General features: G+C 27.2%; 3 protein-coding genes across 4 annotated transcripts in view; 2 read left to right on the top strand and 1 right to left on the bottom strand.

The window, feature by feature from the left end:
* Nucleotides 1–26,759: 26,759 nt before the first annotated feature.
* On the top strand, nt 26,760–27,352 carry LOC145831358 (histone H2B.1-like). Its single transcript, XM_082938595.1, has one exon. It carries the CDS (start codon nt 26,963–26,965, stop codon nt 27,350–27,352), a length of 390 nt encoding a protein of 129 aa, XP_082794721.1. The 5' UTR covers nt 26,760–26,962.
* A 4,808-nt stretch (nt 27,353–32,160) lies between these two features.
* LOC145833783 (protein-associating with the carboxyl-terminal domain of ezrin-like) lies at nt 32,161–52,488 on the bottom strand. Of its 2 annotated transcripts, none has more exons than XM_082940966.1 (10): nt 52,248–52,488; nt 51,767–51,952; nt 45,511–45,669; nt 45,234–45,347; nt 42,435–42,604; nt 39,096–39,250; nt 38,709–38,875; nt 37,897–38,037; nt 33,316–33,528; nt 32,161–32,784 (listed from the first exon to the last, which is right to left on the bottom strand). In XM_082940966.1, exons 1-10 carry the CDS (start codon nt 52,476–52,478, stop codon nt 32,674–32,676), a joined length of 1,647 nt encoding a protein of 548 aa, XP_082797092.1. In that variant the 5' UTR covers nt 52,479–52,488; the 3' UTR covers nt 32,161–32,673. The 2 variants fall into 2 exon arrangements, with proteins under 2 accessions (XP_082797092.1, XP_082797100.1); XM_082940974.1 differs by having other exon boundaries at nt 52,331–52,358.
* Nucleotides 52,489–64,847: 12,359 nt separating this feature from the next.
* Nucleotides 64,848–71,214, top strand: part of LOC145833773 (organic solute transporter subunit alpha-like) — a 7,865-nt gene continuing 1,498 nt past the window's right edge. Inside the window, exons 1-9 of the mRNA XM_082940955.1 lie at nt 64,848–64,947; nt 65,804–65,906; nt 66,161–66,300; nt 66,423–66,511; nt 67,082–67,240; nt 68,539–68,650; nt 69,081–69,206; nt 69,899–70,012; nt 70,508–70,626. Coding sequence (XP_082797081.1) covers nt 64,897–64,947; nt 65,804–65,906; nt 66,161–66,300; nt 66,423–66,511; nt 67,082–67,240; nt 68,539–68,650; nt 69,081–69,206; nt 69,899–70,012; nt 70,508–70,626 — 1,013 coding nt within the window. The 5' untranslated portion in view covers nt 64,848–64,896. The remainder of the gene's footprint in view (nt 64,948–65,803; nt 65,907–66,160; nt 66,301–66,422; nt 66,512–67,081; nt 67,241–68,538; nt 68,651–69,080; nt 69,207–69,898; nt 70,013–70,507; nt 70,627–71,214) is intronic.

The raw sequence follows: 71,214 nt of genomic DNA, 5'->3' as shown, positions 1-71,214 counted from the left end.
TTAAATTTTGCTGCTGAAATATAAACTAATAAACTTATCTTCAACAAATTACTCAATATAATACAAAACTATTAATGTAACATTGTAATTTTATGAAAAATAGGAACAAATTACAAAGTTTTTTTCCAATATAAATAATACGGTTTTTATACATAAAAAAACACGTATAAAAACAATTTTAAATAACAGACTAGTAAATAACTAAAACTTAAAATATTTAGGCTTAAATGATATTAACATACAAAATATTTTCTATAGAAAATAAAAAATAATAACTTGTAAATAAACATATGTTAAAACTAAGCTGATACTATTTAATATTTTGTCCTAGACATGACGTTAAACTGTTCTAGTGTATGACACGATAACCGAAAGGTTTTTTGTACACCAGGTTTTTTGACCTAACCTTTTGAGCGTATTTTTGTCGTTCGATAAACAATATTGACCATACTAACAAACAGAAGCTTTATAATACAACATGATGAATCGTTTGTAGATTGGCGACTGCAAGTTTTTTCGGTTGCGACTGACTGACGAGTTTCAGTAAAACAAAACCCTTGTCTGAGGCTACCGAAGGCTTGTGGTCTGGTGATCAAAGTGGTATGATCAAACCTTTATGTTAATTTTTTTAAATCCTAACTTAGTTAGTTATTTTTGTACACTCTACCTATTTTTAGAGCCTTTTTAATACTATTGAACAAACTCTATATTGTGTCATAATGCAGAACTACGTCGACTCTAACCCTCAGCAGCTAAATTGTCATTAATTTACAACGATAATTAAAAATTTATAAAGCGAAGAACTTAGTTATAAGCCCGTCACTAATGCATTTGACTAGAAGTTAAATTCAATGATCAGGTGTGTAAAGTATGAACTTAAGCCTCTGACAGCTAACTTCTATATAAAAAAATTGTCCACTTATTATTTTTTACTTTGTTTTTTGAAAACTTTTATGTTTATCTATTCTGTTTGAAGATTTTCTTTAAACTAAATTTGATTAATGCTACGTAATAAAGTAACTTTTAATAATAGTTTTTCTTTTAATATATTTCTTCTTAAAGCTATTCATTTAATTTATTTCGATTTTATTTTAAATTTGATTAAGGAAATACATTAAATAACTGTTGGTTAATCCTTTGCTATATTTTTGCAGATATTATTTTAATATTAAGCCCTTTCGTAAGTCTCTGATTACTTTAGTATATATATATATATAATTAAAATACACAAAATAAACTTTTGCTTGGGACAGCTGTTTCTGCGTTTAATACGCGTCTTCAGCCAAGTTTTATTCAATGAAAAGCAAACTTATAATTACAGCAATAAAAATATATAAAATTAGGTATTACGTAATAATAGATAGTTGATTTTAGACAAAATTATTAACATAGTTTTTAGATAAATTGTTTACGATAATGTATGCAGCCAGTTTGTAATTCGTTTCTTTTGTTTAGAGATTCTGATTTATTAACTTTTAAAATTTTGATTTTTTCCGCATTACACAATTTACATCCGTTTTTTAAACTATATTTATTTTTCGTTCTTGTTAATATTTCCCATTGAATTTTAAAATTAACTTCGTTATTTTTTTAGTTTCCAAATGTACTGCGATAAAGTTGTCGTGTTTTTATGTTTTTCGTGTTTGAAGCTGTACTTGTGCTTTGTGTAGCGATTCTTAAACGATAGTCAAGTCGAGCCAACATAAAACTTGGTCTGGTTTTCAGTTATGACTGTAGCTTTACATATAATATTTTCCATTAAGCAACTTCCATTTACCGGGCATTCTTGTTTTTTGCAGTCACACATTCGCCTCTCTTTGTCCTGCGTGTCTAACATCTTTCGATTGTGTGCCATTATAATTTGTTTCATGTTTGACATGCAGGAGTAGGAAACTTTTAGTGTCTTCCTGTTAAAAACTTTACAATATGGATGGTTTTCAGTAAAGTTATTGTCCACAATCTCTAGGAAGCGCTTCCCAACCCGTGTTGCCACACTTTTGAAGAATGGAGCGTTGAAATATAGAATATTTCTTCTCCTTCTTTTCTTGTTCTTACCCTTCTCGCTTTTGTGGCTATAGGCTAACTCGTGATCGTACCCACTTTTTCTTATAGCTTCCTGGTATTGTTGGGTTGTTTCCTTAAAAATGCTTTGACTGCTAGAAATCCTCTGGAGGCGGTTATTCACTGCCACCGGTATGTGTTTTAACACATGCTCTGGATAGTTTGACTTGCTATTCACATAAACCGTATGCGCATTTGGTTTTCTATACGGCTTATGACTTTCATTTTGAAGATCTAAAGTAACATCTAAGAAGTCTGTTACAAACAGATTGGCTTCGATGGTGACATCAAAACCAATGTTTTTAAAGACTTTTCTTAGATGTTTGACTTTTCTCTCCATATCTGGTCCTGGTAGAATGTCCACCACTGCTAAACCATCGTCACGGTATACACCAAAGTTACCATCTCTAAAAATATTTTCCTTCTTCAATATATCTAAAATATATAGGCCAACCAGTTCGCAAACTTCTGCTCCATGAAAGCTTCCCATTGGTACATCAAAGCTGTTCTTGTTATGCTTTTTCGACCATGGTTCACCCTCGTGGAACAGTACTGATTTAAAGCAATGTCTGATTAGCTCTTTTTCATTTTCCGTGATTTTAGTTAGGCCTGCAGCAAATTTAAAGGAGTTTTCCAAAATTGTTGCTGAGATTGCTGGATGAAAGCTCACTATATCAAATTTGATAAACCTTGAAGTTGATTTATTGCTTAAGTTATTGAACCAGTTCAATACCTCATAAGTATTTTTCCATTGTATTAAAATACTTTTTGTTCTTATAAAATTGTTGATCTTATCTAAATTTGTTTTTGCAGGTTTGCCAATAAAAGTTTTTGCCGGATTAATTATTCTACAACTTAGTTTAGTTGGGAAGTTTGGTTTATGATCTTTTAAAGTAATGTAACATTGTTGTTGAGAAAGTTTGGGAATTTTACCTTTTATTTTGTTTTTCAATACTATTTCCTTTGCTTCATTATTAATTTTTTCGATGAGACTTTTTTCCGATTTTTTGTATGTATATGTGATGTTTTCTGTAATTAATTTCTTATACTTATCCGGACTAACTTTGTATAGGCTGTGAGATTTATCTGCAAAAACAAAAACTTTTTTGGTGGACCTTATTTCCTTTAAGTCTTTGTTAAGTTTGCGGGTAAAAGAATTTTGGTATTTTCGGAGTTTTAAATTATTTATTGACTCGTAAAGGTCGTTTTCAAAATTTGTTAAAAGTTTATCCTCGAGAGCTCGTTTTTTTGTTGGAAATAAGCCGTAATAATCTGAAACTTTAGCTTCTGTGTTTTCATCCCTTTCCATCTCATTTTAGTTATCAGTTTATCTACTTTTTCGTACATTTTAATTTTGAACTCTTTATTACTACTACTTATTGGTATGCTCTTTAATGAATAATTGAAGTTTATAGGTCTTAAGTCGTGTATACTTTTATTCATCTTTAAAATTATATATATATATAAATAAAATATGAATTAAGTTATTTAACTTGAAAAATCAAATCTTTCACACTGAGCCACTTTAAGGGCTTTATTAATAAAAAGGTTTATTTCAAGATATAAAACTTGAAGGACTCGAGTTTCGTGCTTATGCACTCATCAGCTTTAATACAAGTTTAAAATAAAGCACAAAACAAAACACACAAATGAAAGTTAAAATTTAGCATAAATAGATTATGACGTAATTTTGGAACTATCAAAAATCATGAAAAACGGCTTGTGCAAAAATTAATTACTTGTTAAACTTTAAAAGCGCTTTTAAAGTTTTACAAGTTTTAATTTCATCTTAATATAATTTAAATAAAAATTTTTACTTGACTTTTTTTCTTAATTTATTTATCTCTTTCAATTATCTGTTCTAATATTTAATTACTCACTGAAGTTTTATGAATTTTTGCCAGTTTATTGTCGATTCGTAAATTAATTTTTGCACGAGCCGTTTTGCATGATTTTTGATAGTTTTAAAATTACGTCATAATCTATTTATAACGTCACATCCTATAAAAAGGGTTATTACCATTTGCTATTGGCTGTGCCTTAAATCGCAAAAATATAGATTTTAAATTAACTTGGGAGGTGATAAAAAGAGCATAGCCAATAGCAGATAGTAATAACCCTTTTTGTAGGCTATGCTTAAAAGAATCAACATCCGTTGTGTATGCGTTAAAAAAGGAAGGTTGTTTAAATAGGATTTATACTGCTAATTTATATTAAAAAAAAAGCATGTATAACTATTTATAATATTTATGTGAGTAGTAACTATAAACGACCTTTATGGTATAAAAACAAAGTTTGAAATAAAAACATAAAAATATAAAACTGTCTACAAAAACTACAAATTCAATAAAAGCATGTACTAACCTCAAAAAAGCTCTAAGAATAGGCAAGCTTTTAAAATGAAACATAAATTAAGTTGTGCAGAATGTTACGTCATAATAAATTTAACAAATAATTCAATAAGTTTTTCAGCTTAAAAACATGTAGGATTAAACTTTAAAGTTCGTTTATAGTTACTACTCACATAAATATTATGCATAATTATACATGATTTTTTTTCTAATGTGTGTTAATATTTTATAGACTCCGTGGATCTGTTATTCAATTTATTTGGGAGGAGTGAAACGCTGTTAGTCGGAATAAAGTTTTAACACAAAAACATCTGTGGTACTAAATTTATTATTATAAAAATACAGACGATTAAGGGAAAAAAATAATTACTTTAAGTTATGTGTTTTTGGAAAATTTTTTCTATTTTTTACTTTGATAACATTGTTTTATTTTACCAGTTCCGAATATTAATACTTAATTATACGCTGTCAAAGGAACAACTTTTTCAAAAAAGAGTTTATTAAAATTACAACTTTTCAAGACAAGTTATCTGCTGACGATAAAAGTAATAATTTTTTTTTCTATCTCACTTGGAAATTAACATACATAAATTATACCATATTTTAAACTTAATTTGAACTTCAATTCTAGAACAAAAATCAGTACATAAATTCTACAACAAATAACCTCTAAGTTGTACGATAGATTGAGCTTGTAAGTAATAAAGTTATTATAATAAAAATGTTAACAGTATTAACACACGAATATTGGTAAATGTTATGTAACAAAAAAGTAATTTATATAATTTATTGCTTAACTGCACACGATACGGGGCAAACAGTTATCAACTAGAATACTATAAACAATTTTTTGAATAAACTTTACGTTAAAATACTAATAAGAATCATAAATTTAGTTTAAACCTAAAAAAGTATAACGTGCATTAACATACTAATTTAAGCAAATTTTTAAGCTGTTTGAATAAGTTAAACATTAAAAAAAAGATTACTAAAACTACTATACTGCTAAACTAGCTAAAAATTATCAAAGCTATCAAACTGCTGTTTTACTTTACCAAAAAAAAGTTTTCAACTAGAATTTTTTTTAAAGACTCTTGAAATTTTTACAATTAAGCTTAGAAATATATGATTTAACATCTTTGTCAAAAATCCGGGTTTCGTGCGTGCTTTTGTGCTTCTATGTATTTTATGTTGCATTTTTTACTTTAAACCAAGTCAAAATAAACCTCAAATTGATTTCTAATAAAAATTTTTAATAAAACTAAACAAGAAAATATGTTATGATTTTTATTTCATAAATATTTAGCAATAAATTTTTTTAAGTTTAGTTTTAAATTTAGTTTATTTTAATTATAATATATTTTTTAATAAATATTTTTTTTGTATAATAGAAATGAAAATATAGTTTTAGATTTATTATGTTTTTTTAAGGTTTATATAATTTAAACTCAACTCAGTTTATTTTAAATATAGTTTTATATTGATATAGTTTTAAATGGTGCAAAAATGTCATCTGAGCAAAAGTAACGGTATGCAAAAGTAGGTACTCGTTCAAAAATGACGCTTCGTGCAAAATTGAAACCCATTTGAAAGAAGATTCTTCGCAAAAGTAACGAACAACCTTGTTGGGAATTAATCGAGTAGGAATTAATTCGGGTATAAATTAATCGGGTGGAAACTGATCGGATGGGATTTGATTCAGGTTGGAATCGATCGGGTGGGATTTGATTTGGGTAGGATTTGATCGGGTGGGAAATGTTACTATAGTAATATATAGTATATAATTCAATTAGATCAAAAAAACTGGCTTTAGCTCCATATAATGACAGTGGGAACGGGTCACTTTTGTACGGGCGTCACTTTTGTACGAGGGACACTTTTGCACCAAGGGTCACTTTAGCACGAGTGGACACTTTTGCACGGCGTCACTTTTGCGCGGCAACATTTTTGCACGATGACTATTTGAACGGAACATTACTTTTGCTGCAGGCCGATTAAATGTTTCTAGCTAGTACCGAATCTGTAAAAAAAACTGGAAACTAAAATTTTATCAAAAACTAAAATCAATAACAAAAATCAAAGATTTAATAACTATGTAATAAAAATTAATTTTAGAAACGAAAAAAACTAAAAGGTAAAAACAAAATGGAATTATTTTTATAAAAAATATTAAAACACATTTAATTTTTTCTTAAATTTATTTGAGTACTTTCGTAGTAGGTCTTGTCAAAAACTATATCTTACTAAATTAAAGTGAATTGAAATAAAATTGTATTGTAGTTTAAAATTTTAAAATATACAATTACTTAATAATCGAATGTAAATATTAACTAAATACCTTATACTATAGAACTTTGCTGTACTAATAAAACTTGTTAGATTAAAATCAAACTATAATAAACCAGCAATAAAAATGAAAATGAAACTTCACTTTAAAGCTTTTTACGAGAAACTAATTACTTAAAAATAACGAAATATAAGGATTTAAAAAGTCTAATTTGGTATACGAACTTTTTCTTCTTACATAAACTGGGCCTTAAAGATTGAATGCATAAGGCTTTTAGAATATGTAGCTGAAAAGAGTTTTCCGCTCTCACTAAGACTGAAAAGTTTTCTTTTTTAACATTTTTTGCTTATTAGTTATAGTGGTACATAAATTTATTTAGATGACCTTAGGTTATAATGATTAAGGGTTGCATAAAAAAGTTTAAACAACTTAAAATAATTAAAACATCATTATTACGAAACCAGATAAAGGTTCTGGTGTTGTAATTTTAAATTCTTCAGAATATGTTTTAAAATGGAAAATATATTAAATAATTGCACTAAATTCAAACATATAGGTTGTGTAAACTCTTTTGACTTCATAGCACGCATTGAACTTTCTTATCAAAGGAAAATCTTAGGTTGATACAAAAATAAACTCATTAATGAAACTACGTATAATTCAATTAGACCGGTAGGCTCACAACGTCCAAAACTTTATTGTGTTCCTAAAATACATAAAAACGATTGCCCTTTAAGGTCAATTTTATCAATGATAGGTTGAGCATAAAATAATTTGGCAAAATTTTTAGTAAAAACACTTTCACCAGTTTTAGACAAGTTTTCAAATTACTCTTTTAAAGATTCTTTTCAATTTGTAGAATTTAAAATTTAAACTAATTCCTCGTTCCAAAGTCAAAGTAGCTATATGAAATCATATGATATCAAAAGCTTGTTCACTAATATTCCAGTAGTTTAGGTTATTGAAACTTGTTTAAAGGTATTGTATCATTCAGATTTAAAACACCCTCAGATGCCAGAATTCATGTGCAAAGAAATGTTACACATGACTGTTTTGGGTGTTGAGTTTAGTTTTGATGGTAAAATGTACAAACAGACAGATGGGGTTGCAATGGGTTCACCTTTTGGTCCTATCTTGGCCAATATGTTTGTTGGTTACTTAGAAAGTGAGTTGTTTTTGAACTGTAAAAGTTCTCTTGTGTGTCTTTAATACGTAGATGACACTTTTGTTATGTTTGAAAATAAACAAGAAAGTTCTAGTTTTCTAAATTACCTAAATAATCTTCCAAAAAACTTTAATTTCACAAAAGAAGAACACACGACAAATGATAAAACTATTTAGATGTTTGAGTCCAACGATCAGTTAATGGGGAAATTTTAACTAAAATCCATCGTAAATTAAATTTAAAAACATTATATGTTCCGTGGGCATCTTTTGCTCCAGTCAAGCAGAAGTTAGGAGTTTTAACGGAAATGGTTAAGCGTTTCACCAGATTTTGTTCTCCTTGCTATCTTAAAGGCGAGTTGTAAACACTTCAAAATACTATATTTCCATTGGTTATCCAGGTAACTTAGTTTCAAAAGTTATAACAAGAGCAAGAAGTTCAACAGCTTTAAAAATGATTGGCCCTCAGAAGTGTCCAGTGTACTTAAAACTTTCTACCTTGGAAAAATTTCTAAGTGGTTTTCTTAGAAATTTTTTGAGGAAATAAACCAGGTTTTCAGCTCTGTTCGTTTAAGAACAATTTTGTAGACTAATCAACCTCTAAGTGGAATTTACAAAGATGTTTCTCCCACCCAAGAAAAAAGTAACATCATCTATAAATTTAGTTGTCACTGTGGATGTTCGCACTGCCGCAATTGCACCACCTTAAAATTTTGTAAAAAAATAACTATCTATAACTTTTTATTCAATTAAAAATTAAACGTAACTTACTCATTTTCGGAAAAAAGTTTATTAATTAATTTTGTTTAGCGCATCCTCAGAATAATATTGCTAAAAACTATTAATATTATAGTGTAATTTTAGTTATTTACAATGAATTTGAAAAGTTTAGCTAAAAATAGCTACATCATAAAGTATAAAAGTCTGTTTAGAAAACGTTTAAAAATAGAATTGAGTTGTACTAAGCTAACTTGAAGTAATTTATAAGACAAAATTGCTAAAACAAAAACATTTAAAATAGTAGAAATTTTTACCTGAAACTAAATAAAATAAAAACCACATTACAAAAATTAAAAGTTTAAAAACGAAATTAATTAATACACTTTTTCGGAAATGAGTGAGTTATGTTTAAATTTTTTAGTTAAAACCAGTATCAAAACCAAACTATTCAAAGTTTTTTTATTTATTTTTAGAATAAAATCTCTTATAAAACTCCTATTTAGACAACGACCATTTTGCTCACTACACTGCCGCAAACTCTTTGCTAAGTGATGCAAATGAACTCAAAAAAGCAAAATTTATTCAAGTATTACTAAAAAATCAATATCTTGCGATAAGTAAGCTAAGTTGAAAATTCCTTAAACAATACAGGTTTAAGTATCATTCCACAAGCGATTTTAAACGAAAAATGAAAATATAGCTAAGCAGAGCAGAGACAACTCTAGCAGAAGCAACTCGAGCAGAGGCAACTCGAGCAGATGCAACTCGGGCAGAGGAAATTCGAGCAGGTGCAACTCGAGCAGAGGCAATTCGAACAGAAGCAACTCGAGCAAAAGCAGCTCGAGCACCTGCAACTCGAGCAGAGGCAACTCGAGCAGGGACAACTCTAGCAGTAACAAGTCGAGCAGGAACAGCTCTAGCAGGGACAATTCAAGCAGAGGCAACTCGAGCAGAGACAACTGGAGTAGGGGTAATGAAAGCACCTGCAATTCGGATTATTTTTCTGCACCACCTAAGAAAAAAATCTCAAAGGTTTCACGCAAGAATCGATCAGCATGTTCCGAAAATCTTGAAAAGCTGGTTTGATGGTCGTTCGGAGAAACCTACGAAAAAATGCTACTCGGCGATTGAGCAACATTTATTGGACAATCAGGAGTGTGCGAAAAATTGTAGAAAAGATAACTTTTTAGTTTTAGTGAGAGCGGAAAACTCTTTTCAGCTACATATTCTAAAAGCCTTATGCATTTAATCTTTATGGCCGAGTTTATGTAAGCAGAAAAAGTTTGTATACCAAACTAAACTTTTTAAATCCTTATATTACGTTATTTTTAAGTAATTAGTTTCTCGTAAAAAAATTTTAAAGTGAAGTTTTATTTTCATATTTATTGCTGGTTTATTATAGTTTGATTTTAATCTAACAAGTTATATTAGTACAGCATAGTTCTAGAGTATTAGCATTTACTTAATTCTTACATTTAATTATTACGTAATTGAATATCTTAAAACTTTAAACTACAGTATAATTTTATTTCAATTTCAATTCAGTTAAGTTTAGTAAGATACATTTTTTAACAAGACTTACTACGAAAGTACTCAAACAAATAAAAAAAAAAGTAAATGTGTTTTGTTATATTTCTTAAATAATTATAAATAATTTAACCAAAATTAAAATTGTTTGTTGAAATTTTTAAGTAAAAATACTACTATTTTGCTAGAAATGTAAATAATTTTTTAGTTTTAATAATAATGTAGTAAATTTAAGTTAAGCAAACACTTTTATTAGATAAGTTATAATATTTATTTAAAAATAAAACTAAATGCTTAATTTAAATTGGAAAGTTATCATCGTTTTAATCGTTAGATATATTTGGTAAATACTTTTAAAACATACTAATTAATTGGTTTTGCTCTTTTTCTCTAATATTTTGATATAAGAATAGTATATAAAAGATAACAATATAGCTTTGTCCTACATATTTGTCGTAATATTAGTAAAAAAATATGCGATTGAAACATGAATCTATTGTATGCGTTTTTTTTATCATGTATAAAAAATGTACTAGAGGTAAAATTAAATATTCAAACGATGTTAATTACATTTTTTTATGGAATAAAACTTAAATTATAAAAATTAAAACTAATTTGTAACTATTTAATAAAAATATTTTGTATTAGTTATTTTATATTCAAACTTAATTTAAAAGTGGTGTACAATAGAATAGTCAAAAAAAAATTCTAAAAAATACTTTTACATTAATTTTAAGATTTCCATTGTTTTTCGAAATCTTGATCAAACATCTACATTTTGTTAAAATTTACCATTAATTACCGAAAAAGTTTTTAATAGTATTTCGAGTATTAGTAGAAAATTATAAGCTTTTCGATTAAATCATATAAGTTTCTAGTAATAAAAGAAAAGTATAATACAACTAAAAAAACAAAAACAAAAAAAGCTTCAGAGCTTTTCCAAATAAAATATTTAAACAGTTACTGTAGTGATAACAAAAATTAAACTTAGTTTTACTTTAATTTAGCTCAAAGAGATCATAATAGCATAACATTTTAGTTATAGTTTATTGAACGACAAAAATATACGTTCAAATCTTTTGGTCTTTGGACCTGGTGCACGAAAAACCTTTCGTTTATCGAGTTGCACACCACGGATACATTTTAAACGTCTTGTCCAGGACATAATAGACATAGAAAGAAGTGCACTTTTAAAAAACGATGTTGTTTAAGATTTTAGTCGCGATGTAACAATATAATTTTTTTTTCTAGTATTTGGACATATCAGAATTTCAATTTAGTTATGCATAAAAGTTCTAAAATGTTTAATTTACCATTAAGTGTTTTTATTAAAATTTTGTTGAACCTGACGAGAGATATAGAAAAAATCTATTAAAATAGCTGTTGTGAACTTAAGTTCGAACTTACCGTGTAAAATTAAAAATCAATAAATTTATACATTTTAAGATTACGTTACATTTTTATATAGAATAAATATTTTAAATAGAAAAAATACAACTTAGTAATTTATTTTATACCTAATCATCTTTTTTTATTTATTTACGATTAAAAAGATTCACAATAAACGATCAAAAAAAAAACGAATATAAGTATATCTAAAATTGTTTTAAATTAAAATTATAAGAGATCAAAAACTCAATTATGTTGCTGCTATCATTAAAGTTAGTAACGAGTCGATGAATTCTTTCATCTGCCTGTTTGTATTTTAACGGTTTTCGGTAGGCTTTACTCCTGAGACAATGCGTTCGATGCTCAGGTCACGAGAACTTTGGGTCGTTTTTAGCAATTGAATAAAGCTCCAAAAATGAGGGTTACTGCCTGACAGAACAATATACAGAGCCCAATGTGCAGCCTCTGCATAATTGTTTGTTCTGTCTCCGCCTGTCAACCTACTTTCATGTTGGCTCCAAAGGTGAGGAGGGAAGCTTGGCTGATTTCTGGCACCTAACGTTTTTTAAAGTTACTTTTTTGAAATTTTCCGTGAAAATATAACGCCGTGCAAAAGTGACGCTCTGCAAAAATGTCGCCATGCAAATGTAACGTCGTGCACAAGTGACCCTGTGTGAAAAATTGTCGCCGTACAAAAGTGTCTAATCGTGAAAAGGTGACATTAAGTGCAAAAGAGTCGCCGTGCAAAAGTTTCCACTGGTGCAAAAGTGGCGCGCTGCAAAAGTTTCTTCGTGAAAAAGTCTCCCCTTGTGCAAAAGTGACACCCACCTAATTAAAGTGGTGTTTAAACCTTTGTTTATTCAGCCTGTTTGTCTTTACAATTTTGTATTATTTGACAAAAGTTATTGGTTTTTTTTATTTTAAAACAGTTTTTTTAATGGTTTTTAATATTTTTTTTTATGTTTAAAGCATATTTCTAAACAAAACTAAAAATGTTTTTTACTTTTTAGCTAAATGTTTAATATTCACAGTGGGCCCGAAAAAACAAAGTTAAAAACAGTTATTTCAATTTTTAATGAGAATTAATGATCATAAAGGAAAAATTATAATGAAAATATGAAAATTGAAAAATATCAAAAAATTACGATTAAAGGACCTGGTGTGTAAAAAAAAAATTAAACTTTGTATAGATTCAAAAACTTTACCTATAATTGAAGTTTAACAAGTTGGCGCATAAACATCAGATAATTTCTTAAATCAAATTTTGTTTACTTAATAATTATAAAATTAACTTTAAACAAAAAAAAAACCTTCAGATAAAAATTATATATTCTTATACTTTTAAAATAGACCTTTAAAAAACTTATTGAGGTTTTTTTTTTGCAATTTTCAAATTGTTATATGTAATTATATCTTTTTTTTGGTCATTAGTAAACAAGTAGATATCAAAAGATTGTAAAAAAACGGCACATACGGAGCCTATAAATCTACAAAGCAATAAAAACCTTTGATTTAGTAGATACTGATGAAGCTAATACATAATGGTCTATTCAAGTCTTTTTTTTTGAATGTATACTTTTTAATTTTTATATGCAGTTTTAGCCGATGTTTATCTTACTAAAAACTAAAACAGCAGTAGAACCTGTTCCTTCGAAGCGAAACTATACATTTTAAGCCTAATAAGAATCTAAGGGAACGGGTCTAAATTGCACGAGAACAAAATTGCACTAGTGCACAAAATTGCACGGAGCTAAACTTGCACGAATTACATTTTTGCACGGGAGTAAAAAAATACAAAAAAAAGTAAAAAAGAAACAATTGAAAAATTTAAGATAATTTAATTAATAAACAAAAAATTACTGACAGAGGGTAAGGGTTAGGGATGACAGTGATAGTAAAAATAAAAATAAAAAGATAACTAAATAAATTAAAAATAAAATTATTTAAAAAAAAGCTACTGACCGAGGGTAAGGGTATATATATAAGTGATAGTAAAAGAAATAAAAATGATAAAAACTATAAAAAAATAAAAAATAAAAAATAAAATTAAAAAACAAAACAAAAAATTAAAAGAAACTTTAAAAAAAAAACTTCCTTACCGATGGTAAGTGTTAGGGGTAACAGTGATAGTAAAATAAAAATTAGTTAAAAAAACAAACAAATAAAATAAATAAAAATATTAAAAAAAAAAAAATTAACTCGTGCAAAAATGTCTCCATACAATTTTATTTCGTGCAATTTTATCCCCTCGTGCAAAAGTATATTTGTGTAATTTCGTGCTCTCGTGCAATTTTGTCCCTACGTGCAATTTTGTCCCCTCGTTCAATTTTGTACGCTCGTGCAAATTTGACAGCTACCCAGAATCCAAAGCTTTTAAAGCACAATAATAACCAAAGATGATTTCAGTTTAAAAACCACCTATATTTTAATAAAAAATGCACAGTTAATAACATCTTAGAAATTTATTTCTTAGCTTTAAATTTTTTTTTAAACTTTATTGTTGGTACACTTTTGACTGTTAGTAAACTTTCTTTTTAAACAGATATACAAAATTTATTATATTTTAAATACTTCCGCTTAATATACTCCTTTTTCTAGTTCAGCTTGATACAAGCTTGTTTTTACCAACGTTAAAATCTAATTTTAGCTTTTAAAATTTCCGTTGTATACAACTTTTCTTATATTTTAAACTTTTCACTAATAATATTCAGTATTGTACAGTTTTAAAAATTAACTTTTAAACTGAAACTAATTTTAGATTAAGTAAAGTTTTTGATGTTTTTATAAAGCTAAAAATAACATTTTTAGAAAAACTAAAATGCACCAAAAAGAATTTTTAAAAAATTATGGAGGTTTGTTGTTTTCTATCAACAAAAAATCTAAAACCAGTTACAATAGATTTTTTTCATCAGCTTGTTTTAATTTATCTTGTCAGGTTTTTTATTTTAAAACTTGATTTTTAACGTTAAATAACTTGATAGAAAATGATTAACAGCACGCATTCCTTGTAAGCTATTGTTAGCTTTATAATAAAAAAGTAAGGAACGTCATTACTTCCTTGTAATAAACATTATGTTAATTATACTAAACAACCGTCTATAAAAGCAATTTAAAAAAATTATCACACAATGTTTAGTTTACTTTAACGTTGTCTTTAAGATTTAGAACTTAAAATTTACGCAAAACTTTAAATTTGCTATTCTGAAAGGAGCTTTTTAAATTTAAACGATTTTTAAACGTGTGATAGCAATACTGTATACAGGTGGGGTTCTGAACGATGGAGTTTTACATTGTTCATTACTCAGCTTGAATACATTGCATGCAATACTTCATCTTTTAAGCTGTACTAGTTTTAGCAAGTTTTATGTTTTTAAATTACAGTTCTAAACTTATAATTATTGAAACTATTTGTAGGTTTCTTTTGTAAAAGTATATTCATATAAACAGACTGGCTTTTAAAAGAATTGGAAATGGCAATTAACAACAGTGAAAAGCTGTAACAACTGCTAAAAACAAATTAAAAAAAAAGAGTTTAAACAACTTTAACATGTTTCTTTTTTTTTCAGTGTAAAAGATGTTTTAAAAGCATGTATCAATAATTTTTAATATCAGCAAAGTGTGAATATGCATAAACTGTTAACGTAGGTAATACTTAGTCAAAATTAGAAATTAATTCTACAATCATATTTTATCTAAAACAACCTATTTATAACTTATATTACTTTAGTAAAACTTAGTCTTTTTAAAGTCATTATTATTTTTTAATTTTAAAAGCTTATATAAAAATGAGGTGAAAATTTGAGACAATCTAGGTACTAAAAAAATATACACAGTTTAAACCACAGATATATAAAGTTGTTTACTATAACGTTCTCTTATAGCATATTCTAAATAAAGCATGAAAAATGAATATAAATAAAGTATATAACAAGGTTTATAACACTTTTTTCTTCAATACACTACTTACTAACTATAATTTTAAAGCTAGTTTAACTAAGTATTGTCTTTTTTGAAAATCATTTTATTTTTTGTATACATCTACCGGCTAGCAGTTTAGATCTCAGAAATCACACAATTTTCTAGGCTTTTAAGACTTTACAACACCACGCGACAAAAACTTTAAAAAAGACTTTAAGACAAATATTAGTAGCAAAAGATTTTTTGCTCTTACTTAAAAAATATTATTTTAGAATTGATTAAAACTTATTCTTTCTGATAAAAAAATTATTCGAAAAAACATTCTAAACATAAAAGGTTTTAATTAATAAAAATATATTTACTAAAAAACAGAATAATTAGTTAAGAAATAAAAATTCTATTAAGGCTATTTTTACAAAAAAAAATTTAAAGCTTTTATAAAAAAACTCTTTTAAAATTATTTAGGTACATTTAAATTCAAAAGTTTTCTAACTATTTAAACTTAAAATGATAGCCCAGTGTTAAATAAAACTCAACTTTATTATTATTTTTAAATTAAAGCATTAGCTTTATTAGAAGTAAAAGGATTAGGTTTGTAACAGAAAAAGTTTTTAGCTTAACATTTAGTAAGCATATTAGAAAACTAAAAGTTTGTTTATTTGTAAGTATATAAAACAATCATAAATTTGTTAAGCTAACATTTTTCAAGTTAAAAAACACAGTTTTAATAACAACTACATACTTGTTAGTAACTCTTTGAAAAAAAATTTAATTAGATAAAACTAACCTATTAAACAGGCAAAAAACTATTTAAACTCTATTTTATCTATTACAATCCAATCCAATCCATTTAACCTGATAGATTAACATTACAAGTATTAACTATCTAAATCTAATCTAGTTTCTTAAAATCTTCTAGCACGTAAGTAGTTTTCAACCGAAGAATTTACTGTATGATATATATTTAATTACTTAAACATTATAAATATTACTAAAAACATAAACATTTGTATATTCAATTTATAGCAAACACGCAGTTTATCTTACTTTAGACTTTAACACTGCTTTAGTATTTATAATAATATTTCAAATTCCTAAACAAAACGATAAAAGGTATCGGTGGTGTGCGAATCGATAACCGAAAGGTTTTTTCGTGCATCAGGTCCCAGGACCAAATATTTTGAGCGCTTTTTCTTTGTCGTTCAATAAACAATATATAACAATATAACAAGTTGTAAATACCTTTATTTTTAAGCTAGTGAGACAAATTTATTCAGAACTTAATAAAACTTAATTTAATATTTAACCTATTAGCTTTTTTCTAAACTTGATTCAACTGTGCTACAAAATAACAGTATTTACTAAAAAAAGTTACTTAAATTCTTTAGTTCAATTTAGTATACTTCTTTATCAAGCGACACACCTATAACGGTCGTTGTCATTTTTAAATTTAATAAAAACATTTCTGTGTTTATTTCAATCTTAGTAAAACCAAAATTTGTCAGCAGCTTTAGTGTTATATAGAAGTGTGCAAATTTAAGTAAAAATTATCTTTAAAAAAACAATAAATATTTTTATAATGCAACCTAAACAAAAAACGTCTTAATCACCAAATACAGAGTAGAAAAACTAAACTGCTGGCTAGGTGATGCTCGATCTGGTTTGTGCGTAGAAGATTTTTTTTGCAATGGTTTGCATAATTGTACTTCCTTGAGTCTTATTCAAAGATGAACTGAAAAGTATTTTGAATTAGACATTTTTGTTTTTAATATTTGTTTTACAATCTAAAAATCTTTATCAAGCGACCCACCTTTAATAGCCGTTGTCACTTTTAAATTTTTTAAACATTTCTGTAATTATTTCAATCTTAGTAAAACAAAAATTTGTCAGCAGCTTTAGTGTAACGTAGAAGCATGCAAATTTAAGTAAAAATATCTTAGAAAAACCTAAACAAAAACGTCTCTAAACTTAATATTTAAAAAAATAAATCGTTTTATAAATTTGATTAGGCTCTACTTTTTTGCCGTTTTGATACATTTTAGGGGATTTAGACACATTTTAAACAGTCATATGCACATAAAAATTATGTGGTTAATATTTTGATTATGCTTAAGATTAAATTAATATAATGAACTAATAAAAAATAATAATGCGTCCTGAACCAGACATTAAACTGTATTTGTAGTGTATCGCTCGACAACCGAAAGTTTTTTTCGACACCAGGTCCTTATACCAAACTTTTTTAGCGAATTTTAGTCGTTTAAACTAATTGTACAAGATATAATATTTTCGCTATATGTATGTCAAATCAGGGGAGGGGCGAGTTTTTTATTTAAATTTAGTCTTTTAGTCAACCAATTTGGGAATCCTTGTGTTAGATCCCGTTGAAAAATGTTTTCAGCAATTATTCAATTTAAACTTGTATATATTTTGAAGATACAGCTTTATTTTTACAACTTGCTTACAATGAGCAAGTTATTCCTGTAGATAAATCTGCTCTATAAAATTATTATACACTATTTAAAATAAAATCAACATTTTGTTTTTACTACAAATACTTTAACAGTACTTAATTTAAAACAATATTAAAAGTTCTACAACCTAAAAATATATCAAAGCAAAGAAAATATACAGGTTTGGGGTTTTTATTTTAGTTGATCTATCGGATCAATACAACTTATTTTATTTTTAATTCTAAATTACTATTTTAATATATGTTTTTATTCACGTATTAGCTATTAGATGAGTGGACAGTGACTTCTAATATGCGACCTAGATTATTATAAAAGTACTTGGCTGGCCGAAAAAAAAAGAAATTTTAGCAGGCCATAGAATTTAAAAATAGTGAAAATTTTTTTTAGGAAAAGTCGCATTTGATAAGTACTAAAAATCAATCTAATAGCATTTTTTTAATTAATTGTGAGGAAGGAGCTCTATTTTATTTATAGTTAATTTTTATTTACTAAAAAAAATTTAATATTGTATAACTTTTATTCTAAAATAGGTGTGAAAACATATAGCCCGTGGCTATTTTTTTAGTAAACCAAAATTTGAACAGAACTTTATAAGCATAATTTAAAATAATTTAAGAACAAACTGTATCACCAATTTTATAGCTATGTGTTTAAAGTGTCGTGCCTACACATCAAAATGTTTTATTTATAACTTTGCCACAATAAAGCTACCCGTAAAGGTCTATAATTCAGATCTTTTAAGAACAAAAGGCTGCCAAATCAGCTTATGGACTAAAAAATTTTCTAACCGTTTTAAGAACATTAAATGAGTATTCAAAAGTTAAATGATTTCAAAGTGTTAAAATTCCTATAAGATAAAACATTCTACATAATAAAGCTAAAATAGTTATTGGTGCGTCGTAAAACAAAGATTATCAGCTAACTAAATGATTTTGTATTTTCTACGTGAATTTTGTTATATTAAAATTACTTGTTTAGCCTTATCAATATTGAAATATAGTTAGTACTACTTGTAATAGATTGTTTATTGAAGGATAAAAGAAAAGCGCCCAAAAAGTTTGGTCTAAAAACAAATTACGATCTACTAATTGTTCTGTCCACAGAAAAAGTTGTATATACACTAATCTATAAAAGAATAATTATTTATAATACATACTTTAAATAAGAGCTTTCAATAAGTGCTTACAGATCGATATGATTCTGTTTTAAACTGTACATTTTATAAAAAAAACTTCTTTCTGTTTTATGACATCGAGAGTTTTGTTAAACACATTTAGAGATGATTAATGGCACGGATTCTGTAAATAAAAGGTATAATTGTGTTTGTAAGCATTGCGCCTGCTTCGCACTGCTTTTTTTGAAGAGAAGAGAAATCTTTTTTCTTCAGAAAGCAGACTGCATAAAAATAGACGTCGCAAGAAGGGCGTAGGCTTTTGATAATAACACTCAACGAAGAGACATTTTACTTACACAAATAAGCGTAGGCATTTTACGTTTACAGCCAACGAAGGTTTTTCGTATTAGGCATTTGTTATCACTTAGAGAGGGTTTTGTTTGATTACACATTAAGCGTAGAGGCTTATTTTTCACGTAGCCAGTCCGCAAAAACGTTTGATCGAGAGATTGAGTTTCAACCCGAAACGAATACCGGTGTTAGAAACCAGCTCGAGACGTCTTGTAGTAGTCAGCCTAGCGATTTTTTGTGGTAACTTAGTTCCTGAGCTTTTGACCTGCACGAGTGTGAGTGTCTCTTTTTTGTATCGTAATATTAGTTTTAGGTGTAAAATAAATTTTGTTTTAACAATTCTCTATCTAAACAGTCTAATTTAACTAACTAAGTTTAAAATTAGCTAAGTTAGAATATAGTAAGTTAACGTTTGATTACGAAAGTAGCATTTGTTAAGTATTTTCTAATTTTTAATTGACTACGGTAAGTGGTCAATATTATACTAAGACGAGGCTCGACTAACCATACCTCGTTTCCAGTTCGCATTACTGAGCTCATTCTCGGTTAAGTGCGGTGAAAAATCAACAGATCGCATTACTGAGTCCCAACTTGGTTAATTGCGTAAGAATTCGTACCAATTCGCATTACTGAGCATTGACTCGGTTAATTGCGGAGAATTCTTATCTGTTTGCATTTCTGAGTTCTATCTCGGCTAATTGCAATTGATTTCTTCACGGAAACTCCCCGGTTGGTTATTTCCTTGAAGAATGAGTTCCAAAAATAAGAATCCCAAGGCCATGTCAACAACCCACATCACTGGCATGGTCAAGAAGCACACAAAGCGTGCACACTCGGCCGATAAAGCGTCAAGCTTTAAGAGGCGAGACCAACAAAGTAACTCCGAGCTGTTAGCAGATTCTCACGTTCCAACATCAATATCTAATACTGTTCAAACTGCGACTACAAATCAGGAAACATTCAAAGCAGAACCTAACAATATACAGAATACACAACCAAACAAAGATGAAAATAGAGAATCAACAGCAGAGGGTTATAGTGGCGTCCTTAACCGCCCGACTACTCCAACCTTTCGAGACACAAATGAATTTATAACGAAGACGATGACAGAAAAAAAACGAGAGATGCGCAGAAACTGTTTCCCAGAAGGCGGGTTACCATCCATGCCAATGGGAAGTGATTGTGGATCTATGTATCCAGCACCCGGCCACAACCAGGCCGATCACTATTTAGCGCCGGATGATGCTGACGAGTTCAATTTGAAACAACAAAACGAAGAACTCAAAGCTCTGTTGAGCGATTGTCGGACAGCGTTAGCCAAAGTTACACAAGAAAGGGAAAGAACAAACATGGCTGACGCACGATACAACAGTTGTCAAAATAATTACGTTTCACCAGCGTTTGACGCTTTGAACATGAGGGAGGGCCAATGCTCGCAAGAGTACAGACCCTCTGTCAGAAAAATGACTAATTATGATTTTGACAAAATGGCGAATACGCGATGTAATAGAGGGCCAAATTATCTACCGACTTTCAGAAATTCCAACACCGAAGAAGAACGTCATGTGCAACAAGCACCTCCCACCAACCAACTCATACATCAAAATGAAACAATGATTATTAAAAATGAGCCGGTTAGGGACGAGCGGCGTATACAAGTGATGCCTGCCCCCGAAAACGTCAACACTAGAGACAGTCGGTACCCGGGACAGTCTAAATTTTGCGACTACCGTGAACCGGTCTACAACAATTTTAACGATAATTCGTATATAAATGTTAGCGATAACGATCTCGAACGTAAGTTCCATCGGTTTAGTAAAATTACTAACCCTCGTCAAACCCTGAACTATTTCATCGGAGAGTTTGAACGGTTGAACGTCACAAACGATAGAACTAAATATAATATCATAGTCGGAAAATGGGTTCCCGACGAAGTATCTCAATACTACGGCTTGACCAACCCTGAAGATCGTAATTTTCAGACGTTCAAGGAGTTTTGCGAGAAACGTGATAATTTACTGACACCCATTCTCAGCAAACCTCCAGTTCACACGAGCAAAACACCGTTCAGTGTTTACCTAACCGAGGCTACTGAATGGGCATATGCTAAAGAAGATGATCGTGTAAAATTTTTCCTATACTATCATGCACCCGTCTCTCTAAAAAGCAGGATTGAAGAGTACTTCTTAGAGGACCTGTCACAATTCAAACGTCGTGTACAATCCATCTGGTCCCGCCAGGATGACGACTACTACGTACGGAACCAACAAGTAAATTATGATAGGTCAAGAAGAAACCAAAACCAACGGGTTAGTAGGCGTCGGAATAACGGGAGAGATAATTTCCCTGACCAAAATTACATAGATGATGGTAACTACGATCAGAGTTTCGACAATCGAAACCAAGATCATGGTAACAATGGGAACTACACCCAAAACTCCAATAACCGAAACCGGTACCACGGAAACGGTAACAATAACAGACGAAATTACAACGCTCGAAACCAGAATTACGGCAACAATAGTAACTATGGCCGTAACGCCAATGGCAGGGACCGGAATTACAACAACGACTCTGGTAACGAACGTGATTATAACAACAGAAGGAACTCCAATGACGATTACAATGACCACCGTGATGTCACCCATTCAAATGAGCCTCCTTCCAGGCCGAATAATGTTAACAATTACCCACGACAGGGAAACTCCCTCCCACCCTCGCAGTAACGCGAGGCTCAGGGGGTGGGGTTAAAAAGTCTCGTGTTAGATTCGCCGAAGATACCCCAAAAGCCTGTAATATAGGTTATGGCCGATCTGACATATCTGATTCTGTACATACTTCACAAGAGGGAAATTCCCCTAATTCAAATGTATATATCCCGGAAAGACATGTTGATAGAGACCTAGAGAGGGAACGCAAACATTATACAAAAAGCGAAAATTCCGTTCCTTCACAGGATGTAGATAGTGGCGATCATCAACGCAAAATTGAGATTACCGTCGATAAGACGCCAAACATAATTCCTGTTGTACATAAAGAAAGGAGTACGCCTGGTTGCTCGAAGAACTATCTAGAAACCAGTCAGGTTAAAATTTGTAACTTACATGATGACGCTACGATAAATAAAGCGTTACATTCAAATGTCCATGATGAGGACAAAGCCGAGCCAAATTGCTCGAAGAACCATTCGGAAAATGATACTCCGAATGAGTTTCCCCTTCATAATGTTTCTGAGAAAGAAACATTGATTTTTCATTCTAATGTCCATGATGAGGACAAAGCCGAGCCAAATTGCTCGAAGAACTATTCGGAAAATGATACTCCGAATGAGTTTCCCCTTCATAATGTTCCTAGGGAAGAAACATTGATTTTTCATTCAAATGTCCATGATGAGGACAAAGCCGAGCCAGATTGCTTGAAGAACCATTCGGAAAGTGATACTCCGAATGAGTTTCCCCTTCATAATGTTTCTGAGAAAGAAACATTGATTTTTCATTCTAATGTCCATGATGAGGACAAAGCCGAGCCAAATTGCTCGAAGAACCATTCGGAAAATGATACTCCGAATGAGTTTCCCCTTCATAATGTTTCTAGGGAAGAAACATTGATTTTTCATTCAAATGTCCATGATGAGGACAAAGCCGAGCCAGATTGCTTGAAGAACCATTCGGAAAATGATACTCCGAATGAGTTTCCCCTTCATAATGTTTCTGAGGAAGAAACATTGATTTTTCATTCTAATGTCCATGATGAGGACAAAGCCGAGCCAAATTGCTCGAAGAACCATTCGGAAAATGATACTCCGAATGAGTTTCCCCTTCATAATGTTTCTAGGGAAGAAACATTGATTTTTCATTCAAATGTCCATGATGAGGACAAAGCCGAGCCAGATTGCTTGAAGAACCATTCGGAAAGTGATACTCCGAATGAGTTTCCCCTTCATAATGTTTCTAGAGAAGAAACATTGATTTTTCATTCAAATGTCCATGATGAGGACAAAGCCGAGCCAAATTGCTCGAAGAACCATTCGGAAAGTGATACTCCGAATGAGTTTCCCCTTCATAATGTTTCTATGGAAGAAACATTGATTTTTCATTCAAATGTCCATGATGAGGACAAAGCCGAGCCAAATTGCTCGAAGAACCAGTCGGAAAATGATACTCCGAATGAGTTTTCCCTTCATAATGTTTCTAAGGAAGAAACATTGATTTTTCATTCAAATGTCCATGATGAGGACAAAGCCGAGCCAGATTGCTTGAAGAACCATTCGGAAAATGATACTCCGAATGAGTTTCCCCTTCATAATGTTTCTGAGGAAGAAACATTGATTTTTCATTCTAATGTCCATGATGAGGACAAAGCCGAGCCAAATTGCTCGAAGAACCATTCGGAAAATGATACTCCGAATGAGTTTCCCCTTCATAATGTTTCTAGGGAAGAAACATTGATTTTTCATTCAAATGTCCATGATGAGGACAAAGCCGAGCCAGATTGCTTGAAGAACCATTCGGAAAGTGATACTCCGAATGAGTTTCCCCTTCATAATGTTTCTAGAGAAGAAACATTGATTTTTCATTCAAATGTCCATGATGAGGACAAAGCCGAGCCAAATTGCTCGAAGAACCATTCGGAAAGTGATACTCCGAATGAGTTTCCCCTTCATAATGTTTCTATGGAAGAAACATTGATTTTTCATTCAAATGTCCATGATGAGGACAAAGCCGAGCCAAATTGCTCGAAGAACCAGTCGGAAAATGATACTCCGAATGAGTTTTCCCTTCATAATGTTTCTAAGGAAGAAACATTGATTTTTCATTCAAATGTCCATGATGAAGACAAAGCCGAGCCAGATTGCTTGAAGAACCATTCGGAAAATGATACTCCGAATGAGTTTTCCCTTCATAATGTTTCTATGGAAGAAACATTGATTTTTCATTCAAATGTCCATGATGAGGACAAAGCCGAGCCAAATTGCTCGAAGAACCATTCGGAAAATGATACTCCGAATGAGTTTTCCCTTCATAATGTTTCTGAGGAAGAAACATTGATTTTTCATTCAAATGTCCATGATGAGGACAAAGCCGAGCCAAATTGCTCGAAGAACCATTCGGAAAATAATACTACGAATGAGTTTTTCTTTCATAATGTTTCTATGGAAGAAACATTGATTTTTCATTCAAATGTCCATGATGAGGACAAAGCCGAGCCAAATTGCTCGAAGAACCATTCGGAAAATGATACTCCGAATGAGTTTTCCCTTCATAATGTTTCTGAGGAAGAAACATTGATTTTTCATTCAAATGTCCATGATGAGGACAAAGCCGAGCCAAATTGCTCGAAGAACCATTCGGAAAATGATACTCCGAATGAGTTTTCCCTTCATAATGTTTCTGAGGAAGAAACATTGATTTTTCATTCAAATGTCCATGATGAGGACAAAGCCGAGCCAAATTGCTCGAAGAACCATTTGGAAAATGATATTCCGAATGACGTTTCCCTTCATAATGTTTCTGAAGAAGAGACATTGGTCTCTCATTCGAATGTCCATTGTGAAGACAATAGGATCCAAATCTGCTCGACAAGTCTTCTTGAACCACCGGAACCTGAACCACCACCTAAACGACTTTGAGTAACTTGACGGTTGGAAAAGCGAATAACCGTCACCTCAAGTCGCAACTTTCATGACGCGACTGTTTTTTTTTTCAAAGCAGACCTCGTAAAAAATTTCGACTTGAGGCGAATTCTACAGTTGTTAATTTGCGAAATTTTCATTAATAAAACCATATTTTAGTGCATAGTTTAGATTACTATGCATTTAACGCCAACATTCTCTGACATCTACAATTACGATTCTTTGTTATAATACATGATACTTCTAACCAAACTGAAGTTGCATATTGTATAACTTTAAACATTTCATTTCAACTAAATTATACAAGTATTGTTGTAGATCGAAAATTGCGAGTTTACACAGTAAACATCGAATCAACTAGTTGAAAACGCAGTCGAGCATAAGATTGCAAGCTAGCAATATAATACCTAATGAACGAAACAGTATTTAAGTTGTTTATTGCTATTATGGCCACCGAACCATAAGTACAATTAATATCTTATGCCAGCACTACTATTATAATCTACTGGCGTTCTGTGTTTAAAGTCGTTTCACAACACTCTGTCTGTTATGCAAAACATTTTACCGAAAAATGAAGCTAGCAGGTATATTTAAACAAGTAAAGATATTTCTTTTCGTCTACGAGCACTTATATATCTTTTGACATCTTTTAATGGCAAACACAGTGTATTTAAAACTCAAATGTTTCCTTAAGTGATATAAAAAAGTTTCGAGTTTTAGCCGATTTCGGTTAAACCGTAAAAACCGCAAAACGAAATTTGTTTAACTACTAGATTTAGTTACATTACTTTTAAAACAAATTTCATTTCGCAGCAAATGCATTACAATAACAACTACTGAATTACAAACTAAAAGCTCGAACGTTGTTTTTAAAATGCTTCTGTGTGAAAATTTTATCGAAATTCAAGTGAAACATTGCGTTGTAAATTATTGCCACTCATAAACTTGAATCGAAACTTTCTGTTTTTACTTCAAAAAAATTCAGTGTTGAAAATTTCTTTTGCAACCACAACGATAAAATATTTTAAAGGGAGTAAGAAGTTGAAACGTTCCAAACCTTCAAAGCAGAATAATTGATAAAAAAATACAACTTTTCAACGCCATTAAAAAACGTAAAATACAGCTGCATTATTTTGAACTGCTGAAGTCTAGTAATAGATGCTTAACTTCGTGGGAAGTCGTAAAGTTCGTTTCATTATTTCAATTGTTTTTTTGTTTGTTACGTAAACATCGAAACAACCAAAAATATCTTTAACGATTGAAATGAAGTTACAGACTAGCAAAAAATACATTAAAATCACATTAGCGAATTCGAGGCTAATTATCATTAGTTAATTACCGAATATGTTGCTAACGATAACAAATTTAGAAAATAGTAAAAATAATAGTTGTCGATATTCATAAACAAACCAGTGCTTAAAAGTTCTAGTAATGAATAACAACTAAACCTTAATTGAATGGCGTACAACGTTAAAAGTGCATCTAACTGTAACTAAGGTAATGTTGATCACATAGTTATGCCGAGAAATTTAAGTATAAATGAAATAAACTACAAACTATTGAACTTTAGCATAAACTAAAAACCTAATAACTCAACGAGAAGCATCAAGTTTCACTAACTTTCTTCATGTTTACAAAACAGGTCAAAAGTTTAGTGACTTCCAAACTTACTTGGTTTTTTTTCGATAATTAAATTAGTGGTTTAGGTTTCTTCAAAAGTTTTTTGATTAATAGTGAACTCTTCACTCAAACTCAATGGCTGTAAAGAATTTAGAAACTAGCAATAAGAAACTACTAAGTTCAATTTTTGGCCTTTAAGTTCTTTCGAGTAAATTTGTTTTGATACATTTTTATTGCTCGCATACAAAGCGCCAAAAGTTTATTGATACTGCTTGAAAACAAGACGCGATGGGAGTTCACTTAGTCGTTATTCTCTTGTGCACTCACTTGTAAATTTTTTTCTTTTGCAAATTGATGAATGCATTTCACTTTTTAAATTCATTCACAATGGCAGCATCCAAAGGTAGCAAGAAAGCAGTAAAGAACGTCCCAGCTGACGGTAAGAAGAAGCGCAGGGCTCGTCGCAAGGAAAGCTTCAGCATCTACGTGTACAAAGTACTCAAGCAAGTACACCCCGATACTGGAATTTCGAGCAAGGCCATGAGCATCATGAACTCTTTCGTCAACGACATCTTCGAGCGCATTGCCGCTGAAGCTTCACGTTTGGCTCTCTACAACAAGCGTTCAACCATCAGCAGTCGCGAGATTCAAACTGCTGTCCGTCTGTTGTTGCCCGGTGAGTTGGCTAAACACGCCGTATCTGAAGGTACCAAAGCAGTCACCAAGTACACCAGCGTGAAGTAATCCAGAAGAAAAGAAAAGACATTAACAATTGACAATTAAACGCACGCGAATAACGCGCAATAGGGACCAATTTTTTGTTTTTTGATTAACTCTTTATTCCTTATAGCACTACGTTTTATGGAACTTTTTAGATAAATTTCTCTAACGTTTTTAAACAATTTTAAATGAAGTAAATTTTGTTAGTATTAATCATTTCACTTTAATGTATTAGTGCTTAAACTTTTTAGATAAATTTTTCTGAAGCTATAGACAATTTAAAAAAGTAAATATTGTTAGTATTAATCACTTCACTTTAATGTATTAGTGCTTAAACTTTTTAGAGAAATTTTTCTGAAGTTTTATAGACAATTTAAAAAAGTAAATATTGTTAGTATTAATCACTTCACTTTAATGTATTAGTGCTTAAACTTTTTAGATAAGTTTTTCTGAAGCTATAAACAATTTAATAAAGTAAATTTTGTTAGTATTAATCACTTCACTTTAATGTATTAGTGCTTAAACTTTTTAGATAAATTTTTCTGAAGCTATAGACAATTTAAAAAAGTAAATGTTGTTAGTATTAATCACTTCACTTTAATGTATTAGTGCTTTAACTTTTTAGATAAAATTTTCTAATGTCTTATAAACAATTAAAAATAAATAAATTTTGTTAGCACTAATCACTTCACTCTAAAGTATAGTGCCTTTAACAAGTTTGATTTTTTCAAAAAAACGTGCGTTTCCTTGTTAATTGTCGTACTGTCCATGTTTTAAGAGATACAATTTCTAAAATTTAACATCTAGATGCTTTTTTTTAAGTAATTCTACTTGTGTGTACTCTACATCAGTGTTTAAGTTCTTTACAGATTAAGATTTTCGAAATAATCGATGATATCGTATTATTGTAAATTGTACCACTCATGTGTGTTTTAGAATTTTGTTATTAGATATTAAAAACTTGATTTAAGGGTTTCTTAAAAAGTTTAGAACGTTTTTCAGATGATGTTGTCTAGCTGTTATGCTTTGTTAAATTCTGCAAACTTTACCTTAGTTTAAATTTAAAGATTCTTTAATACCAACCATTGATGTAAGTTGATGCTACTTTTACGTTAAACTCTACCCATTTCCAAATCGTTACCATTACAATGGTTTGTAAACTATTTTCTGTATTTGTGAACTTGTTTGTGAATTTGTAAATTACTGGGTTATAATACCTTTGCATGCTTAGTTTTTCTCTTTTCACTTTTTTGCGTTAGTATTATCAAAGCTCAGGGGTAATTGACCACACAAATCCACGGCATTTCAGAAAGGAGGGCCCTGTCCTGTTATTTCTTTAAAAAAAAAAAAAATTAAAATTTAGGGGATAGCAGGTGGCGGTGTAAGCATTGCGCCTGCTTCGCACTGCTTTTTTTTGAAGAGAAGAGAAATCTTTTTTCTTCAGAAAGCAGACTGCATAAAAATAGACGTCGCAAGAAGGGCGTAGGCTTTTGATAATAACACTCAACGAAGAGACATTTTACTTACACAAATAAGCGTAGGCATTTTACGTTTACAGCCAACGAAGGTTTTTCGTATTAGGCATTTGTTATCACTTAGAGAGGGTTTTGTTTGATTACACATTAAGCGTAGAGGCTTATTTTTCACGTAGCCAGTCCGCAAAAACGTTTGATCGAGAGATTGAGTTTCAACCCGAAACGAATACCGGTGTTAGAAACCAGCTCGAGACGTCTTGTAGTAGTCAGCCTAGCGATTTTTTGTGGTAACTTAGTTCCTGAGCTTTTGACCTGCACGAGTGTGAGTGTCTCTTTTTTGTATCGTAATATTAGTTTTAGGTGTAAAATAAATTTTGTTTTAACAATTCTCTATCTAAACAGTCTAATTTAACTAACTAAGTTTAAAATTAGCTAAGTTAGAATATAGTAAGTTAACGTTTGATTACGAAAGTAGCATTTGTTAAGTATTTTCTAATTTTTAATTGACTACGGTAAGTGGTCAATATTATACTAAGACGAGCCTCGATTAACCATACCTCGTTTCCAGTTCGCATTACTGAGCTCATTCTCGGTTAAGTGCGGTGAAAAATCAACAGTTCGCATTACTGAGTCCCAACTTGGTTAATTGCGTAAGAATTCGTACCAATTCGCATTACTGAGCATTGACTCGGTTAATTGCGGAGAATTCTTATCTGTTTGCATTTCTGAGTTCTATCTCGGCTAATTGCAATTGATTTCTTCACGGAAACTCCCCGGTTGGTTATTTCCTTGAAGAATGAGTTCCAAAAATAAGAATCCCAAGGCCATGTCAACAACCCACATCACTGGCATGGTCAAGAAGCACACAAAGCGTGCACACTCGGCCGATAAAGCGTCAAGCTTTAAGAGGCGAGACCAACAAAGTAACTCCGAGCTGTTAGCAGATTCTCACGTTCCAACATCAATATCTAATACTGCTCAAACTGCGACTACAAATCAGGAAACATTCAAAGCAGAACCTAACAATATACAAAATAACCAAACAAACAAAGATGAAAACAGAGAAACAACAGCAGAGGGTTATAGTGTTTCATATATTTAGACCTTGTTTTTTGTTACTATGATATCAACTTTAATGTAAATTGTTTAAGTATTCTTGAAAATTTGATATTTTTACGGTTTTAAATAATTATTAAAAAAAAAATTAAGTATAATTTTCAAACATTAAAGAATTTTTTCGCTTCTACGAATTCTAAATAGTACTAAATAAAAGATTGAAATATCAAATAATATAAAATTTTTATTACTCCTGCAATAAAGAAAAACTCCGACAATTGTTTACAATACCTCTTTCAAGTAAAAATATTTTTTTATACCTTGAAAATGCCATTTGTGTTAACAATTATTAAACTCTAATTTTATTAAAACTTTATAAATAACCTCAATCACGCTTTATTTTTAAAGCAAGTATCAATTTTAAGTGTTTCTTAAAAAACTATAGTTTAAGCAAAATAAAAACTAACAAAAACAAGGTATAATAAATTTTTTTTTGCCGTGTTAACATTCAAAAGCGTTTTGTTTAGTTTACAGTAACCTCTCGCATCTTTACGCACTCTCGTTTATTTACGCATTCTAAAATATTCAAAATTTTTTTTTTATATTGCAATAATTAAGTTTATTGTATATTTTTAATTTATTTATGTTTTTAAATGCTAACTCACCTCTCTATATCTTTAGACTTTGTAAATTTATGTTCCTTGACTAATTGATGAACATTAAGTTATACTTCAGTATATCAGAAAATTTTATTAACAATAAGAGATTAAATTTAAGTTTTCCTCTTGTGGGCAACGGTAAAATTAAAAAAGTTGTAGTTACATAAACAGTTTTTATTAAATATTTTTTATTCATAAGAAATCCATTACAGCACCAAATGCATACTTTTGTAAAAGTTTAACAAAAGGGTTGATCATGCCAATTCGATCATCAGACCACAAGTTTCGGTAGACTGAGACCGGTTTCGTCCTTATTAGGACTCTCACGGCAAACGAAAGTTCAGGATTCTGCTTTGCAGACTTTCGCCGTTGTTTTTTGTTGACTTTTGTATAAGACTATAGAAACAAATTCTAATATAGACATCACACCATTTCTTAATTGTAAACAAATGCTTAATTATAAGTTGAATTTGCTAAGTACAATATAATATAAATGTTAAGTTTCAAATAAGTCAAATATAAATAAACATAAAATCTACATGTTACTAAAATTACTTTATATAAACTTAAATCCTTTTTTTATAAATGTATAGTTTTAACTTTTGTTTTCATAATCATAAATAAAGTAAACAAATTGTTAAAAGTAGGAAAGTCCCCAGTCTGCTTTTAACTAGAAGATTAAAAAACAGCCATTATAGTAAGTATATTTGATACCTCTCGTATCTTTACGATCTCTCGTATCTTTACGCATTTTTTCTGTGGACACAATGTGCGTAAATAAGCGGAGGTTACTGTACTTATAAAATTTTTTGGATTAAAAGAACGATATTTTTAAACAGCTTAGTTTATTTTTCAAAATGTTTTTAAAGTAAAAATAATTATAATTTATTTTTTAGTAAGGATTATTTATCAAGAGTTTATTGAAACTTTAACTATCCTAGATATAATGTCAAACTAAAGAAGTAAAATAGAAGTACAAAAAAACACAGTAGAAAGTAAATAAAAAACAATAACGGAATACATGATAAATTGTACGAGAAAATAAATTTCGAAATGATAATAAACAAAATAAAACACATTCAAAAGTAAGGTTTAAATAAACAATTGATCTAAAAACAATAATATATTAAAGTACAAATAATCGAAGATAAAGAATAAATATGCATTAAAAAAGCTAGTGAATGTAAGTAATAAAAAGCCGGAATGTATTTAAAAAATAATACTCATGATTAAAAACTTATGATTTGTGTAAAATATTTTTCATTACAAAAGAAAATAAATATATAGTACACAAAGTAAAGCAAGCACAACCAGGTATCAAAACGTTTGAAAAACTATTTAATTTGAAAGTCCTGAATTAAATGTGCAAAAAGACTATCAAACATTAGTTTTATACATTTTTAATACGAATTTGAATTTTGTTTCTTAAAAAACAATTAGCAACAAAACAAATCGATGTACAACAATGGTATCAAGTTAAACTACACAGGACAAAAAATTAAAATCTAGGTCTTATCGTGTTTTGTTCTAAGATAAACTAAATAAGATAAATATAAACATCGACCCATAATAATTTTACAAAAAGATACGAGAAAAACAAAATGAAGCGTACTAAATAGTATTAAAATAATATATATCCTTTTGTTGAGTTTGAAATTTTTAATCTCTAAAAAGGTGTTTTTATCTGTTCTAATGTTAAAACACAATCAAAAAACATCTAAATAAAATAAAAATAAATTCAAACAAGCATCATATAAATTTTCTAAAATACTTCAAATCTAAACAATAAAATTGTTAAATTTTTTATACTGATTGAAGCTAAATTACTTATACTTATAGATGAATAACAAAGTCTTAAATAAGAATAAATATATACTCTAAGTTTTAGAAAATTAAACTTATTTTTGTAAATAAAACTAAGTGAAACCTAAAAAGGTAAAGATTTTTTTAAAGTAAGGAAAATAATCAAAATTTATGTAAAATATGGTCAAAATATATAACAGAATTTAATTAAGTGTAACTTTTATCCTTTATAAACTTTTAAAGGATAATAATTTAACAAGGTTAAATATGCTGTGGATTTAGTTTCTTAATGACACTGTGCTCCTATTTTGAGTTTCAGCTTTAAATTTTACTTTCATCTCTATATTGGTGATTACACATCAAAACTGCTCCACCCTTCTGTGTTGCTTTCATCTGAACTTTCTGCCCACGTTTCAAAATCTACATCCTGGTTCACTTTGTCAATTCCATTCCACGAATTTTTCTGAAATTTTTTGTTGTCAAAATTAAACATAAAACTAACTTAAATTTTTAGTTACTCAGTGAGCAGTTAAAATAATTTTAGCCGAGAAATTTTTACGTGAAAGAGAAAATAATTTGAAGCAATAGGGAGTAAAGTTTATTTTAAGAAGTTGATCTTATTTTTAAGACCTAAAGCTTAGCTAGTTTACTTATTTTTACTTCCAATTATTTTGTAACGCAGCAAAATATTAAAATTAAAATAGTCAATTTAAAATTATACATTAAATTAGACAGTCTGTTTAAAAAAAAAGAATAAATATTTACTAATGACTAAAAGAAAATTAGAATAAAAAATGAGAAATAAACTTAAAATATGTAGGCGTATAATTAAAGGTTTTGATTAAAAGTTAGCCTGTACACATTAAAACTAATTTTCTTTATTAAAATACTCTATAAATAAAAAAAGTTTGAAAGTGTACTTCAAACTAAACAGCACGTAAACTTCATAATGATTAAAGCATAAGAAAAATAAAAAGATATAGTTTAAAAATACTTTTAAGTTAAGAGAATTAGAAGACTTATTTTGTTTTTTCCGTATTTCTAATTGCTTGATGTTGGTAAGGTATTTCTTATTCTTCTGTGCTATTTCAAATAAAGTTAACTTTTTCTTTACTTCCTTTTCTTTAGTGTCTATAAACGGTTTTCTTTCAGTAAACGTTTCTTGATGCGTAAGCACAGATTGACCGTTCAACATGCTTCCATTGAACTTGAAAAAATAATATAGTTTAATGTACAAGCATAATTAAATTTAAATTTGCGTTGTACTCGAACGTAAACTTAATTTTCAATTTAACTATTTATTTACTTTACAATCTCTCATTAGGTGCTATGATATAGTAAATATATTCAACAAAATTTATATGTCATTTGCAATTAGTTTACTTCCTAACATCAGAACCTCAGTGTGGGTTTTCAATTAAAGAAAATACGCAACTTGGTTTCAAACAACTCGCTTATAAACTTATTTGCTGTATGCAAGTCAAGTTGATAATAGATATAGACTAATTAAAAGTTTTGATAATTTCGAACGTATGGTAAAGTTCGGGTTGCCAGTAAGTTCGTTACAATTTATTATTTTTCATTTCATCATAAACATGGTTTAAATATAGGGGAAGGACATTTTATTTTTGGTTATACTTGTATTTAAAAAGTTTTGTGAAGAATAGGTGTTTAAGGAAAATATTATTTTATACGATAAATAAAATTATGGAAATCAAAACTAAATAAACGTTTAAATGATTAAAACATTTTTAATTTGTAAATAAAAAACTGACTGAAAATATATAATACTTATTACTGAGTTGAAATAAAAAAAACTTTTAACTTTGAGATAAAAAAGATAAATTGAAAGTTGTTGAAATTATTTTTAAAATTTAATTTAAAAAAAAATATATATACACTATATTTATCTAATTATATAAGACTATAATTTAAACAGCTGTTTCACACATTGAAATGTAAAATTTCATGTGATCGTCAGTAAGTTACAGTTTATTATGTTAGTGAAAATAAATTTCGATTTTAAAATTTTTGTAATAATCGTGACGTAGTAATGGTACAGTTTATTGTACGATTAGCTGAATTTGAAATAATACGCTGTGAATGTTATTTTATGCTTTTTAGGAAAGTTTAAAAAGGTTATTTTGAAAAAATGTTTTAAGCTGTTAAAAAATTTTTTTTAGACTGTTGGGAAAAATGTTATAAAATACTCGTGTTTGCCGCTTCGATTTTATTTTGTTTTAATATTTAGTTGGTTTTATTTTTGTTAAAAAAGAATTTTTGATAATGGATGCATATGTTTTGTCTTTCGATTTTCTTGTTTAGTGTTACGTTCTTATCTGATTTCTCGATTTCTATTTTTTCTAAGTTACAAAGTTTGCAGCCGAATTTAGTATTGAATTTTTATTTTGTCCTGTTTAATATTTCCCATTTAATTTTGTAGTCTGTATTGTTATCTTTAAAGTTCCATATGTAATTCGCTAGTTCTGTTGTGTGTCTTTTGTTAGCATTGTTGAATGATGATTTGTGGTTTCTGTATCTTTGTTTAAAGGTATTTCCTGTGGATCCTATATACTGCTTTGTTGTTTTATTTGATGTTAATGTTGCTTTATAAATTATATTTGACACTAGGCATTCGTTATTTAAAGAGCAAGGTTCTTTATGGCAATTACAAAGTTTATCTTTTATGGTGCTTTTATTGTCAATATTGCTTTTGTTTAACATTTTGTTGTTGTGAGCTGTTATTTTACTTCTGAAATTATTTGTGCAACTATAAGATATTTTAATTGTGTTTCGGTTGAATATTTTATGGAATGGGTGGTTTTCGTCAAATGATGTAGTAATCAGGTTTAAGAATTGTTTGCCTATTTTGGAACTTATATTTAGACTGAATGGTGGGTTGAAATATATTATGTCTCTTTTTCTTTGTTTTTTATTTCTTTCTTATCACATGAAATTTTACATTTCAATGTGTGAAACAGCTGTTTAAATTATAGTTTTTATATAATTAGATAAATATTTAGCTCCAATTTAATTTGTCGAGCACTATCGATCAGAACATTTTATAAAACCTTTAATATATATAAACTATATATATATTAAAAGATTTTATCAAAATTTCTGGTCGATAGCGCTCTACCAATTGAATTGGAGTTAAATATTTATTTGATTATATAAAAAACAATAGGTTTATACGACCGTTTCGTATATGAGATATAAAACCTCATATACTCATCAGTAAGCTAAAATTTATTTACAATGAAAAACATAAAATTATAATTTGAAAGTTTTATAATTATTATGACGTAGTAATAGCTAACAAAAATTTTCAACAAACATAACATGCGAATAAGCTATTCGTGCACGGCAAACATAGAGAATATCTTTAAGGCACACAAAAAAAAATTTAAATCAAAACTCAGGAATTCGGAGTAAATGTGGTTGTGCTGATAGCTGTATATATGCTTTGAAAGGGGACAATTGCCGTTCGGAGAATATCGTTTACAGGGCCACAGTAAACTCTGGAGTTGAGACGAGGTTCTACATCGGCTTGTGCTCAACTGAGTTTAGATTCAGGTATGCCAATCATAAAAAAATCTATAAGGCATATATAAAAATGACACCGAGCTTTCAAAGTATGTTTGTGGTTAAAAGCGCAGCGGCATTGTTATAAAAAGAGCACAGCCTATAGCTGACGGCAATAGCCTGATATGTAGGCTGTGTCTCAAAGAAGCAACAGCCGTTGTATATGCACTGAAAGATAACACCTGCCTAAACAAAAGAAGCGAGTTTGTATCGTCTGACATATAAAAATATTGCTTTTGAAGTTTAATAAGTTTTAATTTCACCTCATATTAATTTTAATTTTTATTTTTATTCAACTTTTTATATTATTTCTATCATACTCAATTTTCTGTTCAAATTGTAGTCACTCACTGAAGTATTATGAATTTTTGCCAGTTTATTATCGATTGGTAACTTAATTTTTACACAAGCCGTTTTACATGATTTTTAATATTTTAAAAATTACGTCATAATGTATTTATGCTTAAGTTTTAAACTTTCATTTGAGTGTTTTGTTTTGTGCTTTAATTTGAACTTATTTTGTAGTTAAGGAGTGCGTAGGTACGAAACTTTAGTTCTGCAAGTTTTTACATCTTGTAACAAACTTTTTTATTAAAAAAGCCCTAAGGTGGCCTCTGGGTTAAAAAATTATTATTTTTACGTTAATCAACTTATTTCTATATTTATACATAAGAAAACAATGTGGTTAAATAAACTTAAACACTTTCCACTGAGCCCACTTGAAGGGCTTTTAAATAATTTATTTAGAAAAGTCGATTAAAAAAAACCAGAAAATGTTGTTTTTTTGTAAAACTTTTTCATCATTGTTTAGCAAAGTGCTATTTAACTCAAACCGTGCTAGCTGAAAGCATTTATATTAAAGCATATTAAGATATATATATATATATATATAATTTATTGAAATGGCGATTTTAAAAATTCTGGAACATATGTTTCATAAAGCTTTAATTTTTCATAAAGCTTTAATCATCAGCCAGTTAAATTCAAAATAAAAAGCACTGTACTAAACAAAGATACAAAAGTTATGCTAAAAAACAAAAACAGTATGACGTAATATCTTTTGTATCTTTGTTTAGTACAGTGCTTTTTATTTTGAATTTAACTGGCTGATGATTAAAGCTTTATGAAAAATTAAAGCTTTATGAAACATATGTTCCAGAATTTTTAAAATCGCCATTTCAATAAATTATTTAAAAGCCCTTCAAGTGGGCTCAGTTGAAAGTGTTTAAGTTTAAACATTAACCTTATTTTATATATATATATATATCTAAATATGCTCTAACATATATGTTTTTAAGTATAAGAATTAAAGGTAGTTTATTTTATACTTACTCTAAACAACTTTAAAAACATTTCAGAGATAAAGCCTTCAACATTTTTATCTAAGGTGTCCGCTCGCAGGGCCTGGCAGCCACGACGGAACAGATACTGCCTCTGAGTAACTTGAGATCATCTTAAAATAATGTTACTTACAATATTAGGCAAAATATGCATATCAACATAGGGAATATAAACATATGGAATCAATAACAATAACAAATACTAATAATAATATGAACATTTAACAGGATCTAATAATTCTAAATTATTATATATAAATACAGATAACTTAAACTATCACTAATACACTAAATAAATCACTAGTATATTATAAAAAACTAATTTTTACAAAATTTTACTATTAAACAAATTAGAAATGTAAACTTGCAATTAAAGATAATAAAGAGAGATAAACAGTATTTACAAGATAGCAGTTCTCTGAAGCCTTAACATGTTACTTTCAATACATATAATGTCAACTCAAGCCCTATCATTCCACTCTGCCATATAAAAAAGTGTCTTCAAAAAACAACAAAACTTATCTATTGTTACGTAATATCTTTAAGCGTTCTTAGAAATAAATAACTATTTTGTACTTTTTCGAATAAGCCTAACATTACAAAGGAAATAGTTTTGTTATAAAAGCTAATCAATATCTAAAAAAAATTACTTTGGGAGTTGCCAGATGAAAAATTTTTTCCCGGTCATCACCAAGTATTATATCTGCACCAACAACAGGAATTGTGCTGGCAAGCGCTACAAGTGTTTCTTTTACAAGCTCGTTGTTAGTATCATTCATCCCGACAATTAACTGAAAAATATGTTGATTATAACTACTTTACTAACTAATACTACTAAAAGAAATAGTAAAAAAGACAAGTTTTATTTAAGAATTGCTAAAAAATATAGTAACTTTTAATAACCAACAATAAAACCAAGAAAAACTAAATAAACATCCTCAAAATTTTTAAATTTTAGGTAACGTGCTGTTTTTTAATTTACCTTTAAGTTATCTCAAGCATAGAATATAGCAACCTTCATATAATAAGAATTTAAAAAATTGTATTTATTCATTATACGATTTTAGTAGCTTTTAGTACCAATAGTAGATTATATTTTTCAGTTTGTAAGTATTTAAAATTGAGACTTAACAAATTTGTATTACATTTCTAAAAAGATAACAAGACGATAGAGAAAATTTATTGTCATATAATCTATTAAAAATAAATAGTTGTAGAAAAATTGGTTGAGATATAACAATTAAAAAAGATCATTTTGCAAACAAGTTTTCAAATTTTTATTAAAAAACTATCATTGACTACAATTTTATACTTTTAAAAAATAAGGTATAATTGGCCAAGTAATTTTCCCAGTGGGTTTTCATAATCACATATCAACCTAGAAAAATGTACAAAAAAAGGTATAAGATAGAGCTTGTAAAAACGATATTTTAACTCTAGCATAAAAGTACATTTAACAAACTTCGGGAATAATGAAGTCATGTAGTACTTGCTTGTCGAACAGATGTATATAAAATTCGAGGTATTTTATTAAAACCAGCCGAACATGCAGCACTCTGCTCTTAAACAGCTCAGAAATTTTTGGTATTACATATTGAGAAAACTCTTCGTCTGGTATTAAACCTTCAGCTACAAAATTATTAAAACGGTAAAAAATATGTAACACTCTCATTCGAAATTAGAAAAATGTAGTAGGTTTTAAGAATAAAGGTAAATAAATTTTATTTTCCTGTATTTTGTGAATGATGAAACACATTTATCTAAAGTTAAAAAAGTATGTAAAAATGTTTTAACCAGGAAGAAAATTAAGTATATTAATATTTTTCTTTATTATGAACAATAAACTTACAATTTCCCTTGTTTTTAGGCTTTAATATTTTCTGGATTACAAAACTAATAGCTTTTTGTTCTCCCATGACAATTGGAGTTAGTAAGAGAGGTACAATGCATCTAGCAAACACATGTGAATATATCTTGCTATCTGATAACATTTTCACAAGATTACTGTATAAAAAATTACATTATTTTTTCCGCAATTCAATTTTTGAAAATAGGTTCGAGAGTTAATCATTATCGTATGATTAATACAAGAACATAAAAATTTTATACAAAAGAAAATAATTTTGGATATATTTTAATTTAAAAACATATATAGTTGCAAAAAAAAAAGAAAGGAGATTAAAATAAATGTCTCTGCACACTTGTTTTTTGCTTTAAATTAAACTACCTGCTTACCCATGAAATACATTATCTATCGCTTAGTTTTAAAACATTAAAACAATTTCAGTAAAACATCAACTAAATTTTAAATAATTTAGTATTAATGAATATGTCAAAAAAGGTTTACTTTACTGAATATTTCAATAATCTGAGTTAATTTTAAGGAATTTTAAAGACAAATTTACTTAAAAGACTTATTTCACAACTAAAACTTGACTAAACTAATATTGTGGAATATATAAGGGTTGCTATAGGTTTATTTTGAATTTTTTTTCCAGGTTTTTGAAAGCTCAATTTTTTTTGTCCATTTTAAGTAAATAAAATAATTTAAAATAAAAAACTGTATTAAGTATAATCAAAATATTGAAAAGATACTGTAATGGTACTTTAAAGTATTTTATAATTAAGGGCGTAGGGGGGTTCAACATTTTTTTTTTTTTACTAAAAATAACATTGGATCTTATATGAAAGCTTGAAGTACAAACTACAAGCCAGTTTTTAAAGAATTAAAAAATATAAATTAACTTTTGAGATATTGCAACTTTTTTAAAAAGTTTCCGATACAAACATATGGACCGCAAATACTTTGGGGTCAATTTTCTCGGAAATTCTAAAAATTCACTAAAAATCTTTTTTCTCCTTCATTTTTTGAGCTAGAGACCTCAAACTATTAGGAAATGTTCCTTTTATAGTTTAAAAGACTTTGAGAGTTTGAATTATAAAATATTAAAAAATTCCTGCATTCAATCTTTTTAAAGTTTAATAATACACTTTCTGTGAAAACTTGAAGAAGATAGCTTAAAAAATGAAAGAGGAGATAGATTTTTAGTGAAATGGTCTTTTTTCGCGATTTTAGTTTGTGCCTTCCATTATGAACCTATTGAGGTCACCGGCTTTGATTGCTCAAATCTCAAAAATTACTTTGAATTGCAAGCGGTTAAAAATGTCTGATAGCTCAGATAAAACTCTATAAAATAAGATCAACTTGTAAAAATCAAGGTTTCAATATCAGTCCATTTAGTTAAAAACCCAACTTATGGAAAAAAGTTATAATGAAACTATATTTAAAATATTAAGAACTTATAACAATATTTTTGATCTGGTCAAAATTGAAGCCATATAGTTGTACATTCATTTAAATAAACCAAAGTTATGTAAGTAGAGAAACTTTGACTAATCATTATACTTGTTTATTTAATTAGTGCTCTCATGTTATATTTAACTATGATTATTTTTAATTTTAATTACTTTTTCGTTTTGTTTTTTTACTTGATTAACTGATTTCTGTTATATGTATATAACAGATATAAAATTAATAAATATTGCAATAATTTAGCACTGGTAAAGAGTATTTATTGATATTATAGCTTAATACAAAGTTTTTATGACATAACCGTTTATTTTCATGGCTTTAAAAAAAAAAATTTAACTAAATTAAGACCTCTGAATTAGTGCAATTAAACAAAAATCTTACAAAAATAAATGTTATCAAAAAAAAAAACTTAAATTAATGAAATTATGTTAGTAGTAACAAGATAAAAAAAATCATCTGGCAGAAACGCAGAAACTAAATGTTACGCAATAACTAAAAAAATAAGGACATATGGGTTTTAGTAAACAGGGGTAAATCACTTTTTTCAAATCTTGATCTTAAACTGTAGAGTTTAAACTAAGCTATAAATTGCTTTTTAGAGCTTTTTAATATTCCAACTAAATTTTGTAATGTAAGTAGTGAAAGCAGGGTTGCCACAGATCAAGCTGAGAAACATTTCCTAACTTTTTACTAAAATTTTCCTGACTTTTCTAAATCAAACTCTTTTTTTAAACTTATTCTAAAATACATAATCAAACACTTGAAACTATATAAAGCTTTCACTCTTATTTTTATGCAGGTTAAAACAAGTTTTTTTGCTGAATTCAATCATATAACTTTGATTACATCACTTGAACCATCTCTGTATGATTGATGTATTTGCAATAAACAGCTTTATCACCAAAATACTTTTATTTTTTAACTTATAAACACATGGAAGTGTACTTGCCACAGACCATCAATACTAAAATGCACACAAAAACTGATTGTTCTAGTAGAGTACTTGTTCAATATGTTAATAGAAATATTTTGCAGTTTTATAAAGGATATTTTATTAATTTTTACCATATGAAGGCATTGAAAATCAGGTAGTTATGTAAATTTCTAGGAAAATTTTGCAGTTTTAGTCTGATTTAAAATTATTTTATATTAATTTTTTACCATTTGAAGGCTTCGGAAAATAAGGAAAATTGTAAATTTGAACTGAAAAACTCTGATGCTTTTTCAAATTTTGTCAAATGTTCTGACTTTTCCTAATTTTGTGGCAACCCTCTTAAAGTCAGAGAGTTCAATAAATTTTTTGTGAGAAATATAGACATATAAAATTGTGAATATAAAATAGTGAATAAAAAAACCTATTTTCAACGGTTTTGGTGCAATTTATTTCAAATTTTCAGACTTAAAAAAATATTACAAACAAACCTAAGAAAGTTGATTTTTGACAAAAGTTTCAAATGAATTATGATATAAAATTAAGATCTTTTTTTTTATCTAAAAAAAACTATCAACAAAAAATTTGTTTCCTACAAGTTGACTTTAATGTATTGAATATTAGTAAAGTCAAAATTCTATTGCTATTATCGTTGGCTATTCTAGGAGGCACGTTGCTATTCTAGGAGGAAATATATTTTTAGTTAAATAGTGTACTTTCGAATTTTTAGTTTGAGACTTTTATAAAGAATCTATCGAACTCTATAACTTTGACCACTTGTATCTCTAATATTACTTAGAATTTTCTTTAATGGTTAAAAGTAACTGGTAGCTTCGTTATTTGGGTAAAAAATAAGACTCAAAAAAAGTGTTTCACCCCTATGCCCTTATCCTTTTATTTTTTGAATATATATTTTCACTTAAAAATATTTTACAAAAACTCACGTGAAGAACTGATCTTTTTCACATTGTTGCTTAAGTGTTATTGCTTGCAAAAAATTTATAATGTATTTAAAGTTTGATTTCAGCACAGGCATGGTTAATATTTCAGCCATTGTTGGTCTATTAGTGTAATCATCTCGTGTTATATCTTTTAAAATTATGGAAAACTTTTCCTGTTGTTAAGGTAAGAAAAATTTAAATAAAACAACTGTATTCAAACTTACATTTTTATCACTTAAAAAAACAACAATTTACTTATTTATTGCATACACATACTCATCTTTTCATCTTCTATTATTTTTTGCAGCACTTTTTTTTTAAGAACTCCGTGGAACTATGTTAATTGCTTAAGACAGAGAAACGTGCGTCAGTTAAATAAACAAGGTTGATTCTTGATTTTTCAAAATGTTTTCCAGGTTTTCTAAATTTCTACCAGGTTTTTAAAAGTATACATTTTTCGGTCTAATTTTAATTTAAGGTAAGAAACTGTAGTAAATAATATAAAAACATTGAAAAGATACTGTAAAGCTACTTTAAATATTTTTTTTTACTAAAAAAATGTTTTGACAATGACTGAAATTTTTATTTATATGATAGATTTTTTGAGTCAAATCAAAATTTTACTACTGAACATGTGAAAATTATTAAAATTCCAGGTTTTTTCCAAGTTTTTTAATGATTTTTGTTCAACATTCTAGGTTTTTCCAGGTTTTTTTTCAAAATTTCTCAACTTCCAGGATTTTTTTCCTAAATTGTCAAATTCCAGGTTTTTCAAGGTTTTTCCAGGTAAAGTGACAACCTTGAATAAAGAAAGTACTGTGTAAGTATTTTTTTGTTATTATTGCATATTTCAAAGAACTTGTTTTGTTATGACCTTTATTAGCAAACTACTGGCAACAAGGTTCGTGCGCGAAATTTTTTTCATTTAGCCTGACTGAGACCAATTTAGCCTGACATTTTTTCAAAGTAAGGAAAATCCCCTTTAGAAGTCATTTTGGGTATTGGGGTTCTTGTTTAGTACTTTTGTTGTCTCCGACTTCAACCAGCTTTATCTCAAAAATATTTTGAGCTTAAAAATATGTAAAAAGCAACTCATAGTTGAGTTGCAACTCAATAAAATAAGACTAAATTGTGAAAAGGGTGATTGACCCCCTATGCCCTTAACATAACAAATTCAGTAATAAATTTTAAAATAAGTATTATATCTAATGTATTACTAAAGTATAGATTTAAAGAATATTACTAAACACAATTGTTCAATTTAATTAAGCACTAAGTAAAAACATATTAACCAGAAGACTTATAACAAAACGACATTTAGCATTGTCTTGTTTTATTGAAATTTAAAATGAAACGCTTACACGAGTATTAAAATAAGTAAAAAAATGTTTGTTATAGTATTTGACTAGTACTTAAAATTGATAAATAATTATAAATCCTAAACTCTAAATAAATACAGTGATTCTTGTTGTCATATCAGATTTAAAAAGCTTACACTTAAATTTAAAAAAAAACCTTTAATACTTTGTTCTTTTAAAGAAAAATGAATTGCACCTAAAATTTGTACTCCCACAAAACTTAGTACTTATATCTTAAAGCTAAGTTTTAGTGTTGTGAATATCTCTAATAACTTTTAACAAAAAGTAAAATATATGAATAAACTGCTATGAATTTTAATTTAAATAGTATTTGGTATAAAGCGTTTAAATTAGATACTAAAAAAGTTCAACCAACTAAGCTCTGGAAAACATAGCTGATGTAAACAAATTAAAAAAAAAGCTAAGTTGTTGAACTAAACTGTAATGTTTAAACTGTATTTTCTTATGAATTTTCATAATCATAACGTATATAATCTACTCAAAACAAAATAATTAAGATTCTTAAAGTTATTTTAAAAACTAAACAAAAGGTTTTAAGCATTTATTTTTTAAATACTGACTGATTGTCTTAATAATTAAATATTATTTAAAAATAAATTCACATCTCAATTTGATCTTAAAACGATTTCTCAATTTTTTTTCATCAAAAGTTTTGCAAGCATTTGAACTGAGAAAAACTGAAATTCTCAATTTTTTAATTAAAGAAACTGATTTAGCCTGACGTTTTTCAACTTTTTTCAAAAAAACTGATTTAGCCTGACTTAGCCTGACGCGCACGAACCCTGTGGCAAGTAAACTATTGAATAATAAAAAAATATAAATTAAAAAGTTGTTTTTAAAATAAATTTATAAATCATTCAAACAAAATATAATTTACAATAATTTTTTTTTCTTTTTTTTCAATAAGAAGAATTCAAGAACTTAATAGTAATTATTTTTAATAAATTGAAGCCAATACTTAAGAACTGTTGAAAAAAGTGTTTAAAATCTTAAATAAACACTTTTTTAATTTTCTAAAAACAACTTAATTTCCAAGCATTCAGCTAAAAACATATGTAAAATTATGTTTGTTTTAAAATATGTTTTGTAATTTTATTAAAATAAAAGTTCTCAACTTAATACTAGAAGAATGATCATTTTTAATTCTATTAACAAAACAATGTTTCACTCGTTTGAAATGATACAATAGTAAAATATGTTTGCAGAACCTATTTTAATTGCTTTTTATATAGTATCCATTTATATTTTAGTTATCATACTCTCAAATACGTTTAATAATAATGTCTTATTAATTAGACAATTAAAAACTTTTTGTGCATAATTTTAAATTGTAAAGTTCTATCACTTTGCTTCAATTCAAGTTGATATTAAAAAAACATCTGAACAAAACAGCAAAATCAAAACATAAAGAACTTATACATACTTTAGAAACTCCAGTAGCAAACTGTATTTGGTATTGATATTCTTTGATGAGAATTCCAAACGAGTTTACATCAGAACTGTACGAAAATAACTTGTCAAACTTGCAGTGTAATTTCTGTTATTTATGGAAAAAGTTTGATTTGATTAACTTATTTTAAAAATATCAATAAAATAAATTTTTTGAGTAAAAATTAGTTTTCAATGCGATATAAACTGTTAGACGTTACATATTGTAAAATGTACAGCCATTTGAACTTCAATACAGTAATACTAAATACCTTATTTTCTGTAACTTCCAATAAACACTCAGGTGCAAATAAATTTCTTTCTGTAGTATTTTCAAAATTAGTAGCAAAATCAAAATCACCAAGTTTCCAAACTCCTTTTTTATTTACATATATGGAGCCTACTGCTACATTATTATGACTGGTTTTTACCTGTAAATACAAAAAAAAAAAGAATTTTTTTCGATCTATATTTACTTTAAATAGTTCTTAATGAAACTTTCTAAAAGCATGGAATCTTTTTGTTTTACTTTAGAGTAACTAAATAATACTAGTTGAAAAAATTAAAATACTAAGGGCATAGGGGCACCAACATTTTTTTGTATAAAAATTAACATAAGCACTTACTTGAAAGCTTAGAGTATATACTATAAGATACTGTTTATAGAAGAGAAAAATTTCAATTAACTTCTGGGGTATAAAACATTTTATAAAAAAAATTCAGATACAGCCATATGGAATCAAAAATTTTTAAGGCTGATTTTCTTAGAATTTTGAAAAATTTAATAAAAACATGTCTCCTCCTTCATATTTTTAGCAATTTAATTCAAATTTTCAGGAAATGTAGTTTTCAATATTAAAAACAACTCGTAGGAAGCAGATTTTTAAACAAAGCCATAGAAAATTTCATGACCATAATTTAAAATATCAGATTTTTTTTTTACAAAAATTCTTTTTTTTTAAATTTGTTCCCTACAAGTAAAGATTACTGTTAAAAAGTTTTGAAATGATTGCTCAAAAACTGAAGGTGGAGATAGATATTTAGTGAAATAGTCTATTTTTGCCCTTTTAGTTTGCTATTACCATGAAGAACCTATTTTAAAGGTTTTAACATTGATTGCTTATATCTCTAAAGTTACTTTGAACTTTAACAAGCAGTAAAAAGTAACAAGTAGCTTATCCTATATTATGTAAAATATAACTAAATTTGAAAAAAATGTTTTATCCCCCCCCCCCTATTCCCTAAATGCTTATAATAAAATTTTATTTTGAAGTGATAAAAACTGATAACACAAATGTAGAAGTTAAAATAACCCATAATCAAATAAAAGTAAAATAAATTAAGTTGAGAACACTTTATTAGCAGTAATGATATAGTCATCAGGGTTCGTGCACGAATTTTTTTTCATTTAGCCTGACTAAGACCAATTAAGCCTGAAATTTTTTCAGAGTAAGGAAAATCTTCTTTAAAAGTCATTTTAGGTATTAATGGGGTCTTTGTTAGTACTATTGTAGTCTCCGTTTTCAACAAGCTTTATCTCAAAAATATTTCGAGCATTAAAAATTTGCAAAAAGCAACTCATAGCTTAGTTGCAACTCAATAAAATAAGACTAAATTGTGAAAAAGATGATTGACCCCCCCTATGCCCTCAACATAACAAATTCAGTGATAAGTTTTAAAATAAATGTTATATCTAATCTATTACTAATGTAAAAACTTATTATATATTACTAAACACAATTGTTCAATTTTATTAAGCATTAAGTTAAAACATATTAACCAGAAGATTTATAATAAAATGATGTGCGTTGTCGTGCCTTATTAAAATTTAAAATGAAACGCTGTCACAAGTATAATAAAATAAGTAAAAAATGTTTATTATAGTATTTTGACTAGTACTTAAAATTGATAAATAATTATAAATCCTAAACACTAAATAAATACAGTTATTGTTGATGTCATATCAGATTTAAAAAGCTTACACTTAAATTTAAAAAACCTTTAATTTTTTGTTCTTGTAAAGAAAAATGAATTGCACCTAAAATTTGTACTCCCATAAAACTTAGTACTTATATCTTAAAGCTAAGTTTTAGTGTTGTGAACATCTCTAATAACTATAAACAAACAGTAAAATATATGAATAAACTGCTAAGAACTTTAATCTAAAAAGTATTTGGTATAAAGCCTTTAAACTAGAAATTAAAACAGTTCAACCAACTAAGCTCTGAAAAACATAGCTGATGTAAACAAATTAAAACAAACAGCTTAGTTGTTGAACTATTTTGTAATGTTCGAAGTGGGTTTTTTTTTATGAATTTTCATAATTATGACGTATATAATATACTAAAAACAAAATAACAAAGATTCTTATTTTTTTTAGAGATTTAACAAAAGGTTTTAAGCATTTATTTTTACAAATACTGACTGATTTAGTCTTTAACATTTAAATCTTTATTTATTTAGAAATAAATTCACATCTCAAATTGATCTTAAAAAGATTTCTTTATTTTCTTAATCAAAAGTTTTTAAGCATTTGAACTGAGAAAAGCTGAGATTCTCAAATTTTTAAATAAAAAAACTGATTTAGCCTGAGTCATTAAAAACTAGAAGTAGCTCATGTGAAACAGGAATAGGTGTCAAATTTGCACCAGCAGAGAAAATTGCACAAGGGGACAAAATTGCATAAAGACACTTTTACACTAAGGGTCACTTTTGCACGAGCAGACAATTTTGCACAGGTTTAATTTTTGATTTATTTTGGTATTTTTATTCTTTTATTAATTTTTTTTGGTAATCTAGTTTATTCATTTGAAATATTTTACTATCACTTTTACCCCAAACTCTTGGTCGATAACTTTTTTTTATTACTATTATTTTTTTTTTACTATCACTAATACCCCTAACCCTTACCCTTGGTCGGTAGCTTTTTTTTCATTTTAATTAATTAATTTATTTTTCTTGATTTTTTTTATACGAATTTTTATTAATATTTATTCTATTTTTATTTTAATTATCACAGTTACCCCTAACCCTTACATTTGGCAAGTACCTTTTTTTGTTTTTGTGTTTTATTAATTTATCTTTTAATTTATTCTTTTTCTGTTTTTTTACTCCAGTGCAAAAATGAACCTCTGTGAAAAATTGTAACTCGTGCAAGATTGTCTTTATGCAATTTTGTCCCCTTATACAAATTTTTCTTTGTGCAAAAATATATTTGTGCAAAATTGACCCTTTGTGTAATTTTGACCAGTTCTTGTGAAACACAGTTAATCTTTTATAGATAAATTTCTTTTGTTGATGCAATTGCAGGAAATCCGTATAACTAGGGTTGACCAATTTTAGGGTAATTAGTTTTACTTGTTCGATTTTGAGATTTTTTTAATGATATCATTTGGTGTCAATATACTTACTTGTTCACGCTATATTTCTTAACTATCTTGGCACAATGACTTTTATAGTTGTCTAATATTAAAAGTATTAGCTATACTGTTCTAAAAGAATACTTAATTAGATTGAATTTAAAACACAAACAAATTATAATACAGTAAAAATTAGAAAGTACTTCTTGATTAAAGAAAACAAAATCTTAGTAGCCACATAGTTTATAAATTTAAACTTCAAGTACATTTAAACACCCAGTTTATTGAACAAACTGCAATAATTTTTATTTTGCTCAAAAAATAAGTTTTTCATTGCTTAAAATACATATTTTTCAAACTTTATATTGAAAATTTCATGCATCTTAGATTGCAGGCTAAAATTTGACAACTTCTAGACTAGATTTTTAAATTTTTTAAGTTATAAGAATGAAGTTGATTTTTATAACCATGGTTGCCACTGTTCAAGCTGAGAAAAATTTCCTGACTTTTTACAAAAATTTTCCTGACTTTTCTAAATCAAGCTCTTAAACTAAACTTATTCTAAAATACATAACCTAACACTTGAAACTATATAAAGCTTTCAATCTAATTTCAATACAGGTTAAAAACAACAGTTTTTTGCTGAATTCTATCATCAAACTTCCAGTACATCACTTAAACCATCTGTGTATGATTGATGTTTGTAATAAACAGCTCTATCAGCAAAATATTTGTATTATTACCTTATAAACACAGCCTGTCTGAAAAAAGACACAATCTTTTAGCATTTTCTAGCATAAATATATCTAGATAAACAAACGACATATAAGGAACTTTTACAATTAAAACCTTAAATCAATAAGGAACTTTCACAACACAAACCTTAAAACAATAACGAACTTTTACAGTTAAAACATTAAAACAATTAAGATCTTAATCAAATACTGTTTTTTTAAAATGTATGAAATAAAATCTATTTTCTTCGTTTTTTTATTAGCACTTCAACCTCTTCATCTACTGAAGATATGGTTTCCTTCATCTGGTCTGCATTCCCGTTCAGTATACACATTAACTTGTTATATAAAATACTAAACTAACTGCTTAGTTATAAAGAACTCAATTATTTACTTAAAAAAAAACACTTTGATTCTAAAATTATGCTAGATAAACTTTTGTTTATATATCACAGTTTCACTATGGAAGTGTCCTTGCTACAGATCATCAATACTAAAAAGATAACAAAACCTGCTTGTTCAAGTAGGGTACTTGTTCAATATGTTAATAGAAAATTTTTGCAGTTTTATAAAGGATATTTTACTAATTTATACCAGATGAAGGCATTGGAAATAAAATTAATTATTTTTGTAAATTTCTAGGAAATTTACTGACTTTAAAGGACCTTTAATTAATTTTTACCATTTGAAGGCTTTGGAAAACAAGGAATTTTGTAAATTTAAACTGATAAAATCTGACTTTTTTTTTTTTAATTTTATCAAATTTCCTGACTTTATTTCAAAACCCCCCATTTTTTCCTGACTTTTGTCATGTTTTTTAATTTTTCCTGACTTTTCCTGATTTCCTGACTTTTCCTGACCGAGTGGCAACCCTACAAAAGATTCCTTATAAATCTAAAATGTTTATTTTGTTGTTTTGTAACTTTTCTTATAGTATGGCTAATTTGGTTTAGTAAAATTTCTATAAAGGAAGTTTCTAATAGATTGTAGCTGTAAAAGTTTAATTGATTTTGTAAGCAAAATTCAAAATGTACAAACAAAATTTCTACTATTACCAAGTTATTTTTTAAGATTCAATTAAAATTGCTTTAGTTAAGTTATAGTTATACTTTATTCAACTACAACTATCAAAGTATTTCACCAATAGAAAGGGCTGAAAGTACCTTTGATTAAATTATAATAGTCATAAATACAAAAAATCTAAAATAACAATTAACCATTCTAAATAACTTAACTACTGACAATATTACTACTATAAATTTTTTTAACTTCTGTACATCTCCCCTTTAAAATACTTAATTGCTTGATTAAATTTTTAGTTTTTTAATAAACAAATAAGACAGTCTACCTTCATACAAATCATTTTAAGCCTTTTTTTATATATACAGGGTTAACAACGGTTTTTATAAACTTGTTTCAGGCTTTTAAAAAACTAGTTTTTGGTTCATTTTTAGTATAGAGCTTAACTAAAGGTAAAAATCTGTCTTAAATATTAAACCAACATTGAAATGATAATGTAAAGCTACTTTAAATGTTTTTTTTTTTTTTTTGTGATACAACAAAAAAAATATGATAGATTTTTTCATACCTAATCAAAATTTTATTACTTTAAATATAAAAACAGTTTAAAATTACATTTTTTTCAGTTTTTTTTTTGCATAAATTTTCAAGGATTGCAAGTTTTTTTAGTATCCTTGTAGAAATTATTTTCTTATAAATTTTTATCTACTTAAAAATGTTTTGCTTTTTTCATATACTATTTCTTGTTTAAATGCAAGAATAACCTATCTTGTTTTATTTATGAATTATACATTAACATGTCTATCTGATATCAAAAGTTTTTTATATTCTCTTTATTTATCTTCTGTTTAAGTACCTCAGGTTTTGATGCCTGGATTAAACATTGCACAAAAAACATTTACAAAAATTTTTACAATGAATCAAGAGTTACAGTATGTAAGTATTTCAAAAAAATATTTTTGTTGTAGTTAGTATTTTCTTAATTTCTGGAGTTTTTTGGTAGTTTTATCTGATTATTTAAAGTTTACTTCTATTTTTGTGTTTGGTTTAATTGCTTGTTATTATTAAGTAGTTTAAAAGAAAAAAAATTAAAAAGGATTGCTGAAATTTATGAACTAAACTTATAAAAATAAAAATTGGTTCAATTTAAAATTTGATGTTATACTTTAAAATAAAAAACTTTTAAAATAAAGCTAATAGTGTTGTATCAACACAAAAGTACATCAACTTTAGTAATTAGTCAAAATTCTAATTTTAAAAAGAATACAAGGTTAGTGAATGTCATAATAATGCAGTGTTTCAACAATAAATTCTTATTATAAAATTGTTGGCTCAAACATTCTAAACATAAAATCAAATAAATTTAGAACAAAACAAATTCATATCTTTTTAAAACCTCAAAAAATAATACAAACTTGTGAGTGTAGAAACTTCAAAGCAACGGCAATATCATACAAACCACTGCAAATTTCATTGGCATCCATTTTACTTATAAGAGTAGACAAGGGATAGCATTTTTCTGTGATAAGATGGCATTCATCTTTTGTTGTTACATGGCTAATATATTGGACAATGTTTGGATGTCTAAGTGTTTTCAGAAACTGTTGTTGAAAAAAATTAATATTTTGTACAAGCAGTATAAACATTAAAATATTGAAGTTTTTAGTTCAGTCTTTTGAAAACATTTAAAATTAGGTTGAATTTTTTTTTATTTGATATTATAATCATAACATTATTAATCTATAATTATCTTAAGGAAAACAATTTTTTGTCATTTATAATAAGGTTAACAAAAAACCAACAAAATACATTAAAAAACAATGACTTGTCAAACATGAACATTACACATGTGTTACTTAAAAACTAGTTTATTAACTTGATTGTATTTAAGATAACCTTAACATTGCTTTTGAAGTTTTTTATGCACTCTTTACCATTGACAGAATAAATATTCACAGCAGTTCCATCAACATATTTACCTTTTCTTACCACCCTCTGTTTGTTTTTGATGTTCAATGATTGTAGTGGTAGCTCATACTCTTCTCCAATTACACAATTAGACACGGCATGTTCCTCCTTAGATCCATAGTACCATTCATATGCATAATCAAACGCATTTGTAATCATATTTTATAAACAATACTAAATAATAAAGGAAAATAAAATACTGCTGAAATAATCTTGATTCTCTAATTCAAGTCAAGTTTTTTTCTAAAACTGCAAACAAAAAACGTTTTTGTTTTTACTTGCCCATAATCATTAATACTATTTTGTAAGAGAGTAATAGCAAAACAAAAATTACCTTAAATAATATAAAAAAAGCAACTTTAACATTTAAACATAAGTCAAGCGGAAATAAAATAAGAAAAATCAGAATTTAGCATACTTTTCATGTAAATTCTTTTTATTTTGCCATTTGAGACCAAACTATCTTGTTAAAATTTTAAAACCTATAATTCCCGAGTTATTTGTTTTAAGTATTTAGTCACACTTAACTATTATTAGAGTTTAACTCTGTTAAAAGATTATGTAGTAAAACAATTAATCTTGCTTCCACTTATTACTTCAAATTTTTATAAAAACAATTTATATTTTATAGTTTTGTTTTAATTGTTTCTTCACAAACTACCCTAAAAATTAATAATCTGCATGGCAAAAAATAGGTCTGCTTTGACTTTATACATCAGAATTAAATTAAAAAAAAAAACAATTTTAAAGGTTTTGGTCGTTGATGGGTTGTATGGTTGTGCGTGATTGTTTTTTTTTTTTTTTTTGCTACTATCCAGTTTTTATTATATTTTTGTTATATTTATTTGTTAGCTGTATATATTAATTATTATTGCATAAATATATATATTTTTTCTTACTTTTATTAGACTAAAATTAATTCCACCAATACAAGTTTCAGAAACTACAGTTTTCTTAATAGTTTTTGTTTAATTTTTATTTAATTATTTTTATTTTTTTCTAATTTAGATTAATTTTTAGATTTTTATTCTGATTACCATTTTAGTTAATTAGTTAATTATCAAGCTTCAAGATAGTTATTTGCTGCTACTGTATTCATTATAATACTAGTTTTATGCATTTTCTCAACAGCTGATTGTGAGTTCACTTTGGTGGCGGTGATCACATGATTGGATTGTTGGTGTGATTTTTTTGTTGTAGCGCCGGTGAACACTTACTTGGGGATTTGAGCTTCATGATTTTCCCACACTTTGTGGTTTTTAGTGTTGAGATTTTAGCCTTGTGAGTGTTCTCCAAATGGCGTGTCACCAAGGGCTTTTTATTTGTTTAAAAGATAGTTTTTTGTTTATTTTATTTTTGGATAGTTAAAGTTAAATATTAATGGGGCAGGTAAAATTACATATGATGTAACACACTCACTTTTCCCCAGAAAACGTTTATTGTTGCAAGGGGTAGAGTTTGAGACTGATGTTTTTTTACCATAAAAAAAAAAAAAAAAAAAAAAATAGGACAATTTAAGTATAAAAAATTTCTACTCTTTTCAGCATAGTGTTTCAATTTTGAAGTTCATTTATATATTTTTGAATACCTGCTTTTTATTTTTTCTCTTTGGATAAAACAACTGTATTAAAAATAATTAAAATATTAAATGAAAACTTCTTAGAAAGTGTATTATTTTACATCAAAAAAATGATTGAAAAACTGTTAAAAGTATAAAAAATAAACTATATCAATAGTTAAGGGCATGAAGGGGGGGAGGGAGTTAACCTTGATTTTTACAAGTTGATCTTATTTTATAGAGTTTTATCTGAGCTATTAGACATTTCAAATGCTCACAAAATTTCAAAGTAATTTTTGAGATATGAGCGATCATCAAAGTATTGCGATCTGTTTGGGCTAAGATTTTTAGGCTAAGATTATGAAAAATTGAGCATCTAACGTTCCGCATGAGTAATTTCACTGCTAAAATAGGCTAATATTTTGCAAATTATATCATGGTATACGCATGTGTCATTTTCATACTTTTCCATATTAAACTTTTTTTTAAACTAATAAAACACATATCAATACCTTCCCTAGGCTTTGTAGTTATTGAATAATTTGTTTATTTTTAATAAAAACACTTTTAATATACATTTTTAAGACCTCAAAGTTTGACTTGTTTTTTTCAAAAATCTTTCTTTTTTAAAGTACACACATGTGTCGTTTTCATACTTTTTTTTCTTTCATTCATTTCTTTTATTTAGTAATTGTTTACTATCTTCTGCTAAAATTGCCATTCGTTCAAGGTTGCATAAATGGCAGATCTTTTGTACATCGTAAGCCTAATAACAATTTTGTTTTCGTGTTTTGGTTTTTTCTTAAAGTTTAATTTTTTCATTTTGATTTTTACATTTGAACCAAACCAGAAATTAAATGGAGCATCCTCCACCACGCCAACAATAACATCAGTAGCGCAAGCAAGATCTGCCAAATATGCAACATTGAACGAATAGCAATTTTAGCAGAAGATAGTAAACAATTACTAAATAAAAGACGTGATATTTCAAACAACTGTGCACACAACCGACGGTTTTTCTTCAAATAACACCTGGCGCCTTCTCACCTTCCATACTTTTCATTCACCTTCCACATACACACACACACTCACTTAACATATATTAACATAATTATATATCCTAAGTAACATATAGTTTTATTCATTTATAATTTATATCTATTTCACACAAGTCACTTTCTATTCTCCGAAATTTCATATATTCACTTTACCCTCCGACCATAATTCTTCACACCTTTATATGTTAAGTTCCAAGTTTAATTGGAAGCCTGTATTCAAATCACAGATAAACCGTGCTTTTTTACCTACTACGCCCAAGAGAGCTAGTAGGTTTTTTACTGCAGGTTTATACTTAGCATATGACTACCTTATTGTTTTACATTTTAACTTTCACATATAACACAACTTACTTATTAATTATTTAATATATCTGTAATATTATTACAGCTATATTATTGTAATATTGATATTTTAAATTAAACAGCCGACTCCTACTTTACCAATTAATTATTTTATTAATTATAAAATAAAATATATATTAAATTTAGTTCATTATGATTTTGATTATGTCGCTGTAAATTAATTATCGGTCAGTACATCGTAAGCCAAATAACAATTTTGTTTTCGTGTTTTGGTTTTTTCTTAAAGTTTAATTTTTTCATTTTGAACTAAATCTGCTTCATAATTCTATATAACTTTGATTCAATCATTACAAACATTCAATATATAATATACATGTTACATCGAGTTTCTGTGACCCTTATTGCCTTCACCGTCGTTAAGTTTTATTAAATTTTATTGATCAACTATCTAATGGTTAATGTTTTATTTTTGTTCAAAATAGATTACATAAAAATTAAATTAATGATCTTTGCAATATAAATTAAATAGTTTAAATAACCTCGTTTACATTGTGACCTAATTATTAGTTGCAATGAATACATTTTGAATCAATTATCTTTCCCATTAACGTAAGTTGTTTGTTTATATTATAATTTGTTGTTTTGTTGTTTAATTTAGCTTACTTTACTTATTTTAGACTTAATAATCATAAATATTATATAGTTTTATAACAGTCGGATTTAATATTAAGTATTTTACCTATTAATAACTATTATCTGTAGAAAATATCTTATTTTAATGAAAACATGTATACACATATTCTATTCTATGCTTCTATTCTCTCATTACAGTAATTATTTTTTTACAGAACCCAGTTGAAGTGTGTTGATTCGTTAACACACAGAAACATATGTTGGTAGAATAAAGGAAGATTACTGTATAATTTGTTTTTATTTATATTAAGTTTACCCATGCAAAAATTTCTCTGTACAAAGTTTTCTGCTCGTGCAATAGTATCTTCATGCATAAGTGACCCTTCGTGCAAATTTGTCTTCGTGAAATTTTATCTTTGTGCAATTTTATCCCCTAGTGCAAAAGTGTCTTCGTGCAAAAGTATTTTTGTGCAATTTTATTGTTGTGCTACAAGCTAAAACAACTTTTAAGTTTTGTTACCGTATAGCAGAGTGCTGCATACACAGATAAAATAAATGTCAGCCTTAGCCCGAATGCATAACTTTTGGTCATTACAAACTCTTAAATTCAGACAGGCAAAGGTGCCTAACACTTTATTAATTCAACTATTAGTTTCTGTGTCCAACGATATTTAAGCCAAGTTATATGACGTTTTCAAAATTTCTATATGTTCGTCATTGATCTTGATTGATATTAGTGTATATGTTCTTTGGCTTATGACTTAAGTCTTTTTTAAGACTAATTGTTAGGCCGAAATCTGAGCATTTTAGTGAAAACTTACTCCGCAGTGTCTGAATATCTTAAAAAAAGTGAGCTACGGAAGCAACATCATTAGCAATCAGAAGTTAAAGTAGTGTGATGTTATTTAGCTTTCGTTTTGCTTCAGACATTTAAGGTTAAAACGGCAACCATGAGTTTTTTGTATGGAGCTTAACTTTTATAATTGATGACCCAAAGACACGCTTTCAACTGCATATAAAATAAAAACCTGAAAAGAGTTGCAGCAAGTACACATCCTTGCTTTACCACAGTTTTGATTTGAATTAATTTTGAAACACTACCATCATGTTGGGTTATTGCCATTGTATTTGTATTAAAAACCTTCACAACATTAAAGAAAATTGGAGAACATAAAATCTTCAGGATCATAGAAAACAATTTTTCTCTTAACTAAAAGCTAATAATGAAAGCGATATACGAACACATCTTCAATGCATTTCTCTTGTAACTTTCGTACAGAGATCATGTCAGTAGTAAAACGTTTAAACCTAAATCCACATTAGATTCCGCATATACTCTTTTCGGGGTAGAGGAAGATCTAAAAATGAAAAAGCTAAAAATAATTCAAATAACTTGACAAAATAAAGCAAAATACATTTAAATATACAATTATTAAAGTCTTAAAAGCAGCTAAACTTACTTTTTTTGAAGGTATCTACCTAAAAAGTAACCCCAAGTTATTTTATCTTATTTAAAAAAAGGCTTGTTATTAAAAACAAAATACAACTGTTGTAAATCAATAAAAACAATAAATTCAATGTTGAAGTTGTGTAATTATATAAAAGTGCAAAAAAAAATTTCTTAGACTCTTAATTTTCTTGTTAAAAAAGACAATAATCACATAGAAAAAAAAATGTCACCAAAGTTTCGCAAACAAATAAAATTGTAAATATATCTGAAAAGGTATATTTAACTTCTAAAGCTCAATACAAGTATATTTTTAGGTACAGTCCCCTGCCGATTGAGTACGCACTTTTTTATCCAAAATGAATTAACTGTTAGAAGTAGTAGATGAATTATGTTTTTAAATACAGTTTCTTACATAAAATTAGAAACCAAAAAGTTAAGAAATCATTAAAAAAGGTTATGAACTCTCAAATATAAACAAGACATCCTATTTCGTAAAAGTCAAGTTTTAATTAAACTACCCAAACAGTCAAGCAAAAAACCTTTGATAAACTTAATGAAAAAGACTTTGAAATTTTGATTAAAATAAACGAGATAGAAAAAGTTATTGGATCCTTAAACGGAAAAATTAAGAATACAAGTTTCCAGAATACTTAAATTAAAAAAAAGTATATATAGTTTAAATTTCTGAAATTTTTATTTAAACTTTATTATAACATTAATAACCGTTGTAAATTTTTTTTTAGGTGATAGAAAAAAAGATTTACCTGATCTAAACTGAAATTTTATTATAATATATCTAAATATTAAAAGAAATCTAAACATTTACAAAAATCCAAGCTGTTTTCGGTAAATTATTTTATGTCACTTTTATGTTTAGTTTTAATTAATTACACAAAAAAATTATGTATTTGATATGTAGTAGTAATATAAAATATGCTAGACACAGAATTTAACATAAGTTTTATTAGAATGATGTATAAGCTAAATGTGATAATACATACTGTTTATAAATTACAGTTTTATTTCTATCTTTTACTTAAAAAACGTTATTTTGTTGTAAAGTTATACTAAACGAAAAACGAATGTATTTCATTATATAGAACAAAATTTGAAAAAGAAAATTTTTATTAATAAATGCTTGTATATCAAAAACAGTATAGCTTGTTTCCGATCAGACTTTTCAAATTATAATTGTGCATCAATAAAAATCACTTCAAAATTTAAATACCTTTATTTTTGAACTAAGAGGCATCAGTTATCACCTTTTTAGCAATTAATGATTACTACGAAAATTGATAAATAAAATTACGAATGCTTGCAAATTTTATTTAACTTTTCAAATAAGCATTGTATTAACTTCCAATTTAAGCATGTAAAATAAAATGAAAAACTATATCACGTAGAATTATATACGACTAACTCATAGCTTGTGTAAATTTAAAAAAATTAAAATTGTGTAAAAAGACGGTAAAAACCTGTTTTACAAGAGAATAAATTAATATTAATAAATCAAATATCCTTTTAACAAAAAAACACTTTCATAATATTCTAGTTAGTACTGTTACAATTTACAAAATTTAAAATAAACTTAATTTGTTTTACTCTATTGTTAAAATCGATCATCTGTAATTATAGTGTACGACTTGATATCCATAAGTTTTTTTTGTACACTAGGTCCTTAGACCAAACTTTTTGAGCGCTTTTTTTATCTTTCAATAAACAGTATATCTAAAAAAAGTAAACATATATTAAAGATAGGCAATTCTTTTTTCTTCCTATCATTAAAAACTTAAAACTGCATAAAAAACTATAAAACGATACACAAATTGATTATAAAGGTTATTTATGACTATTTGTTTATACATCGAAATAAAGCAACAAGTAAAGTCAGCAAAGTTAAACAAAATATATTGATTGTTTATTTTTTTTAAATAATATCGAGCAACAATTTTAAATAAGTCAAAAACCACAACGATAGAGAAATGACTAGCAAAAACCGATTTTTGACAGATATAACTCAGGGCAAAAGTCTTTTAACTCAATTTTTTTTTATGCATCAGAATTTTCCATTTATAAATTTCAGTAAAACTTAAAAAAACTGTCAGTCTTTTAATAAAATAACACAAATACACCATGATCAGCACACTCAGTTTTTATTAATTGCCGAAATGCAGATGTTGTAATTTAAGAATTACTGCGACATTTTTATTTGGTAAGTATAAGTCTTAAAAGTTTTGTATTTAGAATGAGCATTATTTAAAAAGTTAATTAACACTTTAAAAATTTTAAGTAAGTTATTAAGAAACAGTATATAAGATTTTGCGAAAATTAAGCAAATAACAATATGCATATGAATTTTCTAAAAACTGCCTAAAGCAATTTTTTTTTAGCTTTCATAAACTAGAATATTAACGTTAACAATGAAGTACGTGGTAGCTAATGTTTGTAGAAACAGTAAATCTTTTGTATATTTTATAAAAAATCACTTTATTTTAATTTTAAAGGACTTTTAATTTAAGAAAAGTATAAAAAGATACAGTAAAAGTTTGAGAAAACTTTACATTCTTGATTTACTACTTAAAGGAACGGTTTATTAATATTAACACTAAATAGTACAAGACAAATATATAAATATCAAGTATACTAGCGTTAAAACAACAATAATATGGTTAAAACTAAAGAAGCTTTGGTTAGTACTAAATCATTGATTAAACTTAAAAATCTATCATTACATTAAAAGATTTAAAGCAAAGCCTAAATTTTTAAATTTAGTTGAAACTAAGAAACATTTGTATTAGACATTTTTGCATTAGCTTGTTTTAATCATAGTATTTTTATTTAATTTATACTTTATAGACTTCTTTTTTTTATATTCTGTATATGACACAGTGTATCTTTTCTAAATATATTTATGAAGTGGTGTAGTTATAGTGTCACTACAAAAATATAATGAATTTTAATAGTAGCTGTAGGAAACTTTTCTAGTCGGCGGGCCAGATTACCCTAAAAATTCTTTCGAGGGCCGCATTTAAAAAAGTCTCGCTGGCAGCGTTATTTTGAAATATTGTATTAAAAGAATTCTGTTTAAAAGAATTACTATAATTAAATAATCATTAATAAACTGTATTTTGTACTAGTAATTAGATTAAAACTAAAAGTTGTAAGTATATGTTATAAAAAAACTTATTTTTTTTGATACAAAAACAGAACTAGACAGAGTTATCAATCCTTGGTGGGAGATATGAATTATATAAACTTATTGTTAAAATTTTATTGCGTTACGCCGTTTCCCTGCAGAGCAGTTCATCAGACGCTAAAAAAAGCTGAAAACAAAAGTATACAGGGCGATGAATTGGAAAATAAAAATACACACATAAATGAAAATAATATTTACATTTGAAATATGAGTTTTAAATAATATATAGTTTACAAAAGTTAAATTTTAAAGTTAAGTTAAATTAAAATGCAATATAGGTAAGTTTGGTTTAAATAATTTATTAACTATAGATTTTATATATTTTGAAAATTTATTTACTAAGCATTTAATATATTAGGATTTTGAAAAAATGTAAATACTAAGATTTGTAGGGGATTTTTAGAGAACAGAAATGGTCTTTTTACGGGAATGTTGTAACTTTAAAACAAAATCTTTACACAATACAAACATAAATACAATGTAACAATATAATTAAATAGAATGAAATAAACTAAGTTAATGCGATAAAAAATAAACTAAAAGTATTCCTTAGGGTAATGAGGGCATTGCGTGACTAGTTCATTTCTTTTATTAAGGATTTTTCTCTGGTTAGCATTTGCTATAAACAGTCTTTCAAGGTTACATATCGAGCACATGAAGTTTGGTTTAAATCTGCTTTTTGTCTGTCGGAGAATTTTCCATTCAATAGTGGGTTTCTCGCCTTTTTCATATAATTTCCACATGTAGTTGGCGAGTTGTGTGCAGTTGGCGGGTTTCTTCTTGTTGGGTTTTGGAAATGATACTCTATGTTCGTACAATCTATTTTTGAATGCTCTTCGGGTGGATCCAATATATGACATTCTCTTATTTTTCTCAGATGAGACGATTGCTTCGTATATTACATTTTCTAATTTACATTTATTCATTACTGGACATTGCTCTCTGTTTCTGCAGTTGCATAGCTCCGGTTCTATTTGTGGTTTTTCTAGCAGTTTCTTATTATGTCCACTTATTAGTGCTTTAATGTTTGGGGAACAACAGTATGATATTTTGGTGGAATTTCTATTGAAGATTTTGTGTAATTCTGTTGATTGTGGGAAGTGCTTGTCAAGCAGTTTTAAAAAGAGGTTTCCGAATTTGGTTTTCACTGATTCACAGAAAGGTGGGTTGTAAAACGCAAAGACCATCTATATTGACAAAGATTCTAACCATCCTAGAACAATTAAGAAAAATATCCCAAAAATGATCGAAAATAGAATTTCAAAACTAACAAAAAGCAAAGAATCATTTGATAACGCGAAACAAATCTACCAAAACGCTTTAAGCAAAAGCAACTTCCATCATAAGCTCGAATATAATCTAACAATTAATAACAACAAAGCAAAAAACAGAAAAAGAAAATGTATATTTTACAACCCACCTTTCTGTGAATCAGTGAAAACCAAATTCGGAAACCTCTTTTTAAAACTGCTTGACAAGCACTTCCCACAATCAACAGAATTACACAAAATCTTCAATAGAAATTCCACCAAAATATCATACTGTTGTTCCCCAAACATTAAAGCACTAATAAGTGGACATAATAAGAAACTGCTAGAAAAACCACAAATAGAACCGGAGCTATGCAACTGCAGAAACAGAGAGCAATGTCCAGTAATGAATAAATGTAAATTAGAAAATGTAATATACGAAGCAATCGTCTCATCTGAGAAAAATAAGAGAATGTCATATATTGGATCCACCCGAAGAGCATTCAAAAATAGATTGTACGAACATAGAGTATTATTTCCAAAACCCAACAAGAAGAAACCCGCCAACTGCACACAACTCGCCAACTACATGTGGAAATTATATGAAAAAGGCGAGAAACCCACTATTGAATGGAAAATTCTCCGACAGACAAAAAGCAGATTTAAACCAAACTTCATGTGCTCGATATGTAACCTTGAAAGACTGTTTATAGCAAATGCTAACCAGAGAAAAATCCTTAATAAAAGAAATGAACTAGTCACGCAATGCCCTCATTACCCTAAGGAATACTTTTAGTTTATTTTTTATCGCATTAACTTAGTTTATTTCATTCTATTTAATTATATTGTTACATTGTATTTATGTTTGTATTGTGTAAAGATTTTGTTTTAAAGTTACAACATTCCCGTAAAAAGACCATTTCTGTTCTCTAAAAATCCCCTACAAATCTTAGTATTTACATTTTTTCAAAATCCTAATATATTAAATGCTTAGTAAATAAATTTTCAAAATATATAAAATCTATAGTTAATAAATTATTTAAACCAAACTTACCTATATTGCATTTTAATTTAACTTAACTTTAAAATTTAACTTTTGTAAACTATATATTATTTAAAACTCATATTTCAAATGTAAATATTATTTTCATTTATGTGTGTATTTTTATTTTCCAATTCATCGCCCTGTATACTTTTGTTTTCAGCTTTTTTTAGCGTCTGATGAACTGCTCTGCAGGGAAACGGCGTAACGCAATAAAAGTTTAACAATAAGTTTATATAAAAAAACTTATACATATTTGAATTGCACAAGCTTTTTTCAAGCTTAAAATACGAAAATACGTTTTGGGCCGTATACCTTTTATTGGTAAGCTGTCTGCTGTACTATAACCACCTTTACTTTAAAACTAACTAGCTTCTTTATCTAAATCATTAAACTGTTAATCATAAAATAAAGTAATAAGAAGTTACTTGAGATTAATAAAATAAATAAATAAATCATCAGGTCTTCCGTTATGTATATTTCTATTGTTGGAAAAATAATCATTTAAAATTTTAGAGTACTATATTAAAAAGAAATAATTTTTAATTTATTCGTCACAATTTTTTTAAATCTTTTCATTATGTATATCGTATCGATTCTAAAAATCCGTATTTATTTATATATGTTTTGCATTACATTAAAAATTGACTTAAAATGCAATAGCTGTCTATAAAAAGAAAGCACAGTACTTAATAATTAAAATAATTATGTAACAATTGATTTAAAGTGATACAATAAATTTTTTGTAAATAATTAAATTTAAAATTAATTGTTGTTCAAAGTTTACAACTGCTATTAAGCACAGAAAGTTTACACCAATCGTATAAAAATCAAACAAACAGTTTACAAACTTGCGTACAACAAAAGAAAAGCGTTCAATAACCTTAAACAGAAAGCAACAAACATTTTATTAACACCAGCTGACATAATATAAACAAAATACAACAATAATTTTTTTTAGTAAAGGCATGTTTAATTTAAGGAGAAAACTTTATAGTTGTATTTTTTGACACAACTAGCTTAGAAAAGCTGTTCGTTAATTAATTCTATCACTTACAATTAAAAAGGTAAACGAACTCAAAAGTTGTTCAAGTTTTTTGATCTCAATTTCATGTAGACTTTTTTTTTCTTTTTTAGCAAACAATTTTTATAGCTTTAGTAGTAAAATTTCTGAATCATTTTTATTTACTTTCTAGAAGAACAGTGTAAACTTCAACTTTGTTAAGTATTACTTCCAGAAAACAAAACATTTAAAAGCTTAAGGAACGTAAGTATCAAAAAAAATAATTATACATAAATGTTCTAAAACTTTGATTAGATTTTTCATTTTCCTAAATTATGCTGATGATTTTTTTGTTATGTTAAATGGAAAAAGCTGAACTTATTTTTAAATTTTTCTATAAATAACGTTTGTATTATGTTTGTTGTAAACAAGTACCTTTAGGAAAATATTAATGGTAGTTTATTTACAAGTCTTTTTAAACTCACAAAAACAAAAAGATTTTATATGTAGTTTATAGAAAATAATTATATTCTTAAACTAAGCTTTCAGCTTGTTTTAATCTACTGAGCTTTAAATTATACTATTTATAAAGGATTATAAAAAAATTAAGTTTGAAACTATTTTTTGTGTTTTCATTTAAGCGAAACTCTGTTAATGCAATTGTATATAAAGATTAATTTTTTTCTGAAAAAAGAAATAAATTGAATAATTTCAAACACACTTTCAAAGACTAAAAAGTATTAATTTTTGTATGCATTGCAACTTAGCTGCAGTTTTTTTTTCTCAATTAGCTCAAACTAATAATTTTAAATAAAGCTTAAACCGTTATATGATAAATGTTTTTTCTAACTTCAGTTGCAAAATAATACTTGAAAATGTTACTTGAAAAAAATTATAACTATAATAAAATATGTTTAATTATAAACTAAAAAACTACACATATTTTATACTATTACATATGACAAGCAAACTAACTTTTTACCTGTTTTAGTGAGCAAAAAGTTAAACAAAAACTTTTTATTTGTCTAGGTCAATTTTTTTAGTTTTTAATAAAAGTACTCGATTAAAATATATAGCTAAGAAAATGGATACTACAAGTTCTTTATTTAATGGAAGTATAAATATAGTACAGCAAGTAAGTTAAAAAAAACTTTTAAGCTTTTATTAGCAAAATATCTCTATTTTTCCTTTACAAATAATTGCTTATTCTTTTTTTTTTGAAAATTGAAAAAAATTTATGTACTTTAAAATATTATGCTTCTAAAAGATTTATACGTTAAAAGGTCTATTGTAATTTATGTTTTACTGGATATATTAAGTCAACAATAATAAAAAGTAATACGCTGCCATATTAGGAGCTTTTTATATTTCTAATTTTAGTTTTTAAAGTTGTAAGACGAGTCAAGTAATACTGTCAGAAAATCAGAATATTCTTTACTTATTTTGAAATACTAACTTAATGCAACTGTTTTCAAGTTTTTAGAAGTTAAGCGTGTGTAAGAAATTAGATTTTAATTTACTGATAATTTTTGTTTCATATTTTTAATAACTATTAAAAATGATTTAACTTTATCTAAATAACTTTTGTTATTTCAATTAACGTTATAAAATGCTCATAGTTGACCTTAACTTAAGTCAAAAAATGTAATGAAAAAAGTGCAAGTAAAAAGTAGAAATTTATTAAAAATTAGGCTAACAAAAAGTTAAGTAGTAAAATTTTTTGGTTTAAAAACACTAATGCGTTTCTTTTAAGACTTTGATACTAATTAAAGTTTTTAATTTCATAATGTTAGTAAAATAAATTTTTCATTCACTGGAAACAGTTTATTCAATTTTTGACAGACTTTTCATGTCTAGATATTTAATGTCATGTTTCGTTATTTCTGATTATTCTTATAATTTTTAAATGCTTATTGCTTGGGTACATGTTTTCTAAATTACATTTTAAACTAGAACTTCATTTTATTATTTCTAACAAATAGCTTTTTCAGATGCTTAAAAACCAAACACAGCTAGCAAAACAAGAAGCAAGGCAATTGTTTATAGAACATTGTAAAAGTCTAAGTATTCCTAAATCTTATGTAATAGTTCAAAGTTTGTTACTTGAAAAAAAACTTTATAAATAATATTAATCATAGGCTTATAAGTTAAAAATAAACTTTTTAAATGCTTTAAATTGCTAAGAAAAAATGTTAAAATAAAAGTTGTACTCACCAAAAAGTTAATTGTTGCATTTCTAGTAAACTTTTTAAGATTATGTTAGTTTTTTTATTTCTCTTGATTATGTCATTTGAAGTAAAAGTACCGAAAACAAGTTTAATTAAGACTTTTATAATGATTTTTAACAGATATGGATGCCCTATCTTCTGCTTTGTACGTTGTTTTAATTATAATGACAACTCTAACTATTGGAATGTTTATCGAAGAAATATACTTTTTAAGAACGAATATTAAATCTACATACAGAAGAAGATTATCGGTTGTACAGGTACAAAGCTTTTAAGTAGATTAAAGTCTAACTTAAGGTTTAAAATTAGCTGATTAAACAATAACTGGTACTTAATGTTTTTAAAAAGTATTGCAGATTTGATGTTTTAATTTTTTTCACAGTTGGGAATTCCACCAATTTTTACCTTGACATCCATGATTGGTTGTTTTTTTCCTGCCGGGTATGTCATGATCGACTTTGTGACATCTGTGTTAGTTGATTATTTTTATACATACTTTTACGAGCCTAAACCCAGTTTAACTCTTTTTACAATTAAACATATAATAAAGTATGGTGGCTTTTAGAATAAAAAGATAACGTTTTTTTTTTTACTGTATTCAACACTGTAATATATTGTTTATTGTATAACATTTTTATACGAGTCATAAACATAGTTCTATTTAAATTCAGATTTTTAATTAATCATTAAAATATTGCTTTGAGTTTTTGATCTACAGTATTAACAAAACTATAAAAAATAGTTCAATAAAAAAAAATTCAATAATAGCATTACAAGTAGTTTAAACGCAAAACTACTCAAAAGCTCTTTTAAGAAATTGCTTGAGTTGTGCACTTATAAACTACTATAAAATTTACGTGTGTACCTTACTTAAGTTTAAGTTAGTTAAATAACAAAATTGCTGTTTACTCTACTCTGTATTGTATTGATCAGACCATTTTAAACAAAACTACTAGGTGTAAAATCAACAGTTATAGCTTTTTAGAAGTTAAAAATAACGAAATTAAACTTTCAAACATTTAAGTAAATGTTTATTTTTAGTTACTTTGGTGTAGCACTACACTGCCTTTTAGTTTTGAAAGTGAATTATTACGGAGGACTAAAAAGTTTTTTGAAATGTTTCGAGACAAGGACTATATCAGTACGCACAGGACCACTTTGTTGTTGCTTGGTTTGTTTGCCAGAGCTTCCAATGAATAGGTAAAATTTTATTCTTTTGTATTTTTCATCAATTTAAATAACTTTAATTCAAGTTTAGCACAAAAACCACAAATACCTCGATCAACTAATTTTTTTTTCAAATTTATTACTTTTAAAATTTTCTCTAAGTCCTGTAACAGACTAAGCTAAAAATATTTTTGTATTTTAAATGTATTTTCTCAAAAGAGAACTGATATACTTAGTAAGTTATCCTTTAATCAGTAATAAAATGAAAAGTTAATCATAAAAACCTTAGTAAAACTGAAATATTAAACTTATTTAACGTACGTATCTAAAATGTTTAACTTGTTGTAATACTTCAAGTTGTTGTTTTATTTAAACCCTTAAAATCATAACTAAATCGAAATTTTTTCCTCATACGTATTTTCACATATAAAGTAGAGCTTACATTTGTAGTTTTAAAATTTCATTTCTATAAAAGCTAAAAAAACTATGAATAACTTTAAATTCAGTATAAGAAAAATTGATAGAAAGATAAAGTACATCTCAGAAACAATATCTGGTAGCTAAGATTGAAATCTAGTAAATAAGATCAACTTGTAAAAATCAAGAAGGACCCCCCTATAGCCTTACCAATCTAAAATCAATTAAAATCAAGTTCTTGAACAAAATTAACTAGAAAATCACAAAATACTGAAAACTGGATCAGCTTAAACTCATTCAAAATCTAAAAGAAAACTAGCCTGAGTTTTTCAAAAAATCTTTAAACTAGCCTAACAATTTGGTAGTAAAGTTTTTAATTTTACAACATAGGTAAAGAGTTGCATTTCTAAAACGTTTATTTGATAGTTTAAATGTAAACAAATGTAAATTAGTCACGTGTACAAAATTATCCAATCACGGTAGGTGTTTAATTTTAACTGACGAAAATTACTCTTTTTAATTTACAAAGGGTTTGTTTTTGAAAAAATACTTTTCTGTATGCTCTTTTTTACTAACTAGATCCGAATCGGCCGGATCTCTGTTAGGATCCGGCCGAAACCGGATCCAGACTTTTTTTCAAATTAGAATCCGGCCGGAACCGGATCCGAACTTTTTTTTTCAAATTAGGATCCGGCCGGAACCAGATCCGGACTTTTTTTTCATATTAAGATTCGGCCGGATCTGGACCCGGATAGTGAGTCCGGTACATCACTACGTATAAGCAACGTTCTAGTAAAAAATTATACAACTTTTGAAAAAAAAAGAATAAAAAAAAAACTTAAATAAAAATAAAGAAATACTCTATATGATCCTATTAAGAATACTGAAAAAAAAAAGTGCACTTTGTTTTTCAGAAAGAACTTTAGATTTTTGTGGTATATGACATTCCAGTCAGTCTTAATAAGGCCTATAACGCTATTTATGATGGGTATTTTTGATGCTGATGGAAGTGTTCCGATCCCAGGGGTTTGTGTAGAACTGTTGTGTATATTACAAATCATAAATACTGGTAAAACACTTTTGTGTATTTAATTATTACCAAATTCTATCTAAACAGTATTTGTTCCACACTTTTTATTTAAACTCATTATAAAGTTTCCATTATTTAGCTTTTATATATGTCAATGTTATATTTTATAGCCTAGTTAAACACAAAAGTAGTTGATAACATTGTGTTTTGATTTTTTTTTTACTTAATAGAAAGATGCAATGTATTTTTCGACATTTTTTATTTAAGTTATAATTTAAAACTTTTTTATTTTATCTAAAATATTTTAATAGTTGTTAATATTGTTAACAATTGATTACACGCATAAAGACAACTTTTGTTTGAAATTGTATCAGTTCGAAATATTTTGAGTAACTTTCTGTGTGTAACACAATAAATTTAATGCAGATTTTGTATCAAACTATACTCGTTTGCTCAATGATGACAGGCATGTGGGCTCTAGTTATATTTAGAAGGGCTTCTATGGATTTTATATCTGGCTATCGTATTCAAGGAAAATTTTTCGTTTTTCAGGTTTTATTAGGAGAAAAAAAAAAGAATTTTATGTTTTTATGAACAAATTTAATTTTTGGAAATTAAACTTAGTTTTTTTGAGAAGTCTATACCTTAGTTCAATTTTTTTTTTGAAAATGGTATAAAAATTTAATTAATTTGTAATAAATTATTTAAACAAAAATATTGTAGTCGATTTTGACATTTTATTTATTTTTTAATAACAATATAACTAAAAAATATCATTTATTCAAAACTTAATTTAAAATCCTAAAGCAATAACAAATTATTTTTTTACTGTTTAAAACTCATATTAACGACTTTCTTTAATAAAACTTAAATAACTTTTTATTTATTAGACATTTTTGTTTTGTGTTCATCATACCATAGTTTACGATTTTTATCACTATTTGTAATCAAAAAATTAGAAAATTTTAAAGTCAAGATTTAGTTACATTAGAAATAGATAACTAAATTATAGTAATCGAAAATTCAAAACTTTAAAATTTTCCCATTTTTTGTGATTGTTGATGATTAATGAATAATTAGCAAAACCAATAGTTATGATATTTTACAATCAAGTTGATTTACGTGATGATTAATATTAAATATAATTAAATATCAGATAATATTTAAAAAATAAATTACGCATTTTCATTCAGTTAATTTAAAACTAATTACTACTTGAATTTCGTATCAACCTACATTTCCAGATGGTACTTTTGGTGGCAAACTTACAACCAGCAATTGTTCATGCGGCTTATCACTCGTGCAGTCCACCATTTGGATTTCAAACAAGACAAATTATTCTCAATTACCAAATAACTGTAAGTTGAGTAATTAAAATAAAATATAAATTTGTGTAACCTACTTTAAAGACTATTTATTTACTTCAACTTTTATTTTTGACCAAAATAAATAATCTATACCATTAAGTTTATGTTTTAGATTGATAAAATTATACCTACAATTGTGATTAAGTTCAAACAATCTAGAATAAATATATACATAATTGTTTATAAATTCATTTTCTGTTGCATCACAAAAAAAAGTTATACTTTTAGTGATCGTAATAACTTAAATTTTATAAATTCAAAAAAGTTAATAATCTAAAATATCTAAAAATCAGATAAAACATTTACTATGTTTATAAGGAATTGTTTACCACGAAAAGTTTTGTTCATTAGTTTTACCGGGTGCATATTTAGCTGTTATGTAGATACAGGATTATAAATGGATAATTATGTTTTGAAGATGAAACTACTTCAATTACCTTTTTTTATAGTATTAAATATCTAAACTGCTTTTAATAAAACAAACAGATAATAGAGTTCTTCATATTATCACTGTTCAGTAGATGTTATTACAGAAGATCATCAGATAATGACAATGCACTTCTACCTATTCTATACGATGAAAACAATGAAACTAACAACAAAGAGTATGTTTTTACATTTACTTCTTCATTTATTAAAAAAACTTTCCGCTTAAGTTAAGTTTAAAGATTATTTATTAGTTTTTGTCAATGACGTTAAACTGCATCCAAGTAGTATGACTCGATAACCGAAAGGTTCCTTCGTACACTAGGTTTTAGGAAAAAAAAATTGAGCACTTTTTTTGTCGTTCAAACAATATACCCTACTAAACTTTTTATATACTAAAATAAACTTTAAAAAACTTCTAGTTTAAATTAATTTTAATTTTATTAGTGTGAAAAAAAGTTTTTTTAAATTGAAATGTAAAAAAAAAATAAAAAAATTTGTATGAAATAGTATATATTACTGTATATTTAAAAAGTACTTAAATAAAACCAATTCAAAACTGATGATGAAATAAAGGCTAGAAATGTACGGCCCGCAATCATATTAGTAGCTATAAAATATCTAAAGAAAAATAAACAAAAACGAGTGATTTTATAGAAAAAACGTGCACTTATTTTATATTCACCTCACATAAGTGCTAATTTGATAAATACTTCATTAAAACTTTGCTTTCTTTTACAACTTTTTAGAAACTTTAGATATATATA

This window comes from Thalia democratica, chromosome 1 (assembly GCF_965202585.1).
Source record: "Thalia democratica chromosome 1, ktThaDemo2.hap1.1, whole genome shotgun sequence".
Lineage (NCBI taxonomy): Eukaryota > Metazoa > Chordata > Thaliacea > Salpida > Salpidae > Thalia > Thalia democratica.
The sequence above is the reverse complement of the archived record's forward strand: the minus strand, read 5'-3'. Positions and strand labels throughout refer to the sequence as shown.

Excerpts from the sequence above, each read along its gene's own strand:
- LOC145831358 (XM_082938595.1), top strand. The coding sequence starts at position 26,963 with ATGAATGCATTTCACTTTTTAAATTCATTCACAATGGCAGCATCCAAA.
- LOC145833783 (XM_082940966.1), bottom strand. The coding sequence starts at position 52,478 with ATGATTACAAATGCGTTTGATTATGCATATGAATGGTACTATGGATCT. Across the intron at positions 42,605-45,233 it reads TTGCTACTGGAGTTTCTAAA|GAAAAGTTTTCCATAATTTT; the intron begins GTATGTATAAGT and ends CCTTAACAACAG. Across the intron at positions 32,785-33,315 it reads CTAATTCTCTTAACTTAAAA|AAAAATTCGTGGAATGGAAT; the intron begins GTATTTTTAAAC and ends AAAAAATTTCAG.